This window comes from Rhipicephalus microplus, chromosome 5 (genome assembly GCF_043290135.1).
Source record: "Rhipicephalus microplus isolate Deutch F79 chromosome 5, USDA_Rmic, whole genome shotgun sequence".
Classification (NCBI taxonomy): Eukaryota; Metazoa; Arthropoda; class Arachnida; order Ixodida; family Ixodidae; genus Rhipicephalus; species Rhipicephalus microplus.
The window spans coordinates 177,068,011-177,140,099 of NC_134704.1; the positions used below are offsets into that span (position 1 = coordinate 177,068,011).

A 72,089-nucleotide genomic window follows, 5' to 3' on the forward strand; every position below is an offset into this window, starting at 1 on the left:
GCTTCCAAGAGGCTGAGTAAAGTCCAAATGGTCCCGAAAGTCTCCCGAAACTGTACATTCATCGCCACCGCAGGCCTGCTATAACTAAAACTAATATAGCTAAAACTGTTATTTATTTAGTTTTTTCTCCCGCAAATAAGAGCGGTTACAGTTACCACTAAACGCCTGCCTCAAAGCCATCTTCCACCGTGCCAATCACACCGTACTCAGAACCGGCGGCACTAATCGCCGCTGCCAAAGTTACTACAATTTATTCTAGTAACGTTGGCCGCTGCATCCTCGTGCGCGAAGCAGCATTAGAGTTACAGAAGTGTGGCAGCAGTTCGTATGACATTATGATAGTTATAGCGCGAGAACAGAACGACGACACAGTCCTTCGTGTCCTTCTTGCCTCTGTGTCGTCGTTCTGTTCTATCGTCATGGAGTTCCAGATCTTGCTTGCGACTGCAGCGCCATGTTACCATGGTCACGATTGCCACCACTTCGGCAATGGTGGATGGCAGGGCAGCGAAGGGGTGATGGAGAGCGCTGGCCTAGCGTGCACAGACATCAGTGGAGGGTTGGAGCGTACTCCTGTCTCATTTCTCAATGAAGTGGATGCTGGACAACTCCCTAACTTTGAGGTGAGACAGTTGGTCATGTGACACAGGAACGGTGAAGGCGTCAGCCAGGAACCTTCGAGCCCTGGCAAATGGTAGTGTTCTGTGCCCTGGCGGCGTCTTCGACCCGTCGGATTGCCCAGAGCTGTACCTCTGAACGATTTCAACGCACAGTAGTTGAATTGTTGCACGGAGCAAGGTTTTCTTCCTCCGTGAATGGTTGGAATACTTTCCATTTTCTTGCGAAATAAGTGGGGGAAGCTGCTTGACTGCTAAACATTCGCGACCGCTGTATGTGCGAGAACGCAACTTTTTTTTTTTCTTATTCATTTTCGTTCTGTTAAACGGTCAGGGTTTTGATTATATATATTTCAGCGATTAACTGACTCTCTTTGTTCTGCGCTGTAGTACACCACCACAAATGTACCGGGCCCTGGATGCGATGAGCAGGCATTTAACGAAGTGTTTGCCAGCTGTAGCTGCCGGCCAGTTTGTGGCTCCCAGTGTCCCTGTGTGGTGCGCAGCAAGCGGGCAGGATGTGCTGCGGCGATCGAGTGTTCTTCTCTGTGCACTTGTGGGACCGCCTGCCCGATCCGCCATGTCCAGCACGGCCTGCGTTGCAGGCTGCAAGTGTTCAAGACACAAGCAAAGGGGTTTGGTGTCCGGACGATGGAGTTTATTCATCGTGGCAGCTACGTCTGCCCGTATGCCGGAGAAGTGATCAGCATCGAGGTAGCGCGCCAAAGAGTGTCCAAGCTGGCTCGTTGCGAGTCAAACTATGTGATGGTGTTGCGGGAAAACGGTGTGGTGACGCTAGTGGTGGACCCAAGGAGCGTCGGCGGTGTCGGGCGATTTCTGAATCACTCGTGCGAGCCCAACCTGACTATTACGCCTGTGCGTGCCGAGTGCGTTGTGCCAGAGCTTGCACTGTTTGCGAAGCGAGACATCAGTGCGGGTGAAGAGCTGACGTATGACTACTCTGATGGTTCCTACTCGTCACCACAGAGAAGCAACACGAAATGTGCCTGTGGTTCCAAGCGGTGCTTTGGCTGGTTACCCATGGATAAACTGGTGCTGGGCTTCTGAATATCTGACTGCCTGTGGAATTTCACCTAATTAAACTATCTGCAGTGTTTTACATTCCACTAATGTAACAGGCACATGCCCACATAGCTAGTGCTGATTGCTTACTCTCCTATTATACGATAAAGAGGAGGTTTGGAGAACAAGTAGCATGCAGAAAATCCTGTAAGACTGAAGTTTTGTAAATGGACGCAGGAACATGTTATTCTTTTTTTTCTTTATTTGTACCAATCAAGTGGAAAGGGGTAGCCGTTGCCAAGTAACGGTGACAAAAGTCCTTCGTGTATTTTCTATTCCGATAAAAAAAAACACGTTTCAGCTATGTACAATGATGCCCGTCTTGTAGACGATACTACACTAGTCACAGCAGTCCACCTCCTTGCACTGCATATTTATTGTTTAATTGTGTCTGATTTTGCACTCATTCAGCTCACCATAAGTGCAGGAAAAAATGTACTTGTGAAGTTTACTGGTGGCACTCGGGAAAGAAAATAAAGTATAAATTCTTGATGTTGTTGGTTTAGTAACAGACTGTTATCAGAACGCTAACCGATTCACTCTAGTGAACCAAAAAGTTGGCCAGCATTCAATGTTTGGAAATTTCCTCTTATTTGGTTGCCTTTCGACCAGTGTATACTTTGTAATTGGTTGTTACAATGATGATCTTGTGCATCACGCAGGGGAATCAAGCTAAGCTAACTGTGCATAATTGCTGTGGTTTAGCGTCCCAAAAGCACCATATGATGAGAGACTCCGTAGTGGAGGGCTTCAAATATCTTAAGTACACGGGCCTCAAGCATTTTCGACTTCATTGACAAGGCAGCGGCCAGGATTCGATCCCGCAACCTCCTCATCAGCAGCCAAGTGCCTTATCCACTCGACCACCATGATGGGTAAAGCTAACTATGCAATTGAGGAGGATGCACAAAATAAATGTGGGATTTCTGTGAAAAAAATTTAAAAGTTTGTTCATGCAAGGTTCATTTGAGCGTAATACTAATGTCTGCAACGAAATGAAGCCTATAATTAGGGCCGATAAGGCATGCAGTTTCCTACAGTTTTAACTGCAATTGACAATGTGACGTGACAGCTGTAGAATAGGGGGACATATGTTATGTTTATAAGACTGCATAGCCGGCACTGCAACCAGAATTGACATTTCGCGAACATTGGGGTCTACTTGAAGAGTATTTCCGAGACATGGCGTGGTTGTGGCGTAGAGTGCTGGGGTTTGATTCCCGCTGGCACCCTGACATCTTTCTTCACATTTATCGGCTCAACGCTACGATGTCAGCTTTTTCTTAACACTAATGCGTTAAAATTATTCTTGTGTGTGCTCACCAATCCTGGGTAGATATAAAGTGTGGCACATACTCGCCTGCGGGCATGTGGCACACTTTATATCACGAGAGCACCCTGATGTAGGCTACTAGATAGACAGACAGACATAGAGACAGACAGACCAACGGACGGACGGATGGATGATGGATGGATGGACGGACGGACACTCAAAGTGTTTGCAGTACGTAGAGACATGCTTCGAATTTAAAAAAACTGGTCATTTATGACAAAATGTCGTGTTACAAACCAGGCAATTTGTTATGATTAATCATGCACACAAGTAGTCATCGCTTTTATTCAGTTAAAAAATAAAATTGTTCAGAAATTTTGGAATATGATGTGGCAGTGGTAATGTTATTTAGAAGTTTTGTAAAGATGTGGCCAATATTGTTTTAGCATAAAGCTCCTACTTTTATCATTAGCCATGATGTAGTTATCCTTTCAAGTGTGTAAGGGAATAGATCCACGTTTTAAATATTTAATTGGTAATTGCTCACTTTTAATAATCCAGTAAAAATGCATAATTGCATTTTCGGAAACTATGGCTCAAAATGCTGCTCATAGGAGGGTAGTTTCACTCTGTGCTTGGTCTTGCCTAAAAACTTCTTGTTAAAGTGCACAGCCGTACTGCCTTAAACTGGGTAATGAGGCACTTTTTAAATTTAATACATGGATGTGTCTTTTTTTTATGATTTGACGTCTGCCAGGTGCAATCGCTATGCACCTGCTAGGCGTGTACAAGCTGCAGTTTTCGGCACAGACACTCTTGCTATACAGAATGAATAACGGCCAGACAGTTTTTGCAGCGTCTGATGAAAAAAAAAAAGAAGTAGTAGCAAATGCTCACTGCTGCACTTCGCAAATTGTAAGTGGAAGGAGGTAATTGATTAGTGGGGTTTAACGTCCCAAAACCACCATATGATTTTGAGAGACGCCGTAGTGGAGGGCTCCGGAAATTTCGACCACCTGGTGTTCTTTTAACGTGCACCCAATTCTGAGCACACGGGCCGACAACATTTCCGCCTCCATCGGAGTGGAAGGAGGTAAAGATTGGTGCAACAAAGTGCAATCAAAACTACACATGACCGAGAAGAAGGACACAGCATGTCAGCATTGAAAATTACATCAATATGAGAAAGGCCGATGCCCTGCAAAGGTTGAGTCACTGCATTTGTCACAAAATGAAAGAAGTGCTGTAATCTGGCTCACATCGCTCAAGCAAGAAAGCAGTGATGAACAAAGCCACCAGACTTCTTGAAGCTGTGGAAGGATAGGGAAATCTATGCACCACCTCGTGGTAGCTGAACGATCACAGCCCCGGAGTTCTCACAAGTTTTTTTTTTTTCTAAACAACTCTTTCAGGAAAGTATCCTGAATATAAATAAATTTGTTTATGAACTGCATATAAAACCTTACAAAAGTAAATGGCTTATAAAGATGTAGGATTGGCTAACAACTAATGAACACTGTTTTATGCAAGAGTCATATCTTCATTTTAGTGCCATTGTGCACTTTTTTTGCAGCACATTCTTTAGTGCGTACATTTGTGCCTTATCATAAGGTAGTGGTAGTGCTTGAACTGTTGAAAAATCTTGTATTGAAATATATATAAATGCATAACTTCTTGCATTGTACAGAGCTGCGTGAATGTTTAAAAAAAATTGCAGATGGTAGAATGCAAGGGCTGGGACAGTTGATGTGAAGTGCCGCATACACATATTTGTTAATTACACAATCCACCGCAAAAGTTTACAGACCTTGCGATCATGTGGCTAACAGCCTCTTCACAACATAATTGACAGCAGTACTACACCCAAGACACCTTCCCGAGTTTATCACCTGTCTATTTTCTCACTGGTCCTGAACGTTTTCCATGTTTCACTTTTATAACGTGACACTTTTTGACAGTAATGGCTAGGTGCTTTTGTCTCGAGAGCAGTGTATTAGTGTAAGTGCTATGAGTCGCAACCGTTCGCAGAAACTGATCTAGTGTACGCAGCAGCACACAATGATTGCAGTGATTCTGCTAACACAGCTGAAGTGTGGTGGCTTTACTGTGCTCTGCGAGTAATGCACTGTGCAGCAGCAGAAAACTGATATGCCAGTGAATTAGAAGAATACCTATTTCTGGCCAGTAGGTGGGGCACAGCTAGATGGCGCGGACATTCAGTTTTTCATGCATTTGCATGGTTCGCAAACTTTTACAGTTGACTGCATGTATTATACTACCCTGTCCTCATTTCTATAAATTGGTGCCTCATAAAGCAGCATCTAGTAGTGGTAGAAAAATTTTGACAAAGGGATTCGGGCACGTATGGCTCAAGGTCCCCGCACAACCCCCACTGCGCTTTGCGTTCATGAGTTCATGCAGTTGCGTGACGTGGGCGGCCCGGTCAGTAGTGGTCTTCCGCTTGGCTGGGTCCGTCAATCGCAGCAGGATCTCCTATTCCTCCCATGTGGTCAGTGGCTGCGGTGGAAGGTCCCCGGGCATTCGAGGAGGATGTGGGTAAGGGAAGCATGGGGGTGAGCACATTGGGCACAGGATGGGGAGTATGCTTCTGGCTAGATGCGGGAAAGAAAATAGGGGGAGGAAAGTGCGCGGGTCTGGAGGGGACGCCATAATAGCTGGTGAAAATTGCCCAGGGATCGGTGGGGTGAAGGGTATAGCTGGCGTTCCGCGCGGTTTGCTTCAGTCATCTCGCTGAAGGAATGCATGTGCTCTCTGGAAGAGCGCGGCTCGGAGTCCGCTGCCGCCCGGTTGATGAGACCTCGGGCGTGGTCAATGGCGGCTTCTTGCCGGGATTTCTAGAGTGAGCAGACACCCAGATCAGCTCCACATGGCAGGCCGGATGTTTGCGGGGCGAGCTGAGTATGCCGAAAGCGGTCTCATGGACTCGGCCTCGCGCAAAATTTAGAATTGCGGTTTTTGAGTCAGAAAGGACATACCAGGCATCAGTGCAAGTTAGGGCAAGTGCAATCGCCACGTCTTCCGAGGATTCTGGGTTGGATGCTGTGGTTAGACGGAGAGTTGCAATGGTCTGGAGTGTGTGATCAACGACTGCAATTGCCGGGTCATCGCCTGTGTGAGCTATGCTCCTCAGAACCGTAGTATTTGTGGATAGCTTTTGCACGGGCCTTGCGGCGGGCCGAATAGTATGCAACGTGGGTGTTTCTAGGGAGAGGCTTTATGGTGTATGTGTGGAGGGACTGGTAGGAGTGAGGGGTTGGCTGCTGGTATGTGAATGTTGAGGGTGTCAAGTATGTGGCGTACAGTAAAGGTCTTAGCTAGACGAGTGTATTGGGATTGTCTGCTGGGGCCTCTATCAGTTCGTGTGTAGTGTTATGAAGCCCAAGTTGAAGTTTAGTGGTTTGGGCATTAGGAGTGAGATGTAAAGCCACTTTGTAAGCCTTTCGAAGCGTGGCATCTAGGGTAGTTATTTCTTCTTGTCGAAGTCAGAGATATGGAACTGTATGACAAAAGCGGCTCAGTATGAAGGCATGAACAAGTCGACACAAATTGTGTTCTTTCATGCCATAATGTTTGCCAGAAACTCGACGGATGAGGTGCGAGAGCACCTCCGTCACCTGCTTCAGTTTCCGGATGGTGAAATTGTTACGGCTGTTGTTTTGGATGTGAAGGCGCTAGAATCTGAGTGTGTCGACCTTCGGGATAGCACAGCCGGTCAGAGTAACAGTGATAGGGGTGGTGGGATGAGTACGTGGTGAAGGGCGTATGAGAATAAGCTCACATTTTTCCAGGGAGCAGGAGAGACCAATGCTTTGTGCGTGTTGCTATGTGATGTTGGCAGTGGTTTGCAATGTTTCCTCTAAGTCTCGATCACTACCGTGGGTAGTCCACAGAGTGATGTCGTTGGCATAAAGGGTGTGGTGAAGGTGAGGGATATTGTCTAGAGCACGGCCTAAGGGAATGAGTGTGGCATTGAAAAGAAAAGGGGAAAGGACTGAACCTTGCGGAGTGCCTACTCCGCCGAGGGTGCATGGGGGCACATATGAACCTCGGCTGTGCGTTCCGAGAGGGAGGATTGTATGTATGCGTACATGCGAATGCCCACATTGAGGGGGTAGAGAGCCGCCATGATCGCTCGGTGATCTACGCGATCAAAGGCCTTGGTTAATTCCAGGGCCAAGACGGCTTTAGTATGAGCGGTGATTGTAGGATCAAGGATGTCGTGCGTAGTTTAACATGGCATCTAGGGCGGAAAGACATGGGCGGATGCCCACCATAGTGTGCGGGTATAGATTGTGGTGGTGCATGTGTTGAGTTAGTCTGTTTAGTGCAACTTGTTTGAGAAGCTTCCCGAGACACGATGCGAGTGAAATAGGCCGAAGGCTTGATATTGTCACGTGTGTCCCGCGAAAAAGACAAAGGCGACAGTGCATACGCGCATCTGCACGCTTTTATGCAGAACGCAAACACGAGAAAGACGAGGTACTCTCTGGCGCGCGCAGTTAATAAAGAGACTAACCCACTGCTGTTTTCTCAGCGTCTTCAGATACGACCTCTGTCTTCACGTCACGACAATATGGTGAGGGGTTTGTTAGATTTAGGGACAAAGATAATCTAGGCATGGCGCCAGGATTGTGGCAAGGTGCCTTCCTTCCAGCACTTATTAATGTATTCTGTAATCTGGGCAATCGATTGATCATCCATGTTACGGAGCATAGAGTTAGTAATCATGTCTTTTCCCAGTGCAGAGTTTGTGCGGATGTTTTGGAGAGCCATACGAACCTCTTGCTTCGAAATTTCCTTGTCCAGAGTCTCATTCGGGGCTCTTGTGCAGGGTTGGAGAGGGGAGGAGGTGCCAGGTACTGGGTGCGTTGTACAGAGTTGGTCCAGAAGACTGTCATGGGAAAGCGTCGAGTTGTGAATTAGGCGTGTAATGCGATGTTGTGACATTGCACGTGAGTGTGTGAGATTGATAAGGTGCCGTAGGAAGTGCCATGCATGTTTTGAGGAAAGGTTGCCAGCTACGCTGTTGCACACCTGGCTCCAGTTGGAACGGCATAGCTCCTCGGCGTGCGCAGTTATTTGTGTCTGTAGCGTGGCCAGTCGGCGTTTTAGCATTCTGTTATGTTTCTGCCGTTTCCATCTCTCCTAAATGCTGTGGTGTGCCTCCCAGAGGTGAGCTAGACATGTGTCCAATGTAAGGGTGTAGGCTGGTGTGGTAATGTGTTGTGTGTGCGCGGTAACGTCATTCAGGAGAGATGTGACCCAATGATCAATGTCTTTTATTGGGGTATTGGGGAGCTACATACACATATTTGTCACATACACATATTTGTTAATAACGCAATCCACCGCATAAGTTTGCAGACCTGTCGATTCGCTCACTGGTCTTGAATATTTTCAATGTTTCGCTTTTCTAATGCAACACACTTTTTGAAAGTAATAGCTATGTGCTTTTGTCTCGAGAGCAGTGTATTAGTGTAACTGCTACGAGTCGCAACCGTTCACAGAAACTGATCTAGTGTACACAGCAGCACACAATGATTGCTGTGATTCTGCAAACACAGCTGAAGTGTGGAGGCTTTGCTACGTTCTGCGAGTAATGCACTGTGCAGCAGCAGAAAACTGATATACCAGTGAATTAGAAGAATACCCATTTCTGGCCAGTAGGTGGGGCACAGCTAGATGGCGCAGACAGACAGTTTTTCATGCATTTGCATGGTCTGCAAACTTTTAAAATTAACTACATGTATTATACTACCCTGTCCTCATTTCTATAAATTGGTGCCTCACAAAGCAGCCTCTAGTCGCCATTTGTGTGCGTGTAGCATAGGTTTGCCAAATTCACTAATAAGTCGTGTCAGACTTGGATCAAGCGGCGAGATTGAGTGTGAGTGAGTCCTGGTGAGTAATAGTTTGGTGAGTTTGAGTAACAGTGAATCTGTGTGAAAATTTTAGTGATTCTGAGTACAAATGACCGAAGATATACAAAGCAAAAAATATTTGAGTGAATCTCAGTGACGTCCACTTTTATTGGTGTGTAGTGTAAATGAATGAATGAATGTGAAATAAAGTTTAACTTGAAATGCATGACTGGTTCTTATATGTTTACTTTTTCTTGACTGCACTGAGAGTCAGAGCCAGAACATTTTGTGTACTAGTATAAAACAACATAGTCTTGGGGTCAGCAAACCGTGGCACGTGGGGCAGTGTTATGTGGCCTGGCCCTTGCCACAACACGAGAACGCCCTCTTGTTGCAAACTTATTTGAAGGACAATATATGGCGACCTAAAATGGGTAAGTTATCATTGTGAATTGCAACCTTATGACATGTATGCTGAAAATAACGTAATTTCTTTTCCAGTTTCGTACATTATTGTAAATTGGCCAGATCTCTTTTTTTTTTTTTTGCCTGCGAAGCCTCCTCGTTCCTCATTGATTTGCCATCCAGTCCCCACCGTGTTGGCTTCTTGCAACTCTGCCCTCTCGAAAGATTGCCGACCCCCGACATGATCTATGCAATTGCGTCAATTAATTATCAGTAATTAAGCAAGTAATGGCACTGATCCTATCTATAGTTTGGTATAACTTTAGAAGGCAGTGGCGTTTCCACCTCAAAGGCAAATGTGCACAAGCCTGCACCAGCAAGCACGCACACCAGACCGGAAGCAGAATGGCTAATAACCCCACTGTTGGAGAACATTGCCAAGTACATGAGCAGGATTATTTTTCTAGACACACACAGGTAATCGGTGCTTTATTCATCTGGGTCGGGCCTTTTCTGCAGCAGAGCTGCTCAAGTCGAGGGTCAGTCCGTTATTTGTGAACAAAAGTCATCGTTATTATTAATTGGCATGCACTCTTTTTATTCTCACCCCGCCGCGGTGGTCTAGTGGCTAAGGTACTCGGCTGCTGACCCACAGGTCGCGGGATCGAATCCCGGCTGCGGCGGCTCCATTTCCCATGTAGGCGGAAATGTTGTAGGCCCATGTGTTCAAACTTGGGTGCACGTTAAAGAACCAAAGGTAATCGAAATTTCGGGAGCTCTCTACTACGGCGTCTCTCATAATCATATGGTGGTTTCGGGACGTTAAACCCCACATATCAATCAATCTTTTCATTCTCTTCTTCTGCTTAACCACAAATCATGGGTGCCCATTCGTTGGCCTCGTGATTCTGATAACTCTGATGAATGACAGAACAAATGCAGAAAAGAAAGAGAAATTCATGGTGCAAAAAATGTTTTAGGTGGAATACAAACATGTGTACCCACGATCCAAAGGAGAGCATTGTGACCACTCAGCTGTCCAGCCACATGTGCAGAGTATAATACCGGTGTCGCACAGTGCTGTGTTGATTGGGATTGAACTTGATTGAGGTAAAATTTTACAGCAATGATTTGCTTTTTTTTCACAGTTTGCTTAAAAGAGCCAATCATGATCAAGAAATTCGATCTGGATCAGGCCTAATCACGACCAAAGTGACCGTGCAACACCGGTATAACATAACAGCCTTGCATGGCATAGCAAAGGAGTGAGAAAGAGGATGAAACAAGAGAGATTCGAGAATGAGGAGGAAGAAATGAGTGGAGAGAGTAGAGCTTAGAGAGAAATATGCATAAAGATATACAGAAGTTAAAAGAGGAAGCGAGAAAGAAAAAAACAGAAGCAAGAAAGGCTGCCCAGATTCACTGTCTTTTCAGGCTTTCTACCTTTAGTGCGAAGCTGTCTTTAGCGGAGATGCGACTTGAAAAAATTACATATTTTTTTGTTTTTCTCAAGTTCAGTTCTAATTTTATGACAAAAAAAAAAAATGAAGATTGTAGTTAAACTTGAAGTAGGCCAATATTGCCTTCAAAGAGCACAGGATGGCTACAAGAAACCAAGAAGAGCTCTTGAGTCGCCTGGAATGAGGCCCCTGGCTGCTTGCCATTGCATTTCACATGAGGAGTTCACCAAAGCCACATGCTCAAAATAGCCACAATTTCCAGGCTCTCCTAATGGAAGAAATCATTTAGAAAGGTACATCATCACCATACAGATGAGTTTTAATTTCTACATTTAAAATGCGTTTTTCTTGAGATAAAATATCGGTCAACTTTTTTTAGTTTTGCCATCATGTTTTTGCTAATGTCTAGATAATCATGTAATTTTTTCCACATGTAATTTTTTCCAAACATGTGAAGGGTGCAGCTATCCCCTTCAAAGCATGATATCACTTAAATAATTATTATGCACTTAAGTAAGCAATTAAAGTAAATTCTCAAAAACTCAAAGGGACCTCTGGATTTTGTTTGAATTACCAAGAAATTTGAATGATCACAAGTTCTGAGATAGATGACTCTGGGTGAGTGGGAACCTCACATTGTGGTTAGGCTTTGATTTTATCACATTTAAACTTTTTCCAAGTGTTTCTAAGCCCTAACTGCACACAGTGAATGGAAAGCAGAGGTGTAAAGTCCACAAGTTTATTGGCTATTTACTGCTGATCAGACCTTTAGAAAAAAATACGCCAGGCCTGCGCGGAAGGCGCAGCACAGTCACAGCGAAAGCCAGAAGAGTGGCCTTTCAAAGCCTTTTCTGAACACTCATTGAGCAACTGCTACAGGCACACTTGCTTGATTCCCACTACGGCATTAATAATAAAAAAATTGCCCGCAGCTTCCCTCAGGGGAACACTGAGGAGGATGCGGAGCATATAATTGGTTAACGGGGTGTTAAAGTGCGACTTACTTGGGTCGATGGCTAAATTGGTTAACGTGGTTGTAGGAGGGGGTGTTAAATGAGTGAACACGTACACACGTATGCGAAAGGGCGGCGCTGGTCGAAGGGACGTCGATCATTGTGTTTGTGGATTCGTTGGAATTCATTTCACCGCGACCTTGGACGTCGACGCGCCGTACAAACCAACCGACGAGCGGCAACTGAGCGAGCTAGCGCCGACCTTGAGTATATATACAGCGCGACGGCGCATGCACTGTCAGCTGTTGAATGTTCTCGAAGCGCGACGCCACATGCGCGTCCACTGGAGAATCAGGAGAATTGTAGATGTCGAACGCGGTGTGTAGAGGAGGAAGGGTGCACAGATGGTGGAGGAGTGAAGCGCGCGCGGTGTGTAGAGGAGGAAGGGATGCACGGATGGTGGAAGAGTGGGCGACGGCGCGACGGCGCATGCGCGCGCGTCAGCTGTCGAATGTTCGAGAAGCGGTGCGGACGGCGCACTACAAGGCGCGAGTATAAATGCTTCGCATCTAAAATTTTAGGGTAGTAGGCCGGCATTCGCTATGCTTTTTTACATCATTCTTCTGAGAAGTGTGTTATTCGCTAAACTATTGCAAGGAATTTTGTGCCAATTGTTAATGAAGTGGCTGAAGACAATGAGGAATCATGCCTGAAGTGGGTATGCGCCAAAAACAAGCTTTTGAAATGGGTTTGAGCATTGCACGAGCCACTCATTACGCTATTCACATTTTGCAACGACTGCTTGTTCTTTCACTGTTTTAAAAAGCTTTATAAGTCATATTAATGCAATTGCTTTTCCGACATCAAGCCTGCCTAAGACAAGTTGCCAACAACTCCCAAGCAGCAGCGTGGCTCAGTGGTAGAATACTGGGCTGGCACCCAGCAGGCCCAGGTCCGAGCAGCACTGTGTCATTGGTACTAGGTTTAATTCCGAATTTCGCGCGATGTGTTTACGGACACTGGCTGCAGCGGGGGACAACTGTACAGGGCTGCGTGAGACCCGAGTTGTAATCTTATAACAGCTTTCATTGTAAAACCGTGAATTGCCAACAGCGTCATTGTTATAAGTTTGCGCCTTCAGCACAAAGTTGTCTATACCAGCTGAGAAGCATCACGAGTTACCATGCGTGTGCTTTGTTTCGAACATTTGTTTACTTGCAAAGCCTTTTCCCTTGAGCGCTGTGTGCTTATTTTTCATTCTTAGACTGTTAGGATTATATAAGCACACTAATTTTCAAATGGTGGTGGGAAGCAGCAGATATTTTCTGGTATGAACCTGTAAAAGGTATGAATCAGCGAAAGGATGGAGTTCGAATTATGAGGCTTTTAAATACACTATAAGAATAGAGGACCAACCAAAAATTGAATTTTGTTTGAATTAACCAGAAGTATGAATTATCAGAGTTTGAATTATTGCGAGTATACTGTAGTGAGATCATTTAACACAATATTTCTTTTATGTTTAAATATTTCTTTGATAGTTATTTGAATTCCATAGTTAATGTGGAGTAACACAAGTCATTAATGACTCATAATTATAGAAATTTAGTAGCACGAAAAGTATGCCCAGAAAGAGCTACATTTTTTACACTGACATGGCACAAAGCAATAACTATGCAACTTGATATAAAACTGACTGCATACTTGAAATTAGCATGAAAACTTATCCAAACAGTAAAAATTTTATTGCCTTAGGCTGCAGCTTCTTTCAAAGAAACTTTGTTTCGAATCGCATCTCCCCTTAAAGTTTTTTGAGGTGACCTTCTTAACATACCCGACTATGGTACCAAGTTGAATGTCTTCTGTTATCTACATCTTTCTGCATTGTAAACCGTGGAGGGTATAGTAGCATGCTTGTACAACACTGTTGTTGTTCAAACAAAATCTAGCTTTGAAGGCATGCCTAGTGTCAAGACATGCACCAATCACCTCCATTATGAGCACTGGTAGGCTAGTGTAATCAAGTTGAGCTAATGATTGTGTGGCTCTTCACCACCTGGTTCACAATTGGACTATGATGCTTAGAAAATGTTTTTTTTCTTACTGACATGTTACAGAAACTGCATGTATATACGTGAATAATGCAAGAAACTAAATATCTGATTTGGAAAGTCATGTTTGCAGTTAAATGAGCCAGAAGTTTTGACATAATTGTTGGGGTTTTACATGCCAAAACCTTGATATGATTATAAGAGACTGTTACAAGCTGTCACTCAAGCGTCGCCAGCGCGAAGTCGGCGACGGGAATGACAGCAGGTTGGTTCGTTCCGCACGCAAGCAGAGACAGTGAAGAGATCAGAGATGTGAGAAAACAAAACAACTTTACTCTAGTGATATTGCGGCACACGGGATCTAATACAACACTTCAATACAACTAACAAAATACATCGACACTTGATACAACTACAGAGATATATAACAGAAACAATAAATCAGCTTACGAGAGAGACCTATTACAAACTACACAAACTAACAAGAATGGAACTACGGAGGAGAAAGTTCGAAGATATAAACAGGTGAAGGCATACGTGTGATGACCGGCAGCGTTGCGTCCCCGACGATCGGATGCGAGAAGTCGAAGAGAGTTCTGGCACGACTGCGATGTCGGCGGTGTTGCAATGCTGGTGGCTCCGGGAGGCTAGTGCTTGCAGGTGACTTCGAGCAGGTTGAGCTAACTCGAGGCGAAGTCCCGATGTCTACGTTGCAGACGTTAATATCGCGTCACAACTAGACGAACGGCTAAGTTTAGGTGGCCAGCCGATACAGAGCCACACTAAAAACTTCTAGAAGAGATGCTTGTTGATCTGTTTCTACACCATCTTGGTCAGCGACTAGTCTGCCTAGCAGGGCAAAATCCTGCGCTTAAATCCCCCTCGTGTCTCCTCGCTCTCTTCCTTGGGGACAAGAGACCTCTACCTGGGTCCAATCATGCACGTTTAATTGAGGGGAAACTCCGCCCCAAAAATATTTCGACCCCACCCCTTTTTAATAGGGAGAGGGCCCGCAACTAGCGAGAGTGACAACCTGTCGGGTTTTTGTCATACGGCTTGGCCACCAGAGCGTTTCCCACGCTTTTCTCCGTGGGAACGGTCAACCACTTAGCTCTCAGCCAGGCGTCTTGTAGTCTAATCCTTGTACGGGGTATACCGCGGCCTTCTACGACCTTGCAGACGTCGCCACGGTTACAAAAGGATTAACTGTCGGCGGCGACGTTCTAAGGAGAGCACCCCCATTTTGCACTTATCGGTTCCCTTTCATGTGCCGCCGTTTCTCACGGTCAGTCGGGGAGTACGGCGCCCGTTAATTGCCGTGACGCGGTGTCGCCGAAAATAGCCGTCCGTGACATTGCCCCCCACTTTCAGAATGTTATTCATAACATTTTTTTACACGGAGGGGAATTTTTCGACAACAAGGAACAAAACACCACCCACAAGGGAGGCATGAGGACTGTCCCTCTCATACTCAACATAAATAGGTAGAGTGCATCAAAGTAAAAAGGAAAAACAAACAATTGGTAGAGTACCAGCTTCAGTTACACGCAACAATATCAAGGCGCAATACAAATAAGAAGAGGAAATAGCCGTGTACGGCAGCCATCAATACAGAATACACTGCACGAATGTATACTACGAAACCAAACAAAACAGGTGCGCTCCTTTACTGTAGGGCAATCTTTCAATGTGCATTACAACAAGTAAAAACAGCCAATGCACCAAGCAACAAGAAAATAACTCAAAATACACTTCTTATACAATGAAATACGTGCATACAAAACAAAAAAACAACCGACGGAAGGGAAAAAAATAACATGCTCATAGACCTCAATTCTCAATGCGCGCAACGATAACTGTACCGGGTCACGCCAATCTTAATCAATTTACGAAGTCATTTGGTTTATGCTAACATCTTCCTCAAATTCTCATTCATGCCACATCCCCATGGCAGTGGAGGCATACGATGCCACACTAAACCTTTGAAACAACTAGAAAAATGACACATTTTCTCGGGTTTTACCATATGCAAATTTTCGCACTCATGATTAAACTAATTCGATGCTAACTTTCAGCTTTTGGCTCGGCGGTTTTCCTTTTCAAAACCTTACATCAAATCTTGTAACCTATACAAAATTAAAACAACTCAAACATGAATCTCCAATGTTGCCCTGAATAATTATACTTAGTACGCGCGTGCAACAATTACTCAACTGACCGTGCCCCCTTTTCTACAATCGATTCGCCTGAATCGCACCCGATGGGGTCGCTTTCCCGGCGGCTTTCGAGCACGCCAGAGGTTACGAAAACCACGAACGCCAGGCTGTGTCCCGCTGTCACGCCTCATTCTGCATTTCGGCTGGCTCCCCTCAGGAATGTGCAAGGGACGCCAGAAACAGGGGGGAAGCCTGGGTAATAGTGTCTTTGTGGTCGCCCCCACGCAGTACTTAGCCGTTGTGCCCCTTCGACTTTGAACCTTCGGGCAAGGCCGCTTTCCCGAAGTCGTCGAAATGAACCGCGCGTTTCGTTCGGGTGACGCACCTCCTTTTCCTCCTCCAAAGCTGGCTCGCCGCTTGTGCCAGGCTGAACGCCACCATTGACGTTTCCTAAAACTGATTGAATGCCTACCCCTTCGTCTTTCTGGCGACGGGGTGGGACGAGTCCTAGGCTTAGGCAGTGTCGAACGCTTTCGCTTCTTTCTTTTTCGGCGATGTTTGCTTGCCTCTTTTCTCTCGATGCCATCATCATGTCGCGTCGGGAACTGAGTGGTTGGGAAGCTCGTTGGAGCTCGTGCTACATTTTGCCCCACGCTCAAACATTTTGAACTCGGTGTCACGACAGACTGCCGGGCCAAATTATCTTTGTTAATGCTGATGAAACCATTAACTGGGCCCTCTCCGATGGCATCGCTGCACTCCTGAAGCGTCGCGTTCTCGCTGTGTTTAGCCACTGTACTAACCCTATCTGCATGTGACGATCTCGAGACGTCCTCTCGAGGCATGAGGATGGTTTCCAGCTTCTTACTGAGTCCATTAGGGCTGCTGGCACACACCTCATCCTCGCTAGGACCGTTTTTTGATACTGTCTCTACCTCGAGACCGGCCAAGGCCTCGTTCTCAGCATACTCTACCTTGATGCATTCTAGAATACGCGGGCCCTTTTCTGGCGCGATCTCTGGTTCTAGCGCTTCCTGCCACACTTTAACGTCCAGCGCTTTCCGACGCGCCTCACTTTCAGACTGTTGTCTCTCTGCTTCGCGCTCTCTTTCAGACTCTTGTCTGAGCTGCTCTTCTTTTGTCCAGACAGAAGTTCCGAACATCCGGAGCATCTCTGCCTTAACTACCTCGTAGTTGTTCGCGTTCTGCTGACCGAGTCGCGCAACAGCTTCATTTGCCTCGCAAGGCAGAACCGTGAGTAGCCCTTGACACCATGTGTCTCGCTCAACTGCCAGTTCCTCGCCGGCATCGCCGTGCTCACTGCTGGATCGGCTAACCCTGCTACCCTCACTGAGGCGAATCTTTAATTGCAGTAACTGGACTTCCCGTTCTCCGGCTTCCCTTGCCGCTTCTCGTTCTTTCGCCCTTTCTTTGCGCTCTCTCTCCCTTTCTTCCCTTGCCGCTTCTCGCTCTTTCGCCCTTTCTTCGCGTTCTCTCTCCCTTTCTTTTTCCCTTTTCTCCCGGGCCTGTGCCCGCTCTTCTCTGGCTAACGCCAGCGCCTGTTCCTGCTGCTCCTTAACACATTGTCTCAGTTCGGCGCCCTCGAGACCTAACTGTTTACCGTGCGCGATCCACTTGTCAAAATCCATACACTCCATACTGCAACTGTCACTATAATGCCACTATAAAAACAGCGCAATCATTGCAGGATGCAACCGCTTCAACTGTGCGGCTTTATCACCACGCTATCCGCACGGTTCTCGTTCACCCCTCACTGTCTTACTCTTGTACGGAACGTCCTGTCTCGCGGACGCCAGTTTTGTTACAAGCTGTCACTCAAGCGTCGCCAGCGCGAAGTCGGCGACGGGAATGACAGCAGGTTGGTTCGTTCCGCACGCAAGCAGAGACAGTGAAGAGATCAGAGACGTGAGAAAACAAAACAACTTTACTCTAGTGATATTGCGGCACACGGGATCTAATACAACACTTCAATACAACTAACAAAATACATCGACACTTGATACAACTACAGAGATATATAACAGAAACAATAAATCAGCTTACGAGAGAGACCTATTACAAACTACACAAACTAACAAGAATGGAACTACGGAGGAGAAAGTTCGAAGATATAAACAGGTGAAGGCATACGTGTGATGACCGGCAGCGTTGCGTCCCCGACGATCGGATGCGAGAAGTCGAAGAGAGTTCTGGCACGACTGCGATCTCGGCGGTGTTGCAATGCTGGTGGCTCCGGGAGGCTAGTGCTTGCAGGTGACTTCGAGCAGGTTGAGCTAACTCGAGGTGAAGTCCCGATGTCTACGTTGCAGACGTTAATATCGCGTCACAACTAGACGAACGGCTAAGTTTAGGTGGCCAGCCGATACAGAGCCACACTAAAAACTTCTAGAAGAGATGCTTGTTGATCTGTTTCTACACCATCTTGGTCAGCGACTAGTCTGCCTAGCAGGGCAAAATCCTGCGCTTAAATCCCCCTCGTGTCTCCTCGCTCTCTTCCTTGGGGACAAGAGACCTCTACCTGGGTCCAATCATGCACGTTTAATTGAGGGGAAACTCCGCCCCAAAAATATTTCGACCCCACCCCTTTTTAATAGGGAGAGGGCCCGCAACTAGCGAGAGTGACAACCTGTCGGGTTTTTGTCATACGGCTTGGCCACCAGAGCGTTTCCCACGCTTTTCTCCGTGGGAACGGTCAACCACTTAGCTCTCAGCCGGGCGTCTTGTAGTCTAATCCTTGTACGGGGTATACCGCGGCCTTCTACGACCTTGCAGACGTCGCCACGGTTACAAAAGGATTAACTGTCGGCGGCGACGTTCTAAGGAGAGCACCCCCATTTTGCACTTATCGGTTCCCTTTCATGTGCCGCCGTTTCTCACGGTCAGTCGGGGAGTACGGCGCCCGTTAATTGCCGTGACGCGGTGTCGCCGAAAATAGCCGTCCGTGACAGAGACACTTGGGTGAAGGACTTCAGAAATTTCAACCCCCTGGGGTTCAAATCCAAGTGAACAGGTCTCTGGCATTTCGAACCCATGGTCCTTGGCGCAGTAGTTGTACACTATAACCACTAGACTAGGCGGGCAAGTTCAAGGTAAAACTATTAGTTTTATTTTTGATATAATGAAAATCAGGTCAACAAAGTCCTCTTTGAAATGAGTAATTTTATTTTCCTGATCTTAGCTGAACCTTTCCACGTCTTTCAGGTCAGCAGCTGAGAATCTTAACCAAAGAGCCACCATTTCAAACATGTACTTGAAGCCTCCAGTAAATTTAGCGAAAATCCACGAAAGCTGGTTGAGGAAAAATCGTTTACATGTGCTTTCGCATAAAGCTTAAATAATCAGGAACGCCATCATGCGTGCTTTGTGAATTTGCATTGTGCGTGCGAGAAATACTGCTGCCATTTCTGCAATAGGATGTTCGGCTCGCTCAGACTTATAAGTACCACAAACTAACCTAGAAAATAATGTGGAGACGGCTTGTAGCAATGCAACAATATTTATAGCTGCAGGTGGTGTAACTGACGAAGACAGAAAAAACAGCACTTGTCCGGCATCATTGTCTTTGTCATTTTTGTTGAATGTGTTTGAACCAGGACAAACTCAACAAGTTTTTCGCATCTTTGATAAACGTTCTCACTTTCTCACTGATAATTCTATATTAAAAAAAAAAAAAAAAGCCACAGCAAGGATTCTAGAAGGATGAGTGGCCAGACCTTCGCCAAAGCTGTATTTCCATTTCAATTAAGGGAACGATGAGGTTCTAACCAACAATCTTCATTTCATCAAGCAGCAGGAACTGCCACTATGAAACAAGCTATTTTCTTTGCCCCCAACTGCAAGTCTAATCCATTCAGTGCTTTCAGCACTCAGCATGCCAGCATGTCTTTCTAAGTGGGAGCTAATCACTTCAGATAAGCTGAACTCCTGATAAGTTAAACAACGGAGCAAAATTTTTTTCAAGTTCGTCTGAACTGGAGTCTACTAAATGAACTTTGGGTCTTTGTTTTTTGAAACGTTGCTAAGCTAAAAAAGGAAAAATATATAAAAGCGGCAAAATGCTATTGGGTTTCATGTTTTATGTGAGCATTATAAGCTTCAGTCAGATGTTTATTATTACATTCTCCGAAATTTCTCGTTGCAGTGTTCCTTTCAATTGGCACAGCACCTATGAAAAGCACAGGGTACAGGAGCTTGTGCGTCACAATGAGGGAGAGACGTCGAAGGCAGACTGTATTCGAGAAATGTCCTCATAAAAATGAAAACAAAATTTTTTTTCTGTAATGGATCTCACATGCAACTTGGCAAATGATTTCATTTTCTTTTTAAATTTCAAATAAATAGAGCACTTCATTTGAAAAAAGAAAAATTCTGGCTTTGTTGCATGTTCAAGACTACTGTTCAAATATGCAGTGCAATGCCACAGCCTTGGGATAGTAGACTTTCCAGTAAATCTTGCTGAGCAAAGCAGTTAATCATAAAACCTACATTTGTCTGTTTTCAAACTAGTCTTAAAACTGAAGCAAATACGGAGAGAACAGTTGAATAACACACAAATGTGAGCACAGTCAGCTTCAATACAAAATCCACAAAAACACACTTGCTTCATGACAAACAGTAGGGCAATGCATTTATTGTCCAGCAAAGATAATAAAACAACTAGCTAACCATACGAAGTGCACCATCTAGACGAATCACCTCGCCATTGAGCAAAGGGTTTTCGACAATGGACTGCACGAGGTGGGCATACTCGTCAGGGTCTCCCAGCCGCTTGGGGAACGGAATGGTCTCGGCCAGGAATGTGCGCACCTTCTCGGGCAGCGACTCCAGCAAGGGTGTGTGAAACAAGCCTGCAGAGAAGTTCCGTTGGAATTAGAGCAGCAATGCCATAGCCAGTGCTTTTTGGAATCACAGTCACACCAAACTGAGGTTGAATGAAATTTGGGTTTTTAAAAATTTTTACCATGCACATGCTGCGTGACAAGACTTTGTCAAAGAATGTTTTCTGAAATATCAAGATACCTTAAATATAGAGCTGTGCCAATAGCAAATTATTAGTTGCAAAGTGAACTTGAATATTGAAATGGGATTGTGAATAAAATTAAACAGTTTTCAAATATTTCTCATATAATTTAAGAATATTTTTCAAATATTCCTAAGTGAGATTCAAGAAAAAAAAAACATGGGAGAGGATTTTTAGGCACCTTTGTATGAGGTAGCAACATAAAAGTATTTATTCTGGCTAGGTCGATGAAGCGCTGGTAGGTAGGTGTTTCATAGATATCTTACCAAGAATGAGGCAGGGCATAGGCCGAGCTGTACTTATGTACATGATTTGGTCCTACTAAAAATTAAGTATTGCCTACGAGACTTTACACACGAACCGCAAAAATGCTGCCTCCTCAGCCCCTTCTCCTCTTTCAAATTTTGTGGATGCCAAACAATGTTGCAAACAAGGGTTTGCTCCCTTCAAGTCCAGAGTTCCATATCTGCCTTAAACGTCAATATATAAGAGCATCTAAAATTTTGCACACTAAAAATCATCGGCGTCTGATTCTTTTCAGATTTCCTGCCCAAATTTCAGGTCCAAAACAGCATTCACTGAACTTCTTCCACATTTATTATCTCTATGTTAGAACCAGTGTTTTTTTTTTCTTATTTCAATACATTTACGACTGTAGCAGAGCCTGAAGGGCAGCTTTGCCGCAATACGGTGTGCGATGGGGTGAAGCATAATAAAAATCTCAAGAGGCCACTGCCAATCTGACAATCTGATAGTGACTGTATTTGTCCTCTGGAAGTTTGAATAGTTTCTAATCGCCAAATTCTAGTATGAATCGAATCAAATAGCAAATACTATAAAAAATATATATTCGGAATTTCGAGTATTTGCACACCCTTAATTAAAAAATGCAGTGCAGAACAGCTAGCTCACAGGATGCGAACAGACGGGATGCAAGCGAAGACACACTGCTGTCTTGTCATTACGTCTCAAAAAATGTTTCATTTCCACTGTGTTTTGCAGAAACATTTTCAACTATTTGCAGCTCGAAATGCGCCCAGGATTTCTGTCAAAGGGGGGAGGAGGGGTTGAAATTTCAACTTGACAAAATGATGGGATTACAGGGTAAAGGAAAGGAAGTGCATCAGCTTGAGTAATTCACAAAGCATCAGCTTGAGTAATTCACAAAGCAAGTAAAATTACAAACAATAATAGCATCCAGTTTGCATTTCTACAGAGTCAATCACTTTGACCTTTCCTGGATTGCAATGTCAACCGTTGTAATCGTGCTTGGGCCATGCCACAGCCACTACTAGCAGGGCAGCAAAAAAAAAAAAAAAAAAAAAAAAAAAAAAAAAAAAAAAACAGGAATCCAGGAAATGAACAAAATCAAGATAGCACTGCTCAGTTAAAGGTGCAGGAACGGTGCTCGTTCTAACTTGCGCTTGTTTGGCTGGCACACCAGCTAATGCTGCTTATTAGAGACCTTAGTTGAAGCAATTTGCAATGTACTGGGCATTCATAATTACTGAATAGATAGCTTATTATACAAACAGCCCAAATACGTGTTCTTTCATAAAATGACTTTCTCACAATTTAAAATTTTTTCTAAGCCCGCATCCTCCTCAAAGATATGCATTGAGCTTGATGAAATGTACAGTGGGCTGTATACCTTCACCTTACTGCCCATAAGTGCACTACTTGCTGGAATAGTGATGCTGTATTCCAGGTTACTTTTGGTCTTTTCTCAGTGCGCTGAAAAAACTTCAGTGTGAAGTAAGCCTTGCCTGGTGCGATAGCGCAGCAGCGGATGCCCTGGGAAGCCAGGTCTCGTGCCAATGGCAGTGTCATGCCCACAATGCCCCCTTTGGAGGCACTGTAGGCCACCTGGCCAATCTGCCCCTCGTACGCTGCCACGCTGGCAGTGTTCACGACAACGCCCCGCAGACCGTCGGGGCCCCGCTCGTTTTTGCCGATGAGGCCAACCGCCAGCCTCACCACATTGAATGTCCCCACCGTGTTCACCTGCAGTACAGAACAAATGGCTATGTGCTTTGACTCTGACAAACCCTGCCACACACATTCTGGGTATCTTTGACTGCAAGGCTGTGTTTCTGAGGAATCAAGCCACAGCTTAACATTGTTACGTAAGAATTGCTATGTAGCTATATTAAGCCTGCACTTCATGTATGCCTTCCTCCATGACACAACTTATTTTTCCTTTTTATATGACATTTGACATTGCTCTGAATGTCGTTACTGGAACCACACAACTGACTGGTAGTATTCTGTATTTGAACAAAAAAAGCAAGTGATACTGACTTTCTAAAAAATGGTTTAGCAAGTCCAGGACAAGATGAAGAAAAAAAGACAAGGTAAAAAAAATGTGCTAGGTGTTTAATAAACAAGACACTATGTACCAGGCTAGTCATTCTGTTAAGTGCTCCAATAATAGTGGTGTGTCTGAATCTACATGCGGTGTAAAAGATGTGCTGCACTTTTGTCTTGCTACCACCAAGCATTTTGTGGTGTCATGTCACCTATGTTAGATAGCCCCATTGCAGTGAGCGCACTTCACACCTGCACAGCAGCACCCTTTTTTACAAGCGGTCTATGAATGTGTTCACCGATGTTGACTAAGCATGTTTCAGAGTTCAGAGGGCTAATACTTAACCACTCATTTCCATGCTATGCTCTCAAGTGCCTGCTCTGGCTCAGTCGATGGAGAGCGTGCCTTGCTTTTCGTTCAACGAGTTTTTTTTTTAGGTGTCTTAGATTTCTGCAGCAAAAGTGTGGGCAGGAATAATCTTGAAATAACTTGATGCAATTAAATCTGAAGCAATGAGGTGTATTGCCACTGTAGCATGTAAAGTGTGCACAAAAAGTGCAATCTGGACAAACTGGAAAATGTTCATCACGAAAAATGAACGAAGACCAACAAGGAGATGCAATGCAATCACTCGTGACTGCATCTTTGTCTTTGATTGACACATTGATGAAAAGTGAAGGTACCGTACTTACTCGATTCTACCGCGCCGCCCTCGATTGTAACGCGCTCCCGGTTTTCATGAAGAAAAAAAAAGTAAGACATCGATTGCAACGCGCACCCATTTTTCTCGTTGGCCCGCACGATCACACCACTCGGGAAAACGACTCCTTTCGCGAGCGTCTTCCGTTTAAATATGAGGTATGGGGGAAGCTTGGGCCTATCTGACGTGCAACGGAGCATTGCCGTCACTTTAGTTTTGCAGTGGCCCGGTGTCAGCATGCAAACTTGCTTCACCCCCTTTTTCTCGACGGTTGTGGTGCCAGGCATGTCAAAGTAAAGAGGCGTCTGATCGGCATTCCCGATTTGCTCAAGCAGGTAGCCGTTGTTGTGCCGCAACTTTTGGCATATGCCCGTTCACCTTCGGAGGGAAAAGCCTTTCCTCTTCATAAAGTTAGTTAGCCAGCACCTGCTCGCTTTAAACTGGCTCCCCATTAGCCCTTTTTCTAAGGCTAACTGCATAGCCTGCACTTGGAGCAGTTTTGTCGTCACGGGCCGCTCACTGCTTAATCATATACTCGCCAAGCAGCTCTTCGATTTGCGGAAACCGACCCTGCTGTGGTCCACTGAAGCCTTTGCGTGAATGTTTGCTGTCGACAATATTCTGCTTTTGTTTCCGCCAGTCCCGCACGCACGTTACGGGAACTCCGAACGGCCGCGATGCGGCCCGATTTCCATCCGTTTCGGCACACACGATGACATTTCTTTTAAAAGCGGCATCGTGGTGCACTCGTCGAGTTTTTGGAGTCGGCCCTTTTATGCCGTGGATGCTAATGCACTACGAGATGACGAACTCCTCAGCACACGTACGAAGTGCTGCACATGGGAAACACATAGGCAAAAATGGCCAACGCGCCATGCCGACGCATGTAGGGGGTGGCCATTTCGGAAATGCCGATGGCAATAGAATGACCGTATTCATTTTTTTTTTCGTACTCGATTCTAACGTGCATGCGATTTATGAACTCGCTTAACCGCAAAAAAGGTGCGTGTTTGATTCGATTAATTACGGTATGCATGAACCAAGCCTCCAGAATATCCACCAGTGCTAGAACCATATCCACACGTGGCACATCTTAAGTTTTACTCCGCCAGCCTAACTCGTACTCAGGCTCACTCAAATCCCATTGAGGTCCTTCCTAATGAATACAGCATTGCACAAAATTCAGGGTATGATGAGGGACAGATTTCAGAGCAAAATGAGTGCTACTTTACAGTGACACTTTTACGGTGTGCTTGTGAATCAAGCGACAGTGGGAGCTCTCTGAAGTGCCAAAACTTGCATTCACAAGTCATAGATAGCTCTCTACACAAGACAGGTATGCTATATTAGGAATGCAGACATGAACAATTTTGTGCACGGAAAGTGTTACGACAATCCCAAGACATTGTGGGCATATATTGAACCACATGGAATGTTTAGTTTGCCGAAAACATTTAACTTCTAAATGACTATGCCAGTAAACACACTTACTATACGTTTACAAATCAATAAAAAAAGTTAACACGTGCGGCAAGTACGAAAAATCATGAGGATAGGTGTGTTTGATGTCGCTTTCTAAGTATGCACTCTCCAGTACATATCTGAAGATATTACTTAGGCGATATATTTACCAAGCATGGTTGCATATTGAGGTGCTAAAATTGAAAAATGGCATTTTCAGTAGAAGTGAGCAAATAGCAAAATTTTAAGTGCAAAGAAAATCCAAACAATAAAATTTGAGTGAGAATTGAAGAGAATAATTTTTTGTTATTTCTTGAATGTTTTTCCAATGCTTCAAAGCAAACTAAGAGAAAAAAAAAGTTGTAGAAGATTCTTAAGTACGTTAGAAGTTATATTCTAAAAAATTGTAGCTCTGTGTAACTGCACAACCATGCATTGCCATTATGGACTCTTCCAAAAGAGAATTTTTTTTCATCTGCAAATTTCCTGCCTCAGCTAGGTCCTCAGCGTACAAAAAGCAAACGTTCAAAGCTCTGTGGCGACCACTGCGCACAAATCTGCACAGCCTCGGTCTTGTCACTGATTAGTTTGGTGTGACACGACGACTTTCAAGACCTCCAATCAGCTGTGTCCGCCATGTTGCTCTAGCATGCCTCACCATTGGTTGATGCTAGCTCCGTATGAGCATCATCTGCTGCTTATCCGCTGCGAGACAACGGCTATTGACAGCCGTGCTACTTAGCGATGCGTTGGCAACCCTGTGTTCATAGGTCGTTGATCACTTAGAATGTAATTATGCTTTAGTTTGGCAGCAGCTAGCAGAATCTCAAAGCTTCAAAGTTTCAAAGTTTATTTGCAGGAAAGAAAAAAAAAAATACAAAAACTTCCCTGCGGGAGGCAAAGACTAAAGGCTAAATAGCCTGACGAGGTCTTGACCTCCTGATACAGTCTGCATCAGTGCCATATTACACATATTCACACATCAGTAACATACATATACAAATAAGTGACATTATACATATCTTATTTAGTTACATAGCTTATTTCTACATGATATACATTCAGAATATGTTTTACATAAACAGGAAACAATTTTTGGTATCAAACGATTCTGTTTAAGTATCATTGTTCACAGTAAGAAAAAAATCAACTCAGTATACAAGTATTCCTAAATATAAAAGCCTATGGATCTACTATGTCTTTAGTCAAAAGAAGAAAGGATTTATGATGACATTTAAATTGTTTAGTTTTCAGAGTAAAGTCTATATTCGATTCGTGAAGGTTTAGCAATTGTATGATCTTATAATCAATAGCCTGCTTGCCATAGTTCGTGTGTGTTTTCTTAGTTTTGCGGGTAGAATTTCTGAAGCCATATGTTGTTGATACAGTGCGTGGAAAGGAATCCTGTAGTTTATGTTTGTGGATGTGTTGCATCAGTTTAAGATTATATACTTTCCTAGCAGATAGAATTCCATGTTTAAGAAAAAGCGGCTGAGTGTCTAAGTCCTTGGGGTGACCTTTATATTTTTCTATTACACGGAGCGCGCGCTTTTGCAAGATTAATATTCGATCGTAATTGGTCTTAGTTGTTGTTCCCCATACAAGCATTCCGTATAACCATGCACTGTCTTAATCTGATATATCAGATTAAGACAGTGCGCTGTGTCCGTTGCGAACATCACAGATGTGTGCCTCAGATTCATAAACCCCGCATTTAGAGATTATGCAAATCAGTGCTTTGAACATCGTGACGAAAACCATCGTACGACGAGTCTTTGTGCTCACAATCAAGCGTGACATACTATGAAAAATTGGGCACCACGGCCACGCAGACAGCGACCAAGCTTACTGTTTGCAGTCGTGGCTAGGACCAACTCTGCTCACGGCAGCAATGTGCAAAATGAATTCGAACTTTGTGTGGAAGGACATCACGCTCTTAAACATGCGAAAGTGAAGAAACTGCAATTTGATTTATCGCAAGAAACGAATCGTCTTGCCAGCTGGTTTCTCAGAACCATGGATGGGCATATATTTTGCACATTGGTTGGCAGCGGGTCCCCTTGCCAAGCTCGTCGCGCAGAGACCTCTTGGTGGCACTGAAGGAAGCGGCTAGCTGTACTGCACATCAGCACCCCAAAAAGCCAGGCCAAGCATGCATGCTGCATACTAATTTTTCATTATTATAAACATTTTATTTATTTTTGAGGGGTTCAAATAGCAAATTTCCAAATGCAAATCGAATTTAAAACAATATTAAAAACATTTGATAACTTGAATATACATACACCTTTTTTTTTAGTCAATTTTATCCTCCAGCTCCATACCTCTTGGCCAGTGACATAGCCGGAGGTGGGGGTAAATCCCCTTCCAAAATTTATGTTCACACATACACCACAGTAAGTCTGACGTCCCTTGCCCCCCCACCCCCCCCCCCACCCCCCCCCCTTCCTCCTTAAAATATTTCTGGCTACGTTACTGCTCTTTGCTCTGAAATACAAATTTAAAGTACACAGAGTGTCGATGTTTTACAGCCAATTTGATAATCAACAGTACTGTGCGAAAACTCACCATAACCACTTTGGTGAAGTCTTCCAGGCTATGAGGCACATCCTTGTTGAAGTTGTACGTCTTGAAGGCGACACCAATGCCTGCACAGCTCACAGCTACATCTAGCCGCTTGAACTTCTCTTTGATGGTAGCCATTGCTCTTTTTACATCGTCCTCAGACGTGACCTGGCAGGAGAAGAAAACACAAACGAGAATTACAAAGGCACTTTTGTTGCATGAAACTGACCACAAAAAGCCAAGTATTATCGTGCATGCACAAAGTTTCGCAAAGGCTCTATTACCAAAGAAGAGCATTAGACAATATTCTGGGCTAAGTTTGCCCTTTACTGTGTGGCAACTCATTTGACGCCATTTTATACTCACATGTGCTGTGCCTCCTATACAAAAAGACGTTTATGTATCCTACTGATCTGGGCATAAAGAATGACAGCTTTTTGCTTCCCTGGACGCATTCACATCCTTCATTCCTCTTGGTGGTTTTAGATGTAGTAAGGTTATTTTAACGTTGCAGAGATCACTGCCACTGAGCATTTAAAGATGTCAGTTTTGTTACATCTGAACATGGTTGCAGAAAGCGATAACAAAAAAAAAAAAAAAAAAAAAAAACTAAAGGTGTGCGAATATTCAAAATTTCGAATATTTTTTCAGTAGTGGCTGCTATTCAATTCGATTCACACTGGAATTTTACTATTCGAAACTATTCAATCTTTCTGAAATCTAATTCTGCCATCAGAATGACAATGGCCCCTTCAGATTTTTCAATAGTCTTCACCCAATCACACACTTGTACCGCGGCAAATCGGCCTTTCAGGTTCTGGTACAGTTGCAAATGCACTGAATCAAGAAAACGCTGGTTCCAACATGGAGCTGATATATGTGGAAGAGGAGGGGACACAACCAATGCTATTCTGTACATGAAATTCAGGTGAAAAGTCCGCAAAGTCGGATGCTCATGATTTTTAGCATCCAAAATTTCAGATGTTCTAATATACATTGACGAACATATTTGGAACTTCGGACTCGAACACAGCAAATACTTGTCTGCCACACTTTTGTTTCTTTTAGTCCATGAAAGCCATATAGAGTGGTTTGTTATGTTGTGCAGATTTCTCGATTACTGAGCGCATCATTATGACCTATTGTAGAGTACCCATTACTCATGTCAACATTCTCTACAAGGTTGGAGCCAGGTGTTTCTCTTATTCTGCATGAAATTACTCTCATAACAATTTTGTATTACCCTCGTTAGTAATCTGATGGGATCTGCAATTCTTAGTTTTTTGGGTATCCCCTCCAGCATATTATTGTATTGTCGGCATTTTCTATCGCTCTGGCACATGTGAAATTGACTGTGCATAACGAGAACCTTCTGCCAGAATCATACAAATAGAAAACATGAATGTAAAGCCCTAATGGCGCATCAAAAACGACAACCAATTTGTAATGCATGGCGACCCAGGAATACTTCTGGACATAGAAGTAATAGACAAGGTAAACTGTGGTGATTGGAGGTTAGCGAGGCTGAGGATCGGCTTCAACCTGCAGAAAGCAAGCGAAAGCTGAACCATTAAATAACAGGTTAACCGTAATATATGCACAATAAAAGCACCTAAATTCAAGATTGCCCCTGCTAAAAAACGTTAGGACAAGAACAAGCTAACAACATAGGGGGAATGAAGAAAACCGTGAATACACTGACTTCTGAGGCTGCAATTGAAGTCGGAGGTGAACCACTGAAGTTGAAAGAGATAATGTTGCTAAGGCTAATTTTCCACTTCAGACCTCATAGTACAATGTCAATCAGTCGCTCAAAGTTAAAGGGTGTTACAGACCCCAGAAGACAATTTCAGGAACAAATTTTTCCGATTCCCCAATCAGAATCAGTCGTAGTTTGAAGGCAGGTGAATGAGAGCACAAACAATGACTAAAATAATCATTATTTTTCAAAACTGACTGTCAGGCCATTTTTATTGTTCGAATTTAGGCCCCATCCTGCTCAGAAAAACCTCATACAAGCTGCTCATACAAGCTTTTTCAGCCATGGGTACGTTTGTTCATGGCACGGGGGTATCAACCAACTCACACCAATAAATACCTTCATCATAGTGAGCCAATTTATCTTGACAGTGTCTCATAAACAGCACCAACTATAAGGAAGTGTTTCTTTCACTTTTTAATTCCAGCACTGTTTTTAGTATGCCGAAAAATATACTCTTTATAATTTGCACTGAAAATTTCATGAACAGAAACTTCATGTGCAGAAAAATTAAAAACAGGAAGGTTGTTTGAATTTGTGATGAGCGAAACTACCCGATTATGTTTATTCGACAGAATCAGCTCAAGAGCACATGGGCACGAAGCTAAGCTAAACACACTGAATGCATGTTTACCATGAACATGGTTCCCCGACCATTGTTACCGAATGCTAGCTAAAGTTAAAAGAAATTGGTACTTTTATTATTTTTTTTATACTGCACTTGTCTTCTATATATGTATATTTCAAAGCTTTCTTTGTTTTCCTTTCAAGTTTTGCTTTTAGTACTAAGTTATCAAACTGTCTAAGTACCCCAAAGGCCTTGTCCTTTGAGTTGTCCTCATGTAATTTCAGAGAGAGAACATTCATTTCAGAGTGTTCATTTTGTTAAAAAGGTGCGATGGACTGATAATTCGTACACGAAACAGGCAAGGTTGGAGTGATACCAGACAGTCCATTCTTGTTGCTGCTACAGCTGCCAGCAATCAGGTTTAGCTATAGCTGCCATTAACAGCCATTTTTTTTTTCTTTCATTTTCAGACATGCGGGTAAATTGCAGCACATAATAATTGTCAAATCTTACGACTCATGAGTATGAAATAAAAAAAAGAACCAAGTTATATGTAATGCCACTGCTCCCATTCTCTAATATAAATCTGTCAACTAGGGTGAAAGCTGCATCAAGCAAACAGAACAGAGCACTGTAGATTGTTCAAAGAAAGACTTATAAACTAAGAAGGTAAAATAAATCGTGTTTTAGACATGACAGAGGCTAACACACTAAAAAAATGTAATAGATATTATGAGTAAAAGATCTTATTTACAAATGAGGTTAGCTATAGGAGTGCCTTGTCATACATCTGAGCTCAAGAGAATACGGTCAGATGCAATATAAAAGAGGGGACAGGCCCAGCTCTGATGGCTGAAGGACGGCAGCCAGTTGCCTTCATTACTAAAGAAATAGGCGCACTCATGAGTCAGATGGCATGGCCACCGGTAATCCTGTTTAGGACATAAATCTAGAGTGCCCTCACTTGTGCAGGCTCACATTCAACCACCTGTGAGGAGGAAATTCTGCTGTTTTTTAAGGTTAATGAGCTTCAAAATGTCAAGACCCCTCCATCCAAGTGACATGAGCAATACGAAATGCATTTTTCGCACTCGTCCTTGACCTGTTGCCATCAATCCTACAGCGTCTTCCTTTCCTCGACAACTCTTTCAAGCAGTGCTCATTACAGCCGTCCAGGTCACATCTGTGCGACTTTTTTCAATGCCTTTCACCGTGTATCATCACATACATTGCCTGGTACGAAGATGCAGTCACTGCCAATTTCTTTGGCAACCTCCTCTCCCTTGGATGTGGGCAGGTCGAAAATGGCCACCTGTGCACCCTGGCGTACAAACCGTGCTGCAGTTGCCTTGCCAAGCCCAGAAGCGCCACCTGTCACCAAGGTCACAAGGCCCTGCACATAGTGCATTTTTGTTTGTTTATTGACACATCGAGGAGCATCAAAGGAAAACCAATTGTTACTATTACCAAGAATTACACCTGCAAGAGTACAGGCATCAAACGTAAAGTTTTTCTGTTTATCCCGTGTTTATTACAACAGCAATAAAAATAACACAAGGCACTTGCAGTGACCACTGCATGGCCTAAATACACAAGGCATGTAGATCTCACATAAATATAGTAATATAAAAGAGGAAACCAACGAATAAAAACCATCTTTCATTTCTAAACAGAAGCGTTAGAGGTTTTAAATGCTGGCACAAAACAATAGCTACTATAATAACACCACACAACATGACCGTAGCATTTCTGTGGTTCTTGCAGAATGTAAAATACGCCATAAAATGCAGGTTTGTAGAGTGTCAAGGTGTGTCTGTTGGACACAACACTTCAATACAAAATTTATAACTATAATTCTCTTTTACATAGTTGAGATTCAAGAAGTCTTCGCAAACTCCACACTAACATTCTCATGCCCTTTGGAATTTGTTAGTTGTGAGGCGCATCTAATAGAGACAATAGCACAGAGAGCCCTTTGGAGACAGCATAACATTGTTCTTTTTTTTTTTTTTTTGCATTAGCCTAAGATCCTTCACTACCTCCAATGTCAACAGATATCCACTGACCCACATAGCAGGCACAATTGCACGAGTCTTTAAATTAAGGTCTGCTAACCTACCAAACATCTGGCAGAATGAGAGGTTAATTTGCATTGGCCAAGTTTATGTGTGAGACAGTTGTGCTTGCAACATGTACTTGAAACATGCATTTCTTTTACATTTGTCATTTGTGTCTACCACGTGTCTTAAAATCCCAACACACTTGCACACAGATTATTTATATGAAAATCCTATGGCAATCTAATTAAGAGATAAGTAGAAAGCAAGAATGCACAAAAATTATTACACAGCAATCCATTTTTTTATTTTTCTTGACCTTCAATAAACAGTTTTTATTTAACTTGTGCCATTGCTAAATGACCCCCTCAGTGGCAACATGCATAATTGTGCACATCAACCATGACAGCTTGTCACACACAGTATGTTTGTACAATCAGCTTGAAATCAGACTTGTATATGTCTACACACTTTCCGGGTGGACAAGTGCTTAATGAAATTCACTGTGCTGTGCTCCAAGAGATAACTTTGGTGAAGACGCTACCTTGTTTGATGAGTCATTCAATTTGGTGCACCATGTCAAGACTATTTTGTTCAGAATGAATAGTACCGAGAACAAATTTCTCACATATTCTGAGACTGAGATATAATTCTTCTCACATGAAAAAAGGCCACGACTAGCTCCTGAATAAATAAGATTTTCTTAACAGCAGTTATGAATAATTACTGGAAAATGCATGCATAAACATATTATACCACCTTTTTTTTATTAGCAACAGGCTATCGAGTGCTTTGGAATGAAGTTGCATATATTTAACAAATTTAGCAGCACACTGTAATTTGTACCTGAAGGAGATAACTGAAGTACCTCCAGGCCATTGTAGCATCTTGGAATGCATTACACCAGACTCGGCACACTGCACTTCAGTAAGAGTTATTTTCATTTCTGTTTAACTTCCGCTCTTTGCAACAATAATGCTGCCTCTCGAGAACATGCCAATACTGGCATGCTCTTGCATAACGATAACTGAAATAGATTTCTGTGTGCTCATTGATGGCATGTGTTCGCTTCAGTATTCTCCTTTTTATTACTACTGGTGCGGTCTCCATCACATTCTCTAAAAGCATCTGTGAGCCCAGTTTATCCTTGCTGTCGTACTGTTATAGCCTATCTGAGCACGAACCATAAGGACCATGGAGAACTTGATGGCGTCATAATCACTCCAAATGTTTTCTGGGGACGACGCTCCTTAGGGTGTGCGTCGTTCCTTCGCAGTAGTAGCCACTTTTAGTTAGTTTTAAGAATTGCTCACCAGATCGTGTTGCGTGTATATGTCCTTGGAAATGATATCACTAGATGACGTAAAAGGTTTTTCTATAGTTGACGATTAAAGAGTATAAATGGCGCTGTTGTAATAAGAAATTCATAGCATATCCATGGAGTGAATGATGATGAGTAGGACGAACCGTCCGTCTGTCACACAGACGAACAGACAAATGGACAAGCAGACGGATGGGTGGATGCACGGACAGACGGATGGACAGACAGACAGAAGGATGGACAGATGGAATAACAGACGGACGGTCAGAAAGGTGGGTGAATGGACAAACAGACGGATGGTTCGCCCCACTCATCATCATTCACTCCGTAGACATGCTGTGAATTTTTTGTTTCCTCCACAACAAGGCGTGTTAGCATCATCCATTTAGAACAATACATAATTCACAAAATCTTCACTTGATCTTCACTCTAGTGTCTATACATTTCTACCCAAATTGTTAATTGTTTAATGAAAACTATTGTGGAACACAAACACATTTTGTGACCATGTGGCCTTTTTTTAAATCTATAACGTAATAAACCTTTTTTTCAGACTGCCTTTAGGGGGACACTAAAGTCAAATATGTCGATTATGATGGCTGAAATAGCGGTCCAGAAACTTCGTAGTGCTACTTTTGTGCCAAAAAAGTGCTTATTTTGAAATAAAATCACATCTTAGTGGTCCGAATCGCGTTAGCCCGCTTCAAATTACCCGCCTCAAATGGTACCTTTCACGTAAGTGTTGCTGTACACAACGTTGCTCAGCTTTACTGTGCGGCTGCCGACAGTAGTAGCAGCAGAACCAAAATAGAGGGAGCCAGAGCAGCAACAACGGCCATTGAACGATTTCCTGCCATGGCTATTTGTTTGTGCCATGGCTAGATTGTGAGCTAACCCCATTTTGCACGCATGCTTGGTTCGACTGGGCCCCGCTAGATGGCATGACCTGGCCAGTTTAACTAGGTGAAAATTGAATTTTTGAACCACTTGCGCCATTCCCCTTAATAACGTTTGGTGGTTCTTTTTTTCATGAATCAAACAGAAACGAACAAGCAGCATTTTATTACATCTCTCGATATACAGAAGGTTCTTTATTTAGTGCAGCTAGTTCGATTACTAATGATTAAATAGGCGGTACGTCTGAAGTAATCGGGATCATTTTGGGAATGTCCTATCGTAGCGCGTGTGTTCTCGTGCATTCATCTTAATTTCTCGTTGTTGTTTTAAACATAGCCATACATCGAGCTTTCACTCTGACATAAATTGTTATTTGACTTTAGTGTCCCTTTAAAGAAACTCTAAATGGTTTTTGACATTTTATTAGCATTTAGGGTACAGCATCAGTCAATCATTTGCAGCACAACTTAAGTGATGCACCTTAAATCATCGCATCTTGCCTTTCTTTTCAGCACTGCCATTCCTTCACTTGTCGAATACGCAGCTAAAGCACCATCATTACTGGCGATTACAATGCACTTGACGGGTATGAGCATGAATTAGATTTGTTCCTACAGGTGCTGCAATGATGCCAGCCATCCGTGTAGATATTGAGTGACCACATGCCGTGCTCTTGCCTTCGGAGTAGCAGCTTGTTGTCAGCGTTGCTATCTCGCCTTTTGCGGGCGAGAGTGCTTTCACAATCGTTTTCATCCACAGCAGAAAGAGAGGTCTGGAATGCAGTTATTTTTCAACATGACATACAGTGGGTGCCTTGTATGTGCTGTGCCGTGATGGCATAAAAAAAGGTGTAGTTTGGAACGTGCTTATTCTTCTTCATTGTCATTGCCGGTCAACAGACATTGGGCAAGCCTAGACTCTAAGGTGCTTCACCCCTAAAAGTACATCCAAGAATGGTCACAGATAGGCGTAAACACAGGCAATGTGCTGGTGGTCTTTGGGGCTAAAGTTTCAGCTGCAGATGTGAGTATCCTGACCTTGATTAGATATCGAGAGTCCAGTCACTGCAATGATGAGTTGAAGCACACTGTACTAGCTGAAGTGACACCGCTTGCCCAGCTGCCTAGGAGGATGTCGCAGCTTTAGATGTCAAAAATTTTGAAATTTATAGCCAATAACGCAGCTAGGATAATTTATGATGTCTGAGAAACCTCCAACATAAACAACATTGTGCAGCCCACGGCAACACGGAGCACGTAACTCAGGAAGACGACGGTCACCGTCCACCAGGGGTCTTCGAGTCTGGCTGTAAATTTTGATTAAATGTGTATTCTTTTTTGGTACTTCCTTCTTGTAACCAAAGCTAATTATAAAGTGTGTCAACTATTATGAACTGCATTAGTTCTCAATTAGGTTCACAAAAAATAGTGAGTGACAGATTTGACAAAAAAAATCGGATTCTTGTGCTATGCATACAGGAATAATGCTACGTACAATGGAAGTGGGCGGTTGAAAACTTCTTCTGCTAAGCTGCTGTAACCTGTAGCAATTTTCAGGTTGAAATGAATCACACACACCTTACGTGAAAAGCTTAAGTTAGCCTGCAATAGATCCTAGGGACTTTCTCTGCATGCTCATTGCATTTCAATAAAATTGTCAAAACCATACTGAAGTACCTTAAGAACAGTGTGTCTTTCATCCACTCATCGTCCACTCAGTATTATTTCAAAGCTAAGTTTCCTTTAGCACGTAATTATTCATGATTTTCTTTCTAATTGTGTGCATCCCTGTCACCTATCTTGACAAAGCTAAATCCCTGATGCCAACAGGAGTACTATTTTAAATTTATATCTATAACCTATGAAATCAAATGTGTAACATCTAATCATAATATTACTGGCCTTCAAGAATGTATGCATGCACGTCTCTCACAGTTCCTTAATATACAAAAACTATAGTTTGAATAATACTGTTCCATCAATTGCATACTTGGCTGTTGTAATTAACCATAACCTAGCATGACAAGTGCTAACCCAATATTATGGTACATCAAATGAACTTTCTTGGCACAGCTATTACTTACATGCTGCACGTTTAACCTGCTTCTTGAATACAGCAACATGACAGACAGGCAGCTCCATTTTAATTATAGACATATAGTACAACCGCTACTGATTTCGAATCTGTCACAGGATAACGGAATGCGGTAAACTAGTCCCGTCTAGCAGTGTACAAAGAATGTGGTGTGTATTTTCTTACATGTCTGGGGTTCATGTACGCTTCACTCCTCTGTGAATCTAGAACACTACACTATATACAAAATTTTTTAGAGCTAGGAGAGCTTCAGCACATAAACACTGTCACCAGCTTGGCAATATATATATATATATATATATAGTTTTTCTTGTTCTGACACAATATTAATGAGATCTAACAGACAGTAATGCCGAGGAACGTATAGGGGAAGTTATTACAATTAATGTAATGTAAATAAAAAGATAAAGAGTGGGTGAATATATATATATATATATATATATATATATATATATATATATACACACACAGAGCCTTGCTTAACAATAAGACTTTCCTAAACAGAAGCGATGGTTTCACCAGAAAAACCATCTACTTGAAGCTCAGTGTCACATGACCTCCCACTATATTAAAGTAAAAAGTAATGCAAGCAAAAATGAAGGATGGGAGAAAATGCCACCAATGCATGAAGTGGTGCCATGGAAGTCAGAGGCACTGGCATATATATAGTCAAGGGTGGAGATTCAAACCCACCCGACCGAGTTTCCAACTGTGCATGTGACTGTATACAGGCACATATGCAAATGCACGAGAAAATGGTATATGGTTGAGCAAGAGAGTACAAAGAACACACGACAGAGTGTTAAGAGAATGTGCTCAAACTCTTTCTTGTGCGATGCATTCAACGAAATAGTATACCCGTCACATGAACTAGCTAGCCCCTTTCATCGCATTACATCGACTGTGAGTGCATTGGGCTTATATGTTCCGGACGTTCCCTCAGTACTCCATTTCATTGAAAGTCACAAGAAAGAGTTTGCACTCGTTCTCTTAGCACTGTGTTCTTTGTAATCTCTCCCTACCGTAAGCACATTGCAAAATCCAAATGAACTAACTCACCCCGTTCATTGCATTGCTGAAATTAACAATATTAGCACCTGACAAATTTATGAGTTCATTACTAAGTAAGCTAAATGTGGCACTTGATCATCTAATTAAATGGTGTAACAATAACAAACTACTTATTAATCCATCTAAAACCAAACTTCTGGTTTTCCACCCACATCAACAGCCTTTAATCAATTCTTCCTTATCATTAGGAATTCATTTTATTCTCATGAGTGACTGCGGTATTTCTAGGTGTGACATCGGACAGCCATTTGAAGTTTCATCTTCACATCATTTATCAATCATATTAAAATGAAGTCGGCCTATAGTATTCGGGCGCTTACCAAGGCATGTCTATTTTTCACCTCCTGCATTGCTTTCACTGTAATTTTCATTTATTCATTTGCATATTAACTATGGTATGATTGCTTGGGATAATATCTATTGTTGTTATCCTTATTCTATCCGGCATATACAAAATCAAGCCATATGCACAACTCACAGTTCTTTGCATTCAGATGCCTTTAGCCTGCTTAATGAGCACAAGATTTTATCTGTTAAAAAGTTATTTCAGTATAACATAAGTATAACGTTTTACAAGTTACCTAATTCCCAGCTCTCCTTTGAATATATTGAATGTAGCTCTCTCAAGAATACTCACCCCAACACATTTGCTTCTAATCATAATTACTTGTTGCCACCCATTGGCACTACCTGCAGTAAGAAAACATCTACATTCTCGACCATTCTTCTTTGGAATGGTTTGCCAATTCAACTTAAAGAAGTGCCCACATTTTTCCTTTTCAAATCGTCGATAAAATCTTTTCTTTTGACTCCTGGTTGGTCACCTTAGTCATGGTATATAATTTTTTTTGCACTTGTCCTCATTTATTTTATGTGTGTTCATTTTTTTTCCAGTGTAAATTTTCCTTTTTTCATTCATTTTCATTTCTTTTGTGCACATTTTCTACTTTCATTATGTATTACTTCTGTGTGTCGCACTTTAATTTGCATTGTTTTGCTTTTTATATTATATTTTGCACTGTGCCTTTCATTTTATTGTATTACTTCATTTTTTACTTCAACTGTTCTAGCATGTTGCTGCTTGTTTTGGCTTGTGTAAGATTATTATTACCACCTGCTAATCTTCTGCCAAATGTTTTCAACTCACTTTCGTTGTAGTTTTTAACTGAGGGTCCTGTTCTCAGTATTCACACTCTTAGACTTACATCTTCTACAAGTCCATAACAATGTAAATGTAGCACGAAAAAAACACGGACAAGAAAGGGAACACCACAAGCGCAAAGCCCTTGTGGTGCGTGGGAATTGGTTGGGCACCTAGTGTAAGTGTTAAAAGCACTTGTGGTGTACCCTTTCTTGTCGTGTTTTTTCACGCTACATTTACATTGTAATGAATCAGCACCAACTCGCTCACCTCTCCGTTTTGTTTTTAAAGTGTTATGTATGTGATTGATGTTTATGACTAACTAATAAACTGAAATTCTGGCTATGCTACTGGCCCCAGGGAAACCTGATGATGTGTGGCGCTTTGTGGCGCAAGGGCCAATTGATGGCCAAAGAGCGCCATTTCGATGAGTAGAGATGCGGACAATGATATGTTGCGTGGCTGTATAGGGGCCTTAAAATTCCTCGCGATAATGCGGGTAAAAACATAAGTATTAAGATCATGACAGTGGCTTGATATGCATAGTAAAAAGGGTGACAAAGGTTTTGATAATAAAAACATGTAAAAATATTTGGCACTAGCACAAGTGCCTCATCAGCGCCCTTGTGCCCAAGGGCGCTGATGCACTACATTTAAAAGCACTTGCCTCTGCGAGGCAAGTGCCCTTAAATGTAGTCACTGCAGCAGCAACCTCTCTTGAGAGGTCACGCTACGCAGTGCCTGGGTATATTACATGGTAAAAACCGACATCTCTTAAAAAAGCTAGCAATGATTTATGGGTGAAAAGTGGTTCCCTACCGACAAACATTGAGGGTTGTAATGGTATATGTTGTCGGTAGGGTAATGGAAAGTGTTGTCTTCTTAGAGTGTCTAATTGTTTACATTGGATTAAAACGTGAAGAACTGTTAATGCCTCACCACATTTATCACACAATGGTGGATCGCCACCGGACAAAAGATGTTTGTGTGTCGTGTATGTGCGTCCTATCCCGAGTCTTGTTAGTGTTACCTCTGTTAGACGCGATTTTGATACTGGTGGCCAATGGCAACGGTGTGGCTTGATAACGTGTAGCTTGTTTTGTGTGTGTCTATCCCACTTGCTCTGCCAGTAGTCCCAGAGCTTTCGTTTGAGAGACGGCTTAAGATCAAGGGTCGGGATCAATATAGGTGTATTGGCACTGATTTCGTGGACAGATGCAGCAAGCTGATCCGCCATCACGTTGCCTTGAATCTCTCGGTGCCCTGGCACCCAGCACACTACAACATGTTGGTTGAGTGTGTAGAGTGTGCATAAAATGGAGTAAAGTGAGACGAGGACAGGGTTTTTTTGTTTTTTAAGACTGTGCAGAGCCGTTACCACACTGAGAGAGTCTGTATAAATTACTGCTTTTTGTATTTGTAACTGTTTGATGTGTTTAGCTGCCACAAGTATCGCGTAAGGTTCCGCTGTGAAGATACTTGTGCCTGGATGTAGAGGGCCAGCATCCGAAAAGGAAGGGCCAACAGCAGCGTAGGACACAGAGGAGTTGGACTTAGAGGCATCTGTAAAGAACTCAGGACGTGTGTATTTGTGTTGAAGTTCCAGGAAGTATGTTCGGATATGGGCAATAGGCGCATGTTTAGTAACTTCTAGGAAAGACACATCGCAATCTATAGTCTGCCACTGCCACGGTGGCGGGTATGCTACAGGAGCCATTAAACTGTGTTCAAGTGACACTCCAGTGTCCTCAGCTAGACACTTCAGGCGAACTGAGAAGGGCTGCCTCATCGAAGGCCTGTTTTGAAATAGAATGGAGCTCGACAAATCAATAATAGTAGAGTATGAGGGGTGCTTCTTGTCTGCTTTCACCTTAAGAAAATAAACAAAGGACATGTAAGTTCTCTGCAGATGAAGCGACCACTCATTTGACTCAACGTAAAGGCTTTCTACGGGGCTGGTGTGAAATGCACCCGTAGAAAGGCGGATGCCCAAATGGTGCACTAGGTCCAGCATCTTCAAAGCACTTTGAGTCGCAGAGTGATAAACAACGGCCCCATAATCTAAGCAGGTGCGAATGAGGCTTCTATACAGGTTCATGAGACATTGCCTGTCACTACGCCACGTAGTACGTGACAACACTTTTATAACATTCATGGCTTTTAAACATTTTCTTTTTAAATATTTGATGTGCGGTACGAAGGTCAACTTGTTGTCCAAGATTAAGCCTAAGAATTTATGCTCCGCATTGACAGACAGGTGTTGACCGTTCAGTTCAACGTAAGGTTCTGAGTGCACGCCTCTCTTTCGGGAGAACAAGAAACAGGTGCTTTTTTCTGGGTTCAGCCGGAATCCGTTTTCCTCTGCCCATTTGGAGACCTTGTTTAAACCTGACTGAAGCTGCCGCTCACACATTGCTAGGTTGCATGACTTAAAAGCCAAGCTGGACGTCATCGACATATGTGGAATAAAACATGTTGCAGGGGATGGACAGGTGCAAGGAATTTATTTTGATAATAAAAAGTGTACAACTAAGTACACCACCTTGTGGTACTCCCGTTTCTTGCACAAATGTTTGGGAGAGAATACTGCCCACACGGACAAGGAATTTCCGATTGGACAAGTAACTCTCGATTATGGAAAGCATTCTACCGTGCACACCCAGGTGAGACAGGTCTCTTAATATGCCAAAGCGCCATGTTGTGTCGTAAGCCTTCTCGATATCGAGAAACACAGAGAGGAAGTATTGTTTGTGGACGAAAGCGTCTCGGATCTGTGCCTCGATACACACCAGATGGTCGGTGGTGGATCTACCCTCTCGAAACCCACATTGGTATTGGTCAAGCAGATTGTGTGTTTCAAGGAAATATAAAAGTCGGCGGTTTATCATTTTTTCAAAAAGTTTACAAAGGCAGCTGGTTACTACAATGGTCCTATAACTTGAAACTGAGGAAGGGTTTGCCCTGTTTCAAAATAGGGATAACAATAGCCTCTTTCCAGGAAGCAGGGATGGTGCCAGAAAGCCAGATAGCATTGTAAAGAGAGAGTAAAGTTTTTCGCGTTTTGAGCGGCAGGTTTTTCAACATTTCACACGTGACACGGTCGTTGCCTGGGGCAGAATTACTGCAAGAGTTTAGTGAGGTTTGTAGCTCAGCTAAGTTGAAAGGTTGGTTGTATGCCTCGTGACTTGTACACATGTATTCTAGTTTCTGCTTTTCTATCTTTGCTTTATATCTTAGGAAAGCTTCAGTATAGTGTGACGAGCTAGACACTTGTTCAAAGTGTGCGCCCAAGAAGTTCGCCTGATCTTCCAGGCTGTCACCCTGTGTGTTTACGAGTGGGAGTGAGTGTACTTGTCTTCCTGCTACCCTACGAACCATGTTCCAGACTTTAGCCTCTTGTGTATATGAATTTATCCCTGATAAAAACTTGTGCCAGCTTTCTCTTCTGGCCTGCCGACGCATTCTCCTGCCTCGAGATTTTATTTTCTTAAATCTCTCAAGGTTTTCCGCTGTCGGCAAGTTCTGCAGCAACCTCCATGCCCTGTTCTGTTCCTTTCGCGCATTTTGACACTCAGTGTTCCACCACGGGACGTGTCGTTTGCCGGGCAGTCCAGATGTTTGTGGAATGCACTTGGCTGCTCCGTCAGTAAGAAAAGCCGTGAAGTACTGCACAGCTTCATCTATGCCTAATTCACATATGTCAGTCCAACTTAAGTGAGTAATCTTTTGAAATTGTTCCCAGTCGGCTTTGTTTACCAGCCATTTGAGAACATGTGGAGGGCATTCATATATTATTGGTGTACTCAAAACTAAAGGAAAATGGTCACTTCTATAAGGATTATTTATGACTTTCCACTGAAGTAATGGTACAAGTGAAGGAGATGCGATACTGAGGTCTATGGAAGAGTAAGTTTTGTTGGCAAGGTTATAGTATGTTGCCTCTTTCCTATTCAACAGACAAGCACCTGATGAAATGAGGAATTGTTCAATAAGATGACCTCGTGCATCACAGCGAGAGTCACCCCACAGACCATTATGTGCATTCAGGTCCCCTAGGACCAGATAAGGTTCAGGTAGTTCGTCTATTAAAGACTGGAATTGAAGTTTTTCAAGACGGTGGTGCGGCGGTATGTACAAAGAGCAGACAGTGACAAGTTTGTTTAGAATAACTGCTCGGACAGCCACCGCCCCGAGGGAAGTTTGAAGGGGTAATTGTGTGCATGCTATACCTTGACTAACTATAACCGCTACACCACCGGATGATGGCATGGCATCATCTCTATCCTTTCGGAAGATTACGTAGTTACGTAAAAAGTTTGTGTTTGTTTGTTTTAAGTGTGTCTCCTGTACACACAGCACTTTTGGATTGTGTTCATGGAGGAGTTCTTGGAGGTTTCGAAGAAGGCCTCGGATGTTCCACTGTAATATTTCTGTCTGCATATTTAAACAAGAGAGATGCTGCTGTGTGTACAAAGAGTATCCTGTGTTAGAGTTAGCTCGTTAATTCAGGTGGCAGGACTGTAGTCCGGCCCCGTTATTGGTTTTTTTATTTTTCTTTGCACGCTCCAAGGAGCCGCGCCGCAGTTTTGGTACCGAGGGTACTGTTGTGTCCATTGCCTCCTCAGAGGCACTGGGTGCCCGCACATGCGAGCTGGTGGTTCGGATTTTAGGCCTCGCCTGGTGAGGGGAGGCCTTGAGACCAGAGAACCTTGGAGTCTCCGGCCTCAATTCGCTAGGAGGCGGAGTAGACTGAACTACTGCTGCCTTGGGGGCAGGCGCCACAGCCGACGGCTCGCTCTGCGCTGGCCGAAGGAGTGGCGAGGGCTGGTGCGGCGTTGCCCCCTGACGCGCCGCATCAGCATATGTAGCGCCATAAAATGGCGACACTCTTCGTCTTGATTCCTTGAATGTGATATTTTCTTTAATTTTCAATGTGATAATTTCTTTTTCTTTTTTCCAAAATTAGCAAGACCGTGAGTATACGGCGTGACTTCCGCCACAGTTCACACAGTGTGACGGTTCTTCGCAATTGTCAGAATTGTGGCCTGACACTCCACATTGTGCACAAGTTTGGTGACCACGACAGCTTTGTGAGCCCTGTCCATACTTCTGACATTTAAAACAACGACGTGGGTTAGGTATGTATGGTCTGATCGACGTCTTAGTGTACCCTGTTTAAATACTTTCTGACAGATTACTGGAAGCGAACGCGAGTATTAGGTGTTTCGTTGGTGTTACCTTGTTGTCTCTTCTAATGATGATCCTTTGTACATTGGTCACATTCTGACTCTTCCACCCCTCCAGAAGTTCCTCTTCAGTCAAGCCAAGCAAATCAGCATCAGATACTACTCCACGGGTTGTGTTCATAGATCTGTGTGGCGTTACAGTGATGGGAGTGTCACCAAAAGTTGAAAGATTCTGTAGCTTTTCAAACTGTTCTTTTTCTCGAACTTCAAGGAGGAGGTCTCCGCTGGCCATTTTGGTAACTTTGTACCCGGCTCCAAGAGTTTCTGTGAGACATCTGGCTACTACAAAGAGGGATACAGTTCTGGCTTGCTTGCTGCTTATCTCACTATGTATAACATGAAAATGGGGGAAGTTTTCACTTGATCGGTTGAAAAATCCTAAGTCTTCGGTGCGTACGCGCTTTAAGGCGGTACGATCACTTAATAAGGGAAATGCTCTATGCATGCCAGTTTAATTTTCTTCAGAAGCGTTGGCGGCCACCCACCACGGAGCCCAACGAGGGGACGCTACAAGTTTGCGGATGCTAAAACCTGCAGACGCCAGCAATACAACGCCACTATAACCCAATGCGCCTAGACCAAGGTAGGCTATTTGCACAGGGTTAACCCTAGCCGCCAGGAAGTTTGGAAGTAAACGGAAGAGAGTAGAAGACAAGACAGATAAATAGTAAGAGATAAAGACGAAGATGTAGGGAGAGAGAGATAGGAAAAGGCGACTGCCGATTTCCCCTGCGTGGGTCAGCCCAAGGGTGCCGTCTACGTGAAGCCGGGGCCAAAGGGGTGTGTTGCCTCTCCCGGGGGGCCTTAAAGGTCCAATCACCCAGCATTGGCTCAACCCCCAGGATCCCCTTTTCCCCGGACACGGCAAAGCCACGCACGGCTAGGTGTGGGAGGGAGCCGAAACTCCCCCGTTAGCTCGGGTTCGTGGTGTCGCTACACACCATTTGCCTAGTTGCGCAGGCGCCCCTGCGGGGCTCAGGGAAACTTTTAGGTGAGCTTAAAGAAATCACAGTGAACAGATTGAAGTGGCATTAATATGCTCAAGGTATTACAAATCCATCACTTGACTGTGCTTGCATGAAAATGATTGTTGAAAAGCAGGTTCACCGAAGTGTCTATCTGAACAAGTTTTAAGTGCTCCAACATTCCCAATGTGTTTCACGCTCTGTCCTGAACTTATGTTTCAAAAGTATAAGTTCCATAATGTCCTATGTTATTTTATTTACACACATTTATATTACCTGTTTATAATTTCCCTCGCATGAATAGCTTATTTAACAATACATAGTGTGCACGTGCGTCACGCAGCGCCGTTTCGTCACTTCCGAAATGCGGTGTGGGCCGCAGCAACATATTAAAATTGGTATTAATAATATATCTCCTGTAAACTTGCCTAGCTCTGCACGATGACTCATTTTTGATGGGAGCTGTGTGCTTCACTCATTTACTTTTTAAATTGCGGCTCGAGAGACTTTGAACTTTCACTTGTTCTTAGACCAAGCAATTTATAGTGAAAGCGATATAATGGGTCCTTGTAGATCGTGGCGGGTAGCCGATGTACGCGGTGGCTTGTATACGTGTCACACGTTTTAATTTTCCGGTCTTGTATCGAGTGAACAAGCGAGGCCTTCTTGACCCGATGAGCTCGTTAAAGCATGACAACAAAAAACCGCACGGCTTCTCTTCAAACATCGCGCACAGCAATAGATGACGAGCCCTCAACAAACCGCGCTGCAGCACGCAAACTGCTGTAGGTACCCAGCGAGGTACCCGGGCATGGCGGGAGATGGCGACAACGGCGGAAGTGACATCACATGAACACTATGTATAGTGGTTGTCCATATGGCGGGGGAAAAAAAGACTGGAACTGTGCAAAATTTCATGCATTCAAGGCAAAATCATAAGGGCCAAACCTCATAAGCGCGAAAATACACGCGACAGCGACGAGCGACGCTATGAGCGACGAAACAGGGCGTTCGAGCGACGTGTTGCGTGCTCGTTTTCGCGCGATCGCTCGGTTCTCCAGATTTGGAAACCGTCGCTCATCGCCCGGAAGTGCTGGACTCAAGCAGCCAATAGCGAAAAACCGGAAAAGACAGACTACATAGGTGCACGTGACCCTGCCCGTGTCACGTATGCGCAACAAGAAATAACGCAATGTTTATTACGCATGTGCCTATAAAAAAGTGCTGCAAGGCAATAATAAACACTTTCCGTTTCATTACACAACAATATATCTTATTTTTAAATTGCTTACCGCTCGCTACGCGGTTTTCTTGGTGCGAGTTGACGGCCTCATGCCAGCAACAGTGGAGTTCGCTCGCCGAAGCCGTCGCGTGAATGAGGTTTGCCTGCGCTAACGACTGATCGCGCGACGACGATCTACGTCGCGTCGCTCGTCGCGTGCATTTTCGCGCTTATGAGGTTTGGCCTTAAAAACATGTTTACCACGATACACGAGCGTGCAGGCTTTTTCCACAAAGGAAAATTTATTACCTGTCGTTTGAACATGACTGTTAGGAAGTTTGATTTGCATGACTTCTTGGCACATCAACATTTCAAGAAAAAAAAGGAAAAAAAAAGGACCACTTGCAACATTTCAATAACGAAGCTGTGACGTGCTAGACACTGTGTGTAACATATTCAACATTATTATTATTATTATGCAGTACTTAACGAACGCTTACAAAGCTGCACAATCGAGGTTCGACGAATATACTCAAATAAGCGCACATACTCGAAGCAGCGCAACACCGCCGGGTTGGTGGTTTCGCCTTTGAGGAAAACGGTAACGGAAAAGGTATTACACTTCTTGATTTCATATATCGCCGTCGACATTTCTTTCCTAGTGCACGGTATTACATGGTATATCTGTTCCGATTTTCCTTTCACGCGTTCGATCGTGCAGCCGAGATAACACAGAAAGGTACACATCCACTCGACCTCGCAAAACACGTGGATAACCAATTGCAGCCGTACGGAACGTACTGTACATACGTAAGCACGTATTCGTCGGAGCTTTTCAACACCTTGCTTCTGTGCTTACCTTGACAGTTCTCACAGCAGCAGACATGCCTTCGACGTGTAGGTGATGTGTAGATAGAGGCACCTGTAACGGTGAGCACGACTCGGCACAGAAGCAGACACCTTGTAGCCGCGCACTCCTTGAAGCTGCACCAACTGGACTGTGCTGCACATGCGCGGGACGTTTCAAAGCAAAAAGGCAAAGTGCATGTTTCTAGGGATTTTTAGCAAAGCCTTGATATGTACCATAGCCTCCTATATTTTTTTGCCCGCGAAATAAGCGCGAAACGCCCATCATCTATGACGACGCTACCTACGTAGGGTTAAAGGTTTTTGTACTTGGCCTTTGATATCAGCAATTTTGGCGTTTGCTAATTACAGAGGCTATGCCTTGAAGAGGTTGCCTGCTAAATGAGCGCAAAACGCCTGTCATCTATGACAGCGCCACTTACGTAAAAATAATTATAATTACGCTTACGCTTTTTTAAAACTTTTTTACGGTATTTTTGTTGCGTATATGTTTCAAAAACGTAAAAACTTATTTGAAGACAATTCTACTTAAGCGACGCCACTACCGCAGTTCCGACGACGGCTGTTTTTCAAATGACCACCGATAATCTGACAGGCAACAGAAATCTTGGAGGCTGTGTATGTACGTACACGGTACAACCACAGAGTTTCCCAAAATTAACTAGAGGGAGCTCTGGCGCTGCGATCGTTCAGCGACTATGGGAATCATGGAGGATGTGATGGGAATGATGGGTAGTACTATAGTGAACTAGAAGTACTCTAGTGGTGCGACCGGCCAGGCTCTGGCGCCAGCCTTTCACACGGATGGCGCGAGGTGGCGCCACTGCTCCATTTCCTAGGAGCTTCGGCTGCGTTGACCGGCCGTCGCTGGCTCCTTCTGAGTTGCAGCTATGGTCAATTCTAACGCGCGTGTTTGCTTCCTGGCTCATGCAAACGTAAAATTGCTAGGTTAGTTATTGCGTGGCTCAGCGGTTTGTATATACATAGTTTGGCCAAGAATATATATATATATATATATATATATATATATATATATATATATATATATATATATATATATATATATATATATATATATTCATATTTACCACGCGCGCTAATAACATTCGCTACAAAGCGATTGCTCATCACCATCACAAGCTTACGGCGCGCTTCCACTATAGTTTTGGTGCTGGCTTATTACATAAAAGGTCATGGTAAGGACACAGTGCTCAGCATCGAAAATGAAAACAGGAACATCTTTTTATTTATTGTGATGGTTGGAAGAGTACAAAAAAATACAAAATAACAAAATAAATTTCACTAGTTTAACAGCTTTTCAAAACTATTACGAGGATTCGCAAAAAAGGAGACACGTGAGATGGACATGTGCAGAACTTAACATCTACTGAGCTTTAGGTGCTTGGCTGATTCTCGTTTTTTAGCACTATTCTGGTTCACGCTTCTAGTTAGGAAATGCAGACGAGTAGTGATGTAAAAAACGACTTGGGCCTGCAAATGAACAAACACTGCATACGTTAAAATCACACCCCTCAATACCTGAGGCAATGTGGTAATGTTATGGGCATCCTAATGCACTTTACGTCTACTTACCTTCAGAAGAAACTTTTCCGAAGCAGCGTACGCTGATCACGGATCGTCCAGCAGTGTTTGCTTCAGCTCGATGATGTGCGGTCAGCCGAGAGGAAAGCGGCTTGAATTCTTGTTTACACATTGCTCCCTTGCAGACAGGGCTTTCTCGAGCTTCTTCCAATACGGATGTGGCCTCAGCAAGGGATTGCACGGGTTTCTCTTGACACAAAACACCTTGATAGAAGACTTGGGCTACAATTTTTCCTTCTGTGGACATAAAGCACACAGTTTTTCATGAAAAATATCCAGTTTTGTACGCTTGCTTATCACTGTCGTCACAAATATTAGATCGCAGTGGCCAACTGCTTCTATACGACACCAGTAGTTTGCAGGAACTTCAAGTGTGCGAATAGCTTCAATTGAAAGTCACGCACTAGTGGCAGCATTAAAGTCCATGCCTTCCATTTCACCGCCGTCGCACACTTCGTCAGGTGCATCAGGCCTGCGCCGTTTTCTGCTTGCGCCTTCAGGAGGTTTGGCTGCTTTCCTTCTCTCGGGTCTTTGCTTGGGCGCAGCGACGGAAAGGTACGCTGGACAACCTGGCAAAAGCGTTGGCACGGCATCAGGCACCAATGACGGTTTTCCTCGGGGAGTGCGCACTTCACAGCCATTTATCACGTGTACATATTCGCGCAGAATATATCTTGGCTCGAAGTGATGTTCGCACACCGCTGATCTTTCGGTCAGAGGCTTGTCATCCCTCCGGAGGTTACGCTCCCACTTTCTGCGGAGATCGTCTTCTCTAGGAGCTGCAAACAACGATGCCTTCGGGGCGCCCGGGTAGCCGCTTCGGCAACCCGGAGCAAAACAGTGTGAATCCGTCCTCCACTTCGACATGTCACGAGCTACATGTTTGTTGGTACGGAATACCTGAACAGGTAAAGATAGCTGCTCCACAACGGTCCGTGCGAGAAAATGCAGAGCAGAGTATACCGGTACACGTGCAGTACAGTAGCTGCAGACAAAGCGATGCGCAGGATACCGGCAGACGTGCTGAACTAACGCGCTGAATCACCAAGTGACCGCGCCTCGCCTAGGATGGATGGATGGATGGATGTGGCTGTACCCTTTAGATAGGGCGGCGGCTAATGTCACCTAGCCGTAATACTTAGTGAACTAACCATTACATTTATCTTTTTTTCCTTTAAATAATGAAGTTGAGGATTCGTACTTCGCAGTGAAGGGTTTAATTTTCACTCGTGCCTTGACTTTAGCCACCAATCAGATAACCTCCTTCTAGTTAAGTCTACCCGCTTAAAGTCTATTTTGCCCTCGCTGTCCCTAAATCCCAGTGCTTTGAAAAACTCTGCGCCATCATCCTGAACTATAGGGTGAAGCCCTTTACAGAACATTATCAAGTGTTCGGCAGTTTCTTCTTCCTCTCCACACGCACTGCATATTGTGTCGACCCCTTCGTATTTGGCCCGATATGTCTTGGTTCGCAGTACTCCCGTCCTGGCCTCAAACAGTAGAGAACTACCCCGAGTATTATCATAGATCCTTTCCTTGGCAATTTCCTGCTTAAAAGTTCGATAGATCTCTAGTGCGGACTTCTTAATCATGCCCATTCTCCACATGTCAGTCTCCGTTTCCTTCACTTTTTTCTTAACCGATAGTTCTTTTTGGTTTGGCCACCTGCTGTTTTCTAAGTATTTACCAGTCAACTTCCTGGTTCGCTTCCTCCATTTTGTATCGACATTCTTCATGTACAAGTAGCTGAAAACCTTCCTAGCCCAACGCTCTTCCCCCATTTCTCTCAATCGCTTCTCAAATTTTATCTTGCTGCTAGCCTCCCTGCCCTCAAATGATGTCCATCCCATATCACCTTGTACTCCCTGATTTGGTGTATTCCCGTGAGCTCCTAAAGCAAGCCTACCTATTCCACGTTGCTTAATTTCTAATCTTGCTTGAACTTCTGATCTCATGCACAAGACCGCATTGCTGAACGTCAGCCCAGGAACCATGACCCCTTTCCATATTCCTCTCACAACATCATACCTATTGTAATTCCACAGTGCCCTATTTTTCATGACTGCTGCATTCCTGTTACCTTTAGTCGTCACGTATATTTCGTGTTCCCTCAGATACTCGGTCCCATTGCTTATCCATACGCCCAGATATTTGTATTTATCTGTCATCTCTAGCGTGACCTCCTGTATTCTAAGCTCACTACCTTCGTTGTCATTGAAAATCATGACTGCTGATTTTTCCCTACTGAATCTAAAATCTAACCTATCTCCCTCATTACCGCAGATGTCCATCAATCTCTGCAAATCTTCCTTGTTGTTGGCCATTAGCACTATATCATCTGCGTACATTAATGCCGGTAGTGCCTGATCAATAAGTTTTCCTTGTTTGACTAAAGAGAGGTTGAAGCCAAGTCCACTTCCCTCTAATTTTTGCCTCTAATCCTTGTAGATACATCATGAATAATAAGGGTGACAGGGGGCACCCCTGCCTAAGCCCCCGTTTTACCTCTGCAGGCTTGGAAACCTGTTTTTCCCACTTTATAACTACCTTGTTACCTTTGTAGATACCCTTTAAAAGATTACTGACTACATGTTCCACGCCTAGTGTGTCCAGTATTCCCCACAATTCCTCTTGAACCACGCTATCGTACGCTCCCTTGATATCCAAAAATGCTAGCCACAGGGGCCTGTGTTCATTTTCTGCTATTTCGATGCACTGCGTCAGTGAGAACAGATTGTCTTCCAACCTCCTGTGTTTCCGAAACCCATTCTGCAGTTCCCCCAGCACCCCCTCATCCTCTATCCACGCCTGCAGTCTTTCCTTTATAATCTGCATCGCCAGCCTGTAGACCACTGATGTCACTGTTATAGGACGGTAGTTGTTTATGTCAGCTTTGTCCCCCTTTTCTTTATAGATCATGCTCATCCTGCTAAGTTTCCATCCATCGGGAACTTCACCATCGATTATTATTGTACTCACTGCCTCTCTCAAAGCCTGCTTAGACTTCGGACCTAATGTTTTTATCAGCCTAATTGGAATGCCATCTGGGCCTGTTGATGTACTACTAGGAACCCTTTTCTCAGCCCTTTCCCACTCTTGTTGTGAAAATGGGGCCATTGCACCACTTGATTCGTCTTTGTCTATTGTGGTGCATAAAGTACTTCTTTGTTGAAATTTTTCTGTCACCCTTGTTCTTATATATTCAATAGCTTCGTCCCCTTCTAGCCTAGCACCTTGGGCTGTAGTTATAAAGTTCTGCTCTAGGCTCGTCTCATCTCTTAGGGAGTTTAGATGGTTCCAAAATTTCGCAGCTGCCTTTCTATCTTTTTTATGTACTTCTGCCAGCCACTGAGCTCCCTTCCTTCTAATCTTTTCATTGATCAGAAGGGATGCATCCCTTCTACAGCTTAGAAAGGTTGCCCATTTTCTTTCCACATCATCTGTCGGTTCACCCCGCTGCTTAGCATGTCTGTGTTCCCTAGAGGCTTCCTGACGTTTTGCTATGGCTCTCTTAACTTCCTCATCCCACCAACTTTTGGGTTTGTGTCTTCTTTTCCGGGGCGACTTGTCACGCGTCTTAGCAAGCTCTATCTCAAAGAGTCTAATTAGATTCGTGTATGTCCACACTGTCTTATTATCCTCCGTGATTACTTTCTCAATTTGTTTAGTGGCTATTTCAATTTGCCTTTCTGGATAAAAATTTTCCTGTAGTTGCTCATCTTGTCTCCTTCCCACTTTCACTGCTCTTCCAAAACTTAGCTGGATACGTTTGTGATCGCTACCCAGACTTCTGGAGCCACCTTCATCTATGTGCATTTCCCTGAGCTTATCATACATCCTATGTGACATCAGTGCATAATCTATCGTCGACTGAAGCCTTCCTACCTCCCATGTTATTTGCCCTTCACACTTCTCGGTACTGTTGCAAATGAGCAAATCAAGCCTTTCACACATATCCATGATCATTTTGCCTGTCGGGTCGGTATACCCATCTATATGTTCTATGTGCGCATTCATGTCTCCTAGTATAATTATCTCGCACTCTCTTCCTAACTCCTGAATGTCCTTTGATATACACTCTACCATTGCCTGGTTTTCCTCTCTGGCCTTTGCTCCCGTCCACAAGTACACGAAACCAAGGAGTGTCATTTGATCTGCCACTTTCCCTTTTAGCCATAAATGTTCCTTGCACTCCTGCTTGACCCTTTGCCAGTCTGTAATTTTATGAATGAATGCCCCAATACCACCCCCCTTTCTGCTGCCTTCTGTTCTATTACAATACTCCCACGCGTAGTCCGGATTGTTCGGAGGTTGTTCCATGTCCCTGAGATGTGTTTCTACAAAACCGTATACCATCGGCCTCTCTTCCCTTAGCTGTTCTTCTATCTCTTCCCACTTCAGCCTGTTCCTACCACCCTGCATGTTAATATACCCTATGTCTGAATTGGCTCGGCGCTCGTGGCTACGTCTATTTATGCCCCGGACTCTACGTATCTTAGATATTGGTGCCACTTTGGAATCGTATCTGTCCATACCACCTGTCGAAGAGTCTCCCTGGTTGATTTCCTTGTTACTAGCTATCCTGCACCCCGAAGGGCTCGCTTGCCCCCCAAAAAAGCTACTGCGCGTCCTGCAAGTCGCCAACCCACCTCATGACCTAGCCGCCCATCAAAGTGAATTCTGTCTCGTTGAAAACCCCCCACCTATGCACCTCTCTGTTTATTTCCACCACCTCAAAGCCTTTCTCTCGACTCATCCGCCATATCTCTTTGTTTGCGTTGACCACCGCTCTTTGCAGGTTGCTATCACGCACCGGTACCTCCGGTATCGTGCATATCACTACCTGCACCTTAGGAGAAGTGGCGCGCATGTCATCGACGCCTTTCCCCAGTGTGGCTGCTAGTCCTGCTGCATCTTCATTTAGGACATCGTTTAAACCGCCTGAAATTATCACGAGGTTGCGTCTATCAGCTGTCGTTTTGAGCTTTGCGCTCGCTTGCTTCATGACTGCTTCCAGTTTGCGTCCTGGGAACGCCCCTACTGCAACCCTCTTGTCACCTCTTACCCTCTCCTTGATGGCTTCTGTGCATCGATTTAAATTTGAGTCCCCGGCGATTATCACATGCTGTGACTTTTCCGCTGGAGCGTTCTGCACCTGGGGGCTACTTGCACCTGTGACGCCGGCTCTTTTGTTCCCTTCCTGCCCCACCACTACCTCGCTGAAGCTGGGCCTTGCGACAGTTGAACCGGCTAAACCTGTTTTTTCCAAGCTTGCTTGCTTTTCCTTCTCCACCGTTCTGGGTGCCGGTTCCCTACTGTTCTCTCGGTAGGTCGCTTCTTTGTTCAGCTTCGCTAGTACTTCCTCGGCGGACTTCAGTCTTTCTCCCGTTGCCCTCGTTTTTTCTTGCTCTGTCGCCAACGCAGTCTCGAGTTTGGCGATTCTCATCAGCAGTTCACTCTGGGCAACCATCATTTTCTCCATTTTTTCCTCGACCTCACATTGCCTACACTTCGCGTCAGCCTCTTCTCCATCCGCTTCTACGCTTGGGTCCACTTTCAAACCCACTCCACATCCTGAACACTTTACAGTCTTTTTAACCATGCCTTTCTGACACCAATTGTCCCTATACTCGATAATTACTAAACTCGAGCCCTGCACTACGAAAAAAAAAAAGAAAGTCCAAGCTCTACTACAAAAATTTGCGTGTTCAATGTACGCGCACCTCCCCAACGGGGTGGCAAAAGAAAAAAAAAACAACAACAAAAAAATTCAAACACAAACACCCGCACTAACTAATAAATACCTGGTGACTGGCCCCCGAAAAAGCCGTACCATAAAATAAGTGCTACGAAGATTTCAACCGCTGCCTTATAATTATAGAGACAAGCTCAAAACATGCAACAACACTTATCTGCGCAGTCGATCCGGAGCGCTCAAAAACACGTCCATCCACCTTGACAGCCTGAACTGAACTCCTAGGAAAAGGCGCAGTAGCGCCACGAGAAACCCTAGCGGCGGTCCGTGGTATTTCCGACCGCCAAGAGAGGCGGCGTGGCCTGGCGGTCGTGCCACTAGAGTACTTCTAGTTCACTATAGGTAGTACACACATTTGCCTAGTCTTCGTACTTGCGGGCGGCGAATCGTACTTGCGACTTCGTTTATTGCTGTGTTTCAGTTTTGTTTTGAAAGAAAAAACAAACCCTTTTCAACTTAGTGACTTGAATCAAAATAGTAAGCCTAAAAGAATAACGTTTTGAAGCGCAAACGGTGAACACTTGCTAATTTATGTTTTCATGAAAAAACAGCTTCAAGCCACACGGCCCTTTACAGAACATTATCAAGTGTTCGGCAGTTTTTTCTTCCTCTCCACACGCACTGCATACCGTGTCTACCCCTTCGTATTTGGCCCGATATGTCTTTGTTCGCAATACTCCCGTCCTGGCCTCAAACAGTAGAGAACTACCCCAAGTATTATCATAGCTCCTTTCCTTGGCTATTGCCTGCTTAAAAGTTCGATAGATCTCTAGTGCGGACTTCTTAATCACGCCAATTCTCCACATATCGGTCTCAGCTTCCTTTACCTTCTTCTTAACCAATAATTCTTTTTGGTTTGGCCACCTGCTATTTTCTAAGTATTTACCAGTCAATTTCCTGGTTCGCTTCCTCCATTTTGTATCGACATTCTTCATGTACAAGTAGCTGAAAACCTTCATAGCCCAACGCTCCTCCCCCATTTCTCTCAATCGCTTCTCAAATTTTATCTTGCTGCTAGCTTCCCTGCCATCAAATGATGTCCATCCCATATCACCTTGTACTCCCTGGTTTGGTGTATTCCCGTGAGCTCCGAAAGCAAGCCTACATATTTCACGTTGCCTAATTTCTAATCTTGCTTGAACTTCTGATCTCATGCACAAGACCGCATTACCGAATGTCAGACCAAGAACCATGACCCCTTTCCATATTCCTCTCGCAACATCTTACCTACTGAAATTCCACAGTGCCCTATTTTTCATCACTGCTGCATTCCTGTTACCTTTAGTCGTCACGTATATTTCGTGTTCCCTTAGGTACTCGGTCCTATTGCTTATCCATACGCCCAGATATTTTGTATTTATCTGTCATCTCTAGCATGACCTCCTGTATTCTAAGCTCACTACCTTCGTTGTCATTGAAAATCATGACTGCTGATTTTTCCCTACTGAATCTAAAATCTAACCTATCTCCCTCATTACCGCAGATGTCCATCAATCTCTGCAAATCTTCCTTGTTGTTGGCCATTAGCACTATATCATCTGCGTACATTAATGCCGGTAGTGCCTGATCAATAAGTTTTCCTTGTTTTACTAAAGAGAGGTTGAAGCCAAGTCCACTTCCCTCTAATTTTGCCTCTAATCCTTGTAGGTACATCATGAATAATAAGGGTGACAGGGGGCACCCCTGCCTAAGCCCCCGTTTTACCTCTGCAGGCTTGGATACCTGTTTTTCCCACTTTATAACTACCTTGTTACCTTTGTAGATACCCTTTAAAAGATTACTGACTACATGTTCCACGCCTAGTGTGTCCAGTATTCCCCACAATTCCTCTTGAACCACGCTATCGTACGCTCCCTTGATATCCCAAAAATGCTAGCCACAGGGGCCTGTGTTCCTTTTCTGCTATTTCGATGCACTGCGTAAGTGAGAACAGATTGTCTTCCAACCTCCTGTGTTTCCGAAACCCATTCTGCAGTTCCCCCAGCACCCCCTCATCTTCTATCCATGCCTGCAGTCTTTCCTTTATAATCTGCATCGCCAGCCTGTAGACCACTGATGTCACTGTTATAGGACGGTAGTTGTTTATGTGAGCTTTGTCCCCCTTTCCTTTATAGATCGTGCTCATCCTGCTAAGTTTCCATCCATGGGGAACTTCTCCATCGATTATTATTTTGTTCACTGCCTCTCTCAAACCCTGCTTAGACTTCGGACCTAATGTCATTCATTATCAGGATAATTGGAATGCCATCTGGGCCTGTTAATGTACTGCTAGAAACCCTTTTCTCAGCCCTTTCCCACTATCGTTGTGAAAATAGAGCCATTGTACCACTTTATTCATCCTTGTCTATTGTGATGCATAAAGCACTTCTTTGTTGAAATTTTTCTGTCACCCTTGTTCTTATATATTCAATAACTTCGTCCCCTTCTAGCCTAGCACCTTGGGCTGTAGTTATAAACCTCTGCTCTAGGCTCGTCTCATTTCTTAGGGAGTTTAGATGGTTCCAAAATTTCGCAGCTGCCTTTCTGTCTTTTTTATGTACTTTTGCCAGCCACTGAGCTCCCTTTCTTCTAATCTTTTCATTGAGCAGAAGAGATGCATCCCTTCTACAGCTTAGAAAGGTTTCCCATTTTCTTTCAACATCATCTGTCGGTTCACCCCGCTGCTTAGCATGTCTGTGTTCCCTAAAGGCTTCCTGCCGTTTTGTTATGGCTCTCTTAACTTCCTCATCCCACCAACTTTTGGGTTTGTGTCTTCTTTACCGGGGTGACTTGTCACACGTCTTAGCAAGCTCTGGCTCAAACAGTCTAATTAGATTCGTGTATGTCCACACTGTTTTATTATCCTCCGTGAATACTTTGTCAATTTGTTTAGTGGCTATTTCAATTTGCCTTTCTGGATAAAAATTTTCCTGTAGTTGCTCATCTTGTCTCCTTCCCACTTTCACTGCTCTTCCAAAACTTAGCTTGATACGTTTGTGATCACTACCCAGACTTCTGGAGCCACCTCCATCTATGTGCTCCCCTGAACTTATCATGCATCCTATGTGACATCAATGCATAATCTATCGTCGACTGCAGCCTTCCTACCTCCCATGTAATTTGCCCTTCACACTTCTCGGTACTGTTGCAAAGGATCAAATCAAGCCTTTCACACATATCCATGATCATTTTGCCTGTCAGGTCGGTATACCCACCTATATCTTCTATGTGCGCATTCATCTCCTAGTATAATTATCTCGCACTCTCTTCCTAACTCCTGAATGTTCTTTGATATACACTCTACCATTGCCTGGTTTTCCTCTCTGGCCCTAGCTCCCGTCCACAAGTACACGAAACCAAGGAGTGTCATTTGACCTGCCACTTTCCCTTTTAGCCATAAATGTTCCTTGCACTCCTGCTTGACCCTTTGCCAGTCTGTACTTTTATGAATGAATGCCCCAATACCACCCCCCTTTCTGCTGCCTTCTGTTCTATTACAATATTCCCACGCGTAGTCCGGATTGTTTGGAGGTTGTTCCATGTCCCTGAGATGTGTTTCTACAAAACTCTATACCATCGGCCTCTCTTCCCTTAGCTGTTCTTCTATCTCTTCCTACTTCAACCTGTTCCTACCCCTCTGCATGTTAATATACGTTATGTCTGAATTGGCTCGGCGCTCGTGGCTACGTCTATTTGTGCCCCGGATTCTACCTATCTTAGATACTGCTGCCACTTTGCAATCGTATCTGTCCATACCACCTGTCAAAGAGTCTCCCTGGTTGTTTTCCTCGTTACTAGCTATCCTGCACCCCGAAGGGCCCGCTTGCCCCCCAAAAAAGCTACTGCGCGCCCTGCAAGTCGCCAACTCACCTCATGACCTAGCCGCCCATCGAAGTGAATTCTGTCTCGTTGTAGACCACCCCACCTATGCACCTCTCTGTTTAATTCCACCACCTCAAAGCCTTTTTCTCGGCTCATCCGCCATATCTCTTGGTTTGCATTGACAACCGCTCTTTGCAGGTTGCTATCACGCACCGGTACCTCTGGTATCGTGCATATCACTACCTGTACCTTAGGAGAAGTGGCGCGCATGTCATCGACGCCTTTCGCCAGTGTGGTTGCTAGTCCTGTTGTATCTTCATTTAATACATCGTTTAAACCGCCTGAAATTATCACGAGGTTTCGTCTATCAGCCGTAGTTGTGAGTTTTGCCCTCGCTTGCCTCATGACTGCTTCCAGCTTGCGTCCTGTGAACGCCCCTACTGCAACCCTCTTGTCACCTCTTACCCTCTCTTTGATGGCTTCTGTGCATCGATTTAAATTTGAGTCCCCGGCGATTATCACATGCTGTGACTTTTCAGCTGGAGCGCCGTGCACCTGGAGGCTACTTGCACCTGTGACGCCGGCTGCTTTGTCCCCTCGCAGCCCCACCACTACCTCGCTGAAGCTGGGCCTTGCGACAATTGAACCAGCTGAACCTGTTTTTTCCAAACTTGCTTGCTCTTTCTTCTCCGCCGTTCTGGTTGCCGGTTCCCTACTGTTCTCTCCATAGGCCGCTCCTTAGTTTAGCTTCGCTAATGCTTTCTCGGCGGACTTCAGCCTTTCTCCCATTGCCCTCGTTTTCTTTTGCTCTGTCGCCGACGCAGTCTCGAGCTCGGCGATTCTCATCAACAGTTCACTCTGGGCAACCATCATTTTCTCCATTTTTTCCTCGACCTCACATTGTCTACACTTCGCGTCAGCTTCTTCTCCATCCGCTTCTACACTTGGGTCCACTTTCAAGCCCACTCCACATCCTGAACAGTTTACAGTCTTTTTAACCATGTCTTTTCAACACAATTGTCCCTATACTCGATAATTACTAAACTCGAGCCCTGCACTACAAAAAAAAAAGAAAGTCTAAGCTCTACTACAAAAATTTGCGTGTTCAATGTACTCACACCTCCCCCACGGGGGGGGCGAAAGAAAAACAACAACAAAAAATTCAAACACACACACCCGCACAAACTAATAAATACCTGGTGACTGGCCCCCGAAAAAGCTGTACCATACAATAAGTGCTACGAAGATTTCAACTGCTGCCTTATAATTATAAAGACAAGCTCAAAACATGCAAAAATACTTATCTGCGCTGTCGAACGGGAGCGCTCAAAAAACACGTCCATCCACCGTGACAGTCCGAAGCTATAGTTGATAGGCGTACTTACTCACACCTCTGTGTCCGTGAGCTGCGAGATTGGTCGTCGTGGTGTCCCCGGCTGCTCATGCCTCGCTGTCAGGTGTGGCGAAATCGAGCCCTGCTCACCTAAGGTGTCGCCGGACCTTGACAGTCCCCGATTTCACCTATAGTGTCGGTCGCGAGCGCCACCGCGCGGAGCTTGTTTAAAACTGAAGGCAGGCCAACTCCGCTGGGAGCGCGAGCCATTCCTCAGGCATCTTTCTAGAGGAGGCGTTGCTACAGCGAACGTTTGCTACATGGTAGCGCCATTCCCGTAACTTACGCTATCACGCTAACACTAAACTATAACTGTCTAGTGACAAAAATTGTTTCACACCAGTAAAGCTGTTATGCATCAGCAAAATGCATACACAGAACATGCTAAAACATGTAAATAATGTGGGTTATGAAGAATTCAAGAATATGTCCAGTCTGATTGCAAAGGTTTTTTTTTTTTTTTTCACTCGGCGATAAGTTTTATGATGTCTGTGATGAAACGAGGATATACACTTGTGCATTTAACATGAAGTACAAGCTCTCTTGCTGGTATATTTGTGCATGCAGCCAGATAGAACAAAATCAGGAAGATTTTGATGAAAGTTTCATGGCAACATGCTCCCTGAAATACAATTTTTGGCAGACCTATCTATATATATAGTCATTGGACAGACTTTACATGTTAACAAGAATGGCAAAAAAGCACGACCAAACCTTGATATTGCTGTGGCTAGAACATTTAATGGTAGCTGCAAAAGTTTATAATAGTTTGGCACAGCTCAACTTCATGAAAAACTGAGTGAATGTGAGGATTTCTTTCACAACCTTTTGACCGATTGTAGAAATGGCACTGAGCAGTGCACTAGAAAATGGTGAACAGAAATTAAGATAAATGTGGAAAACTTAAATGTACCACACGTTCACATGACCAAAAATATGTTAAGTGCTTTCAGAATGATCAGACCTAAGCCTCATACCTAGTAATTTTGCTCAGCAGCTCATTAGATAAGTCATTAATTGGATTAGAACCTTTGATTCAGTGCAGTACATTGATTGGTGACTATACTGCATCCTCCCTGACACACTTAAATGCTCATGATATGGCAGCGCAGCTTCTAGAGATTATATATGTTGTCACTTTGCTATTCAAATGCGTACACCAATGCATCTACATTGACCCATGTGCTGCTGCTATTGACTGTGAAGTGCAATAATTGTATATTCTAACAGGATCTTATGAGCATGTGGTGTGCAGCCAATGTTATGAAAGCATGATTTTGTGCAATAAATGTTTCATTTGACAGTCACCTGTTGTTCAGTGACAGTCACCTTGTTCCGTGTTGTTTTTCCTTTTGGTCTCCAGTATTTATTTTATGCTGCTTGTTATGCATCCATACAAAGCCCAGCTTACCACTTTTTTAAACATCACTTTCATTGGCCATATTACAGCCCCCGTCAAGTGTGCTTTTTTGCAAATGTGCCGATATTCAAATGTAAGGGCTAGAGCATGGCATTGTCTTTAATACCGAGCATGTTGATGCACGGCAGTACCAACATTATACTGAACAAAACCATCACAACAAATGGAGAACAACTGCACAGCCAAGAAGAAATATCTCAAAATAAAAATCTGCACATTATTCTGGGTTATCAGAAGATAAAGTTCTAAATGCAGAGCACAGGATTATTTTGATTTGATTGATATGTGGGTTTGAACGTCCCCTAACTACAGAATAATTATGAGAGACGTAGAGGAGGGCTCCGGGAATTGGAACACGGGAGCCTGGCTGGTCGTCTATCCATGAATTTCGTGTGGTATGATCACACTTGCAGCCGTAACAAAACTAGCAATGCTCAAAACTGGTTTAACGTTTTCAGACGCTGTTTATACAATTGTGTACACCATTTCTTTTTGCCATTTATGTCAACCAGGGGCTAAGAAAGAGTGAGCTTTATCAGGATTTGGATTAATTTAACCTCCTGCGCAATAACTGTATTCACCTAACTTCATTTTTCAGCGTACTGTTGCATACGATCACTTTGCTGTAGGCACAAACACATTGGACAAGTCGTTTGATGTGCTGCTTCCTTTGAGACCCTGTGAAAAGTGTAATTTTTCTTTGCTCAAGATCAGTACAGACAAAAATTTTGTCCTGTATTTCTAGCCTGTGATTTTATTAAATTAAGGCCATAAGAGAGCATAAATGACTTCAGCATAGATATTTAACTACAACTCAATTTGGGTAACCTACCATACCACACACATTGACATATTATGACATTGTTTTTGTTGCAACAAAATAATGAGTCCTAAAATAGAGTATCAATTTTGTCCATTTACCAAGTTATTCAAAGATGGCATATTAAGAGGTAATCTGAATGAATAACGTGCCCCGCCACAGTGGTCTAGTGGCTAAGCTACTCGGCTGCTGACCCGCAGGCCGCGGGATCAAATCCCGGCTGTGGCGGCTGCATTTCCGATGGAGGTGGAAATGTTGTAGGCCCGTGTGCTCAGATTTGGGAGCACGTTAAAGAACCCCAGCCCTCCACTACGGTGTCTTTCATAGTCATAGGGTGGTTTTGGGATGTTAAACTCCACAAATCAATCAATCAACGAACGAATAAGGTCTAAAATAACTAACAGAAACAAACAAGAAGTAATTGCAATAGTTAACTTAAAATTGCTACAAATAATTCAGGAATAGGTGGGTGACTTTGGCGCCATGTAAGAAAGAGTGCTACCACCTCACTAAGCAAGTGAATGTCCCCCCGCAACACGCCTCCCCCCCCCCCCCCCCTCTGCTATGCCCGCGCTGCATTGCTACATCTAATAGGGGAAACAACCTGATGAAACTTGCATTTTAACAAGCAGAAAGTCGATAAAGCACAGCAAGAAGTAGTGCATGTCACACACACAGTTTGTGGATCTCCCTAACAAGGTAGAACTTGTGCAGGAGAACAGAACTTCTGCTTACCTCAAACATGGATCGACACTTTGGTAAATGGAGCATCAATACGAATCACTCGGTGCCCATGCTACACACTTCCGCACGTTTCACGATAGTCTAACTCCCATGTCTTTTTTTTTTTTTTTGTTGACCTTCCTGTAGCTTGCTTGGCCCGCTCAGCTTGTGCAAAGGAACAGAACTTCTGCTTGCCTAAAACACAGAATCGTTGACACTTTGGTAAATGGAGCCGTGGTAATTTCATCAATGGGAATCACTGGGTGCCAATGCTACACACTTCCGCATGTTTCACGATAGTCTAGCTGCCATGTCTTTTTTTTTTTTACTTTGCTGTAGCTTGCGTGGCCCGCTCAGCATATGCAAAAGAACAGAACTTCTACTTGCCTCAAAACATAGAATCGTCGACACTTTGGTAAATGAAGCAGTGGTAATTTCATCAATGGGAATCACTGGGTGCCCATGCTACACACTTCCGCACGTTTCACGATAGTCTAGCTGGCATGTCCTTTTTTATTGTTGACTTTCCTGTAGCTTGCTTGGCCTGCTCAGCATGTGCAAAGGAACAAAACTCCTGCTTACCTCAAACATAGAATTGTCAACACTTTGGTAAATGGAGCAGTGGTAATTTCATCAATGGGAATCACTGGGTGCCCATGCTACACACTTCCGCACGTTTCACGATAGTCTAGCTGGCATGTCCTTTTTTATTGTTGACTTTCGTGTACCTTGCTTGGCCTGCTCAGCTTGTGCAAAGGAACAGAACTTCTGCTTACCTCCAACATAGAATCGTCGACACTTGGGTAAATGGAGCAGGGGGAACTTTATCAATGGGAATCACTGAGTGCCCATGAAACACACTTCCGCACGTTTCACGGTAGCCTAGCTGCCATGTCTTTTTTTGTTGACCTTCCTGTAGCTTGCTTGGCCCGCTCAGCTGGTGCAAAGGAACAGAAATTCTGCTTACCTTAAACATAGAATCGTCGACACTTTGGTAAATGGAGCAATGGCAATTTCATTATTGGGAATCACTGAATGCCAATGCTACACACTTTTGCACGTTTCACGATAGTCTAGCTGCCATGTATTTTTTTTGGTTGACTTTCTTGTAGCTTGCGTGGCCCGCTCAGCTTGTGCAAAGGAACAGAACTTCTGCTTACCTTAAACATAGAATCGTCGACACTTTGGTAAATGGAACAGTGATAATTTCATCAATGAGAATCATTGGGCGCCCATACTACACACTTCCGCACGTTTCACGGTAGCCTAGCTGCCATGTCTTTTTTTGTTGCCCTTCCTGTAGCTTGCTTAGCCCACTCAGCTTGTGCAAAGGAACAGAACTTCTGCTTACCTTAAACATAGAATCGTCGATACTTTGGTAAATGGAGCAGTGATAATTTCATCAATGAGAATCATTGGGTGCCCATACTACACACTTCCGCATGTTTCACGACAGTCTAGTTGGCATGTCCTTTTTTATTGTTGACTTTCCTGTAGCTTGCTTGGCTTGCTCAGCTTGTGCAAAGGAACAAAACTCCTGCTTACCTCAAACATAGAATTGTCGACACTTTGGTAAATGGAGCAGTGGTAATTTCATTAATGAGAATCACTGAATGCCCATGCTACACACTTTCGCACGTTTCACGATAGTCTAGCTGCCATGTCCTTTTTTTTTTGTTGACTTTCTTGTAGCTTGCGTGGTCCGCTCAGCTTATGCAAGGGAACAGAACTTCTGCTTACCTCAAACATAGAATCGTCGACACTTTGGTAAATGGAGCAGGGGGAACTTTATCAATGGGAATCACTGAGTGCCCATGCTACACACTTTCGCACGTTTGACGATAGTCTAGCTGCCATGTCTTTTTTTTGGTTGACTTTCCTCTAGCTTGCGTGGCCCGCTCAGCTTATGCAAAGGAACAGAACTTCTCCTTACCTCAAACATAGAATCGTCGACCCTTTGGTAAATGGAGAAGGGGGAACTTTATCAATGGGAATCACTGAGTGCCCATGCTACACACTTTCGCACGTTTCACGGTAGTCTAGCTGCCATGTCCTTTTTTTGGTTGACTTTCCTGTAGCTTGTGTGGCCCGCTCAGCTTATGCAAAGAAACAGAACTTCTGCTTACCTCAAACATAGAATCGTCGACACTTTGGTAAATGGAGCAGGGGGAACTTTATCAATGGGAATCACTGAGTGCCCATGCTACACACTTCCGCACGTTTCACGGTAGCCTAGCTGCCACATCTTTTTTTGTTGACCTTCCTGTAGCTTGCTTGGCCCGCTCAGCTTGTGCAAAGGAGCAGAACTTCTGCTTACCTTAAATATAGAATCGTCGACACTTTGGTAAATGGAGCAATGGCAATTTCATTAATGGGAATCACTGAATGCCCATGCTACACACTTTCGCACGTTTCACGATAGTCTAGCTGCCATATCCTTTTTTTTGTTGACTTTGCTGTAGCTTGCTTGGCCAGCTTCAGGAATGTGTCAGAATGAACTCGCTTCTATATCAGAATGAACCCGATTCTATGTTTAAGTTTGATGGCGTCACCGCCACGAAAGGTTGGTGCAGGCACCATCAAATTTTTTTGTATGAAATTTCGGAAACTCTGCACGATCGCCTTTTCCTAACATGCAAAATAAAATTACTTCTTGTAGTAGAGTTTGATGCTGCATTGTTAATATTGAAAAACAAGGCCACATTCGTAAATGTTGCGAACAATTATTGAGACCTTAGCAGTATTTATAGGCACAGGTGATATTTTAGTAGAAAAGAGGTCATTGATGGACACAATAACAAAATTCAGTGAAAAAATTTCGTGCACGGCTAAAGAGGCAGAGAAGCTGGTGGGCAAGTGGTGCAAAGTCTGGGGGAGGTGCAGACACTTTTCTTGCTTCTTCCTATTTATTGATTTCTGTCCTTTGTTCTCGCTTGCTTCCTCTTTCTTTCTTTGTCACTCCTTATGTTCCGCTTTACTCTCTTCCCTCCTCCTCACCACCATTTCCTTACCCCTTGCTATATGACACTATGCTATCTTCTGCCGGCACGAATGAATGGAAGAGTGGTTAGGACACTTGCCTTTGCATAGTACGTCAGCAGCATTTTGAAGAGTTTATTTTCGCCGAGTTTTTGTACCTTTCTTTCTATGCTCTTCTTTGCACTCACCTCCTTGCTGGATGCCAGACTGATTGGTGCACATGTTCTGGGAGCGAAGAGAGCATGTTCTTGATGACAGTTTTGGGTCACGACAGACATTTTACACTGAGCTAGAACAGCTTTGCAGTTAAAACGGTGTGTATAGCAAACCTGCACCTTTAAGCTGTATTCACATGATGGAGAGATCAGTCATGTGACGTGATTCGGATCTTTGTGCAACCAGCATTCACATGACAGGGGAAAATTCACACTACAAATGACGATTTCAGCAGTACTGTCCGAGGATCCCAACTGTGCGTTGGGCTTTTGTGGTTTCACAAATCAGTCCATGCCGACAGAAGCAGGGACGAGGGAACGGCTATGTATAGGGACATAGTACACGATCCCAGGGGTTGAATCACGATTTCAATTGCCGTCGTGTAAATACAGCTTTAGGACAAAAGGCGGCACCAGGCTTTTTCTATTGGTGGGGAGAGGGCGAGAGTAATTTTTTGTGGTAGCTGCAAAAGGCTGCCGTTCATGGCAGAAGAGCCACTCTTGAATAGCATAGAGCTGGCTACTAGTAGAGTAGACTCTCAGCAGATGGGAATCTGTTAAGCAGAACTGCTGCTTAAATAGAACAAGGGCTTCTGACAAGATTAATTTCATTCTTTTATAGAATTTTGCACCCCCGTTCCCCTCTCAGTCGACAAAACTGCTGTTAAATGGATCATATTTTCCTGGTCCCTTCAGGTTCCATTTAATGAAAGTCTACTGTATATGCACATAGTAGCAAAGAGCTCATCTGCCAAGACTAATAAATAGGTCAAGGGTGGGCAAATGTTGCATTAGACACAGAGGTGAACAAGAAACAACCTTTTGCACTAGCTTAATAATACTGGAAAATTTTTATTCATACAGTTTGCTAGACATTTACAATTTGCTGAGCAGTTGACTGCAAAAAAAAAAAAAAAAAAAAAAAAATGAACAAGAGCCTTAACAAGAGCAAGGAGGAGCATCACATTTTATAACTGCTAATGGAAACAGCCATCCCAATATGCACTGTTAACACGACTTACATATCACGAACAGAATGTAACAATGTTCTTATCACACCTTACAGCACTTTTGTAACACGGTAAAAATCATTAATGCCCTAGTTGCAAGCTGACCTTTTTCTGACATGACTGTAGGTACTACATAAAAGCGTGGTATTAACGAAAATTTTAAAGGCCACACTTTTCACGTTTCACGATCTGTTTGCCTGAAAGATATGCTCAACACATATAGTGGGCAAACACCATAAAACAACCAACAGTCCATTTGTCACAGAATGTTAGGCACATTAATTTGCATATTTGATATTGTTTTGAATTAAAGTGTTAACAAATATTTAATTATCTTTAGTAAATAAATAAATAGGGCTACCTGTAATACGTATCCTGAGAAGTTGTATCGAAATGTACACTGGAGTGTTTTGAGGGAGACCTGCTTCTCACAAAAACAGGGCGTTGCATCTAGTAAAAACTTTAAAAGTGCACCAGAGAGTCCAGTGCAATTTCAGAGGCCCACAAAACCTGAGAATAACCTGTAACAGTGAAAGCACTGCATGAAGTTCACAATAAAAATTAAACTAAATTAGTGGAGAAAGGTCACTAATCTTAGTTTGGTAAAATAATACTGAAACCCGTGCTTAAAAAGAGAAAGAGAGTTTTGAGGTAGTTGCAGATAGGGACTGTTGCTTCCACAACTCGAAACAAACAAACAAAAAAAAAACACCTCTCATAGAAATGCATTGCCTGCGACAGTGACACATTGCCTCAGTGACAGTTACACAAAATGCAATAGGATGTACAGTGATTCACATAGATACTACAGATCACTAATTTAGGCATTCAAACACAGAAATAGAAAATAAGTGCAACATTATGATGAATTCCCTAAACACAATGGTAAGTAAGAAAAGCTTCAGAAGTTGAACAGGTAAAACATGGCCCCTGTGTTGACCTTGAAGAACACAAGAGTGGTTTTTTATGGAAACATAAAATGCAATTGTAAAACAGATGAGCATAAGTGAAATATGAAAGTAAATGAAGAAATCGCTCAATTGTTAAGTCCAGCACAGCAGGTAGTTCACTTTAGTACCAAGCAGCAGAGATTACAACAGTAATAGCAAAATGAGAAATAAATGCTTGTGAGACTCAATGCATGAGCATACACTCAAACCTCGATATAACAAACAAGGATATAACAAATATCTGTTTAATGAAGTTAATGAGGAACAGTCTTATAATGAATACAATGAATATATGTTTATAATGAATTTGTTATAATAAGGTCCGATTGTACAATGCAATTTAAAGAACAGCCATCACTGAAAATTCATGAATACAAGTTTGTCAAAATGCAACTTGTTTTTACAAAGCTGCTAAGTTGTGACCTTGATTTGTTGAACATTTGTGACACAAAGTTGCAGCATGCAGGAGGTCACAGCATGACACACATTATAGCAGTCAGTGATGTTTTGTTAAAGGAAATATTGTGCCGCTTAACAGACTTGTGCCCTACTCCACAGGCAGCCCTGGTAACTAAAAAGAAAGAAAGCATAACACTCAGTTTGTTGCAAAAAAGAACTGCAATATCCACCGAGCCGCATCAAGTTGAAGTTATTCGTGTTGAGGAGAATGTTTCTTGCATTGGTGGAGGCCGTAATACACAGGAATGTTAAAAGTTGGGAGTTAACTCAAGGCAAGCACATATGCAATTAATCACATGAATGCCAAGAGACTAGACAAATAAATGACATAAACAGACTCAACAAAATAGAGCACCAATCCACTCATAAATGGCACTTGCAGCTTAACAGCAAAATGTTAACAAAAATGAGATGCCACAGTTACCACACTCAAGTTGGAACATAAAATACTCGCTACGTGAATATATATGAACGATAACTGTAACGTGAAGGGGCCCCCCAGAAAAATTTAATATGGCAGGGTCATCAGGTAAACAAACAAAAGGATACACATATCCACGTCCTGTGATTTGACACGATATAACATCGAAACCATCTGTGTACAAACTTACATATTCATAGATATGCATTATGTTTACATATCCCAAACTGTACTATACGGGGCAGCCATGTGCTAGTGGTCCTTCCACATTCATACAGAACATATCGCACAACTTTCGACAGCACCACTTGTTTCTCAACTCTTTGCATCACACATTACACATTCTGCATTTCGCATTCACTCAGTGGAGCAAAAGATGACTCAGTGCTTGGTTGTAAATATCACACAAACCTATGTGCTTTTGCAAGCAAGAATAATTCACTACACCCTACAAAGAACACAAACTTGTTCCATGTACCCACGTAAGTAAAACTATTTGTTGACCTTTAGGCACTTGTGAGCATCCTACTTGAAATTGGGTAATGTTCGTCTCTGGCACTTTCAAATGTCGATTTGGCTACCACCACAATGCTGAGCAACAGGGTGGCTTCACATGAGCTTGGCAGCAGAAGCAGAGGTAACTTCAGCACAGGAGGAACTTGCAACTGAAAATGTTAGAAATGCAGCCACCTGCTGCTGTCGTTCAACTGAGCTCATCAAGTATCAAAAGTGAGTGACTGACGTCGATGGCAGCTTTGGGATGATTTTTACGAGTGGAACACCCTGCAAGATAACAAAAAAGTTCAAAAATGGTCACTCTCGTACGTGAAATGAGCATAACTGTTAACTTCAAGTAATATTTTTTCACTAATAGCCCCACAGCTGAATGAAATTCCAAAGACGCTACAGTGAAGTGGTTTTAGGGAAGTTTCACAACGTTGAAAAGTAACATGCAGCGATGAAGAATATTTAGTAAGTAAAATATTGACAGCATCGACAGTTTCAACGAAACTATGGATAGTGTAAAGACAATATCAGTAAACTATAGGTCGTATCACCCATAGCGCAATCGATAGTACAGTTAGTAGCATTATTGCGGGTAATAGTGTTGATAGCGCTGTGAATAATTATGCCATTGTTGGCTGGTGATATTACCAAAACATTCACAGCCTACTATCAGCAATACTCAGTTCATTTATGAGAAATGTTCTGGTGAAAGAAATAAATTATTTCCGAAGCAAAAATTTCGGATCATATCCACCTGAAAAATTCATATTCAAAAGCAACCATTACATCTTACAAATAACAAACATAGTTCTTTGTATAATTATGTTAGCATATAAAACGCCAACAATTACCATTGTATATTTCTACTTTGCAATAAAAAATACAATATCCATATATATATGCACAGTTTTGACAAACGTAACAGTTCCCTTTTTGCTACAGATAAGCAGTTTAACTTAATTATCATGTGTCAGCGAAACATTCTGGTGAAGGGACGTGAGCATGTGACCTTTGTTGCCTTTGAGCCTGCTCGTGCTCCACTTTAAACTGGCTTGAGACTTGCGTTGACATTATATTGGACATTTGTCAGTTCGGGTTTCCGCGTTCAATGAATTAATGTGTGCATGCTGGTTTTATGTGATTTTTTAAAATGTTTGATTATTGTTTGAACCGTTTTGAAGTAACGTCAATTTTCTGTGTTACCACGGTCTCCTGTCTCTCTCATTCCAACCTTTTGCAAGTACTCCCGAGGTAATAGTGAAATTTTAAGCAGTTGGCCCTCTTTTTAACTTTGACTTGCCGCGGTGGTCTAGTGGCCATGGTACTCGGCTGTTGGTTCACAGGTACTGGGATGGAATCCCGGCTGCAGCGGCTGAATTTTCGATGGAGGCGAAAATGCTGTAGGCCGTGTGCTCAGATTTGGGTGCATGTTAAAGAACCCCAGGTAGTCAAACCGTCTGGAGCCCTCCGCTAGGGCATCTCTCTTAATCACATGGTGGCTTTGGGACGTTAACCCCCACATATCAATCAGTCAATCAATATTTTTAACACTTTGTTTCTCAAAAAACTGCTTATCTCTTCCACAGGGATGAGGCCTTGTCTTCTGCTGGTGTCATCCCCAGTGATTACTTGTGCACAGGTTGGTGTATCACCTTACATCGCCGCACACTTTTACTTGTCGCGCCACCACACAATCACACAATTCACTGCACCAGCACATCCTAAATACACTCTTACTGTCCACATACAGTTGATCCTGACTATATCGAACCCATTTATACCAAATTATCCCGTATATCAAAAAATATTTAAACATTGTAAATTTGCATCGAGAATATATAGCAAAAGTTACTGTTACATCATACGAAAATAGCAATGACAACTGATATATCAAATTTCATGTGCCTCAAAAGTGCCCCAGCTAGTTGGCTGCTCCTCATGGTGGCGGGGAATACTGCCGGCAAAAGTGGTCAAGTCTCGGCTGTGCACGGGCGAACATCACCCGCCGAAAAAATTATCCTGGCCTGCTTGCAGTGCTTACAGCCAATCAGAGGCTGTTGTGCTTTCTCCAAGGCGCGAATGTGGTACAAGTGAGTGCCATTTTTCCTTTCTTTATGTTTGTGTGCGTGCTGCTTCTTTTTCTCGAGTCCTCATCCAGCGTGGTTCGTGCTAGTGGTGTTGCCTGCTGGCGCTCTGTGAACTTTCTTGGTGCGCCGTCGTCATGGCTTGTGCAAAGAGGCAGAACTTGCTCTCCGCCAGGAGACTCGAATTTATAAATCAAGTCAAGCTCGGTGAGAAAAAGTCTGACGTGGCCGCCACGCATAAGATTCCAAGGAGCACCTAGCGTACTACCCTGAAGAACAAGGCAGACATCAGGGCCAAGTCGGACAAAAGGCCAGGTGCCCGTGGCACCCAACGTGTGCGCACTTCTATGTACGAAGATGTCGAAGAGGCCGTTTTCAAGTGGTTTGTGGACGTTCAGTCACAAAACATCCCCGTATCCAGCCCCATGATACAGCAGAAAGCCAAGGACTTTGCTTTCTTGCTTGGCAGGAAGGATTTTTAAGGCGGTTCCGGCTGGCTCCAACGATTCAAAGAACAGCTTGACATCGTTGGCAAAGCAGTACAAGTGAAAGCAGAGCGGTGGACCTGAACAGCGTAGACAAATGGCTCGAGGAAAACTGGCGAGATATAAGAAGATATTGAGCCCAAGATATTTTCCATTCGGATGAAACCGCTCTATTTTGGCAAAAATGCCAAACAAGACATTTGAATGTCAGGGCGACAAAACTTGCGGCGGCAAGGCAGACAAAGCCCGTGTGTCCGTGCTGTTGGCAGCTAATTTACACAGTTCGAAGATTCTTCGACCTC

General features: G+C 43.6%; 3 protein-coding genes across 4 annotated transcripts in view; 1 reads left to right on the plus strand and 2 right to left on the minus strand.

Moving 5' to 3' along the window:
• The first annotated feature begins 404 nt into the window (after positions 1 to 404).
• Positions 405 to 2,192, plus strand: LOC119174104 (histone-lysine N-methyltransferase SETMAR). Its single transcript, XM_037424909.2, has 2 exons — positions 405 to 623; positions 1,008 to 2,192. Exons 1-2 carry the CDS (start codon positions 420 to 422, stop codon positions 1,683 to 1,685), a joined length of 882 nt encoding a protein of 293 aa, XP_037280806.2. The 5' UTR covers positions 405 to 419; the 3' UTR covers positions 1,686 to 2,192.
• Positions 2,193 to 20,502: 18,310 nt separating this feature from the next.
• scu (hydroxysteroid 17-beta dehydrogenase 10) lies at positions 20,503 to 47,538 on the minus strand. The gene is made up of 5 exons (XM_037424908.2): positions 47,156 to 47,538; positions 31,511 to 31,675; positions 27,959 to 28,123; positions 22,688 to 22,925; positions 20,503 to 20,748 (listed from the first exon to the last, which is right to left on the minus strand). The coding sequence occupies exons 1-5, from the start codon at positions 47,180 to 47,182 to the stop codon at positions 20,558 to 20,560; spliced, it is 786 nt and encodes a 261-aa protein (XP_037280805.1). The 5' UTR covers positions 47,183 to 47,538; the 3' UTR covers positions 20,503 to 20,557.
• Positions 47,539 to 66,703: 19,165 nt separating this feature from the next.
• The window catches only part of tefu (Serine/threonine-protein kinase tefu), a 513,274-nt gene continuing 507,888 nt past the window's right edge, over positions 66,704 to 72,089 (minus strand). For both annotated transcript variants that reach the window (XM_075896220.1, XM_075896221.1), the window contains one exon: positions 66,704 to 69,494. The gene's annotated coding sequence lies outside the window, so the exon portion shown is untranslated. The remainder of the gene's footprint in view (positions 69,495 to 72,089) is intronic.

Coding starts and splice junctions, on each gene's coding strand:
- LOC119174104 (XM_037424909.2), top strand. CDS start 420: ATGGAGTTCCAGATCTTGCTTGCGACTGCAGCGCCATGTTACCATGGT. Junction 624..1,007: donor GACAACTCCCTAACTTTGAG/GTGAGACAGTTG, acceptor TCTGCGCTGTAG/TACACCACCACAAATGTACC.
- scu (XM_037424908.2), bottom strand. CDS start 47,182: ATGTCTGCTGCTGTGAGAACTGTCAAG. Junction 28,124..31,510: donor GCATCTTCGTACCAGGCAAT/GTATGTGATGAT, acceptor TTCTCCTGCCAG/GTCACGTCTGAGGACGATGT. Junction 20,749..22,687: donor CTGCTGCGCTATCGCACCAG/GCAAGGCTTACT, acceptor ACTTCTCTGCAG/GCTTGTTTCACACACCCTTG.